Here is a 72,089-nt window from a genome sequence, read left to right as displayed (position 1 = left end):
GATCACAAATGAGAGAATAAAACTTATATTGTTATTAACCATTTCTTACATCACTTTACATGTAACATCAGAGTATAACATTTATTATTTAATAGTGAAATGTAATCATATTATCAGAGTTATGAACAATTTAATTGAGCAGTGGAATATAAACATGCGAACAGAGTTATAGCAGAATTAAACATCTATTTATGACATGATGAAATATTGATATATAAACTACGACAACAAATTATAAAACTTTCATTTATAAAAATATTTAGTAACAATTATAACTGAAAACTATTATTGCAACGTAAAGGAAATTCTCTCTGAGCCCACCAAGTGGAATCCACACACAAAGGTCAGCTCTAGCCTCCACCTATCACCTGCAATAGGGGGGAATAAAACCCTGAGTACTCAATTGTACTCAGCAAGACTTACCTGATAGGAGGAAAGAAAAAACTCCAAGGATATGCAAGGCTATCTAGCTTGTGGGTTTATTACATCTGCAGGAAGCATTACTAAGCATGCGTCCTTATATTCGATTTTTATTAGCAGACGCATTAGTTCATTAACTAACCATTCTATGTAAGCACATGTGCTACTTTCAAGCAGGTGGTAAGCAATTAGATTTTCATTTCTTCACCTTTTCTCTTTTAGTTCTTACTATAGTGTTAGGCCATAGACAAGCCATACCAGAACGTCGATGATTCGTGAATCAATGACCCTAGCTGGGTATCCCGAAAACACACGTCCCGCTTGTACCCTAGGCACAAGCAGGACCAACCCACTACCCTCCTGTCATGGGGTCCAGGTTCCTATCCAAACTAAGACTCCAAGCCCCGCCTTTGAGTCCCGGACTCAGTGCAGTGCAAGGACCTCATACCCAAAAACCACTCTGATAGTCAGTCCAGAAAGAGCCCATACCCAAGTATGTGCTCGGGATAATAAGTCTGTGACTTGCCTAGAGTCTTATGCAACGACCGGTCCTTAACCGATACAGATAGGGAACACAGTGCAACCAAGCTATGTCCATGTTGGCTATAGGACACAACCTCTTACACTCACCAATACCCAAACCATATCCCTGTCCGGTCACCATTTTTCCTTTCCACCATTTATATTTTCCAAGTGATAATATTACAGTAATATATTTCCTATCTCTTACGAGTGATAGGCAATCACCCGACTTCTACCATAGTCCTGTAGCATAGCAATCTACACGATTCTATCATACTAGTAAGACTCATAGGATAAGGATATATATGCAAGTGGGTTATGTAAGTGGGTTTCATTTAACTCCTTAAAACTTAATGCACAAATATAATTCAAAGTGCAGAAAAGTAGGGGTTATGTACCGGGGCTTGCCTGGGTAAGATTTAATCAGAAGTTAGCTTTCCATCATGGCAACATGATCTCCAAAAGTACCATTTCTCCAGCAACTCCCAATGACTACGCGATCCATCGACGTCCCTATTATGATATGCAATGTAAAGATGTAATTAATGGACTGCAATCGTGACTCGTAAAAATATGATTTACGCCTTTCAAGTTAACGAGCTAGTTCTAACGACGACCGTACTTAGGCTACATATCACATCATTGAGAAAGGTGTTAGTTCCCAACAAGTGTCATAGTTATAAAGTTTCAAGGTGTTTCTTTATTCTATTCTATTGATTTAATCTTTATTCGAAATCGGGCATCATTACCTATCTAGCAAACTAATTATTCTTGAGCTACAAAATTTATAGTGAGCAGATAATAAAATTAGGAATTTACTAAAAAATTTAGAGTCAACACTATCACCGATTTATCACATAAATTCCCACAAGTTTATGTCTTAACGATATTAAGTATCTCAAATTAATTATAGAGCTTCCAAGAATATTATCAAACTATATGAATAAAATATACTAGTAGATATATCATGATTTTAGGAGACTATCAAAATTGGTTTCACCATTTTTGGATACCTACATAATTTTATTTCAAATTTACAAATTTACCTTGCAAGCTAAATTAGAAAGTGCTCTGCAATTCAAAAAGGCTAGCGACAACGAAACTGGCCCAGCAGCCCAGCACGACAGGGGCAGTGCGTGCGAGCATGAGCAGCCTAGCTAGAGCAGCCGACGGCCCACGCGTGGCACAGGTGCAACGGCGGCAGGCTGGCCCAGCGTGGACAAGCCCATATGCGTGACGCGCATTTTGCAGAAAGAACCCCACGCTTTTCTCTATTCAGCCTGAGATCCACAAGCGTTGATCAATTGAGTCACGTACTTTGCATTCAGAACCCTAAAACATTATCTATTAATGTTCTCACCTGCTCTCTCTCCCCAAAAGCAGAGCACGGAGTAGGGGAATCGGCCACCGGCGATGGCAATCGGTGCTGTGGCTGTCGGGCTGGCTGTGATAAGACACGAGCCGGCCCTCGCCACCCTACCCGCATGAGCCAATGTGGTGACAATGGCGCTGCGACGCCGGGGAAGGAGCGTGAAAGGGCACGGACCACAGCGGGGCTTGACGTTAAGGCATGAAGGTGAAGCGGCGCGGGTCCATGTAGCCTGGGCCCACAGCGCGCATGGTGGGAGATGCTGTGACATGGGTGCGCCCGCGAGAGGGGGAGAAAACTAGCGACGGTGCTCCTGGGCGTGGTAGCTATCGCGCTGGTTGGGGCAGCGTCGAGGGGCGTGGTCCAGCGTGGACCAGGGCGGGTGTGATAAGGAAGACGAGGAGGGGCGCCGGTGCGAGGAGGAGTGAGGCGAGGCAGAGCCACACGTGGATCGAGGCAGCACGGCACGGTGGGTGCTCTGATGGCTGGCGAGGCGGCTTGGGCACGCTGTGGAGCTACAGAGGAGCAGGGAGAGTAGCATTGTGGGCTTGCGCATGGCGTGCGTCGCGAAGAGGAAAAGGAGGGGCGTGGGGAGTAGGCCAAGGTGACACGGGCGCTACCACGATGGTACTTAGCTCGGTAGAGTCAGTCAAGACAAGCAAGGCATTGATGGTACTACAGCGAGGAAAAAGGAGGGGTGCTGGTGTAGAGCTAGAGCAGCAGCAGCAAGCTTGGAGGTGACCCGACCTGCTCAACACGGACAAGCAAAGCCAGACAGCAGCTCGGACCTCGACATGCATAAGAAGGAGTGCGAGAAGAGGGAGCAGTGGGGTGTGGGCACGGCAGAACCTTGTGCTCCCATTAAAAATTTGGACACGACGCAAGCGAGGGAGTGAAGGACAGTGACGTAGGCAAAATGACACGCTAGGGGTGCAGAGCCACGACAGGAAGATGAGATGGTGCATAATTGCAAAGGCAAGGCGAGTACGCTGAATATCACACCAAGAAAAGTAAATGAAGCCTGCTAATCTGCTACGCTATCTCACGTCTATTACATGTTTCAAACCAATCACGTGAAATTATGAAGCGGCCCGACATGCAGTTATGTCATGGCATGACGCGAATAACTCTGATGATTGATCCTGAGCAGGGGAAATGCACCACTGTATTCAAGCCACCAGGACGGCAGTGAGGCAAGGAAAGTAGCTGCAGCAGCAAGGATGCGAGAGATCAGGCATCAGCTGAACACATGGGCGCCGCGTGGCTCTGCTGGCTGCCTGCCTACGCATGAGACGATGCGGCGTGGATGTGAACAGCGATACATCATCGGTAACTCCAAAGATCTAAATCCTAGCGACTTCCATCACTAAACATTTCACGTGATAGCTCGTACTCCATGCCAAGTCATGGAACAAAATATTAGGGCGTTATGTAATTATTTTTGCGCAAAACAAATCACCACAGACAACGCTTTAAAATATAATTTCTGATTTTTGAGCTATCAAACCTACCATGGAACAACATCCACATGCCACATCAACAATTGCATTTTTAACTACTAACTTGCACTTCCAACTCTTATTTAAGTTCTAATTACAAGTTAAATTTTATTTTGTTTATAAAAAATTATTTTCATGCTCAATCCAACAGAACATGGCATTTGCCATTTACTTGCTAGAATTGTTATCGGATATTCCTAAATATCTCTACTGCATTGAGCAATTTAAACTTGGCAGTTGATTCGAGCCCACAAAATTGTGTCACACAGGATTCACTTATCACATCAAGTACATTTTAAATAAAAAATCCAAGAAACTCATTTTGAAAAATTTTCTTAGGCCTAAATCTCGGTGCTAAATGAGCTCGTAACATCAGAGGTGTTACAGCCAACCCCTCTTAAAAACAATCTCAGTCCTGAGATTCAAAGCAAGAACCAGAAGATGAAAAATGTGATTACATTTCGTAGGTCAGGGATTACACGAAAGATTACATGACTTCAGATGCTAAACCACTGAAAAGCATCTAGGCCCCTAGTTGGGTTTTGGTGATTAATGACAATACGTGATTACCTTGACTAACATGTATTTTTGTAGAGGCAATTAAGTTAGGTCACGGTGATGGAGATCGATTGGGCTATTATGGTGGTTATGCCCCTATGATGGAAATAATTTTGGTTTTCAAAGGATGGACGACAAGGTTAAGGATGTGCTAGTTCTAAGTGTTGTTTGGTGTTGAGGAGACACTTAGAGTAGTTTAGAACCTTATTTTTCTTTTGGCCGTACTATTAAGGGGGGTATAGATGGATAGCATGACCTAGGTGAGTCTAGTGAGTTAGGTGTGGTGCACACTTGCTAAATCTAGCAATAGGTAGCTCCTAAAAAGCCCTTAGATCCATTGGAGCAAACTTCACTCACATATGATCGAGAGTTGAAAGTGAATGGAGGGTCAAATGCTGATCGGACGCTGGTTCTGGAGTGATCGGGTGCTGGCACAGAGTCTGGTCAGTTCATTTAATCAAGGTGAAATTGTTTGGTGCGACCAGATGCTAAGAGGTGAAGTGACCTGGACGCTGGGTCCTAGCATCCGGTCGACTCTAGTAAGGTTCTAGAGAGGGAAAATCATGACTAGATGTGTCCGGTCAGTGCTGACCGGACGCTGTCTAGTGTTCGGTCACAACTTAAACACTAGAGATCGAGGAGAACTGACTAGGAGCAGTCCAGTCAACATGATCGGAGCGTCCGGTCACCCCGCAGAGGCACATAATGGTTCGTTTTTCAGCCATGATTATAAATACTTCCTCCATTCATGTGTGGGGGTACTTTTGCTCATTCCAATAGCTGAGAAACACCTTTGAGAGTGCTAAGAAGAGCAAGGTCCTAGTGAGGTGATTGAGATTTGAGAATCCCAAAGAGAGCCCTCATTAGTGAAAGCAAGAGTAGCAAAGTGTGCATCCACCCTTCACATTAGGCTTATCAAGGTCAAGTGAGAGTTCAGTGCTTGTTACTCTTGGTGATCGCCATCACCTAGATGGCTTGGTGGTGATTGGGAGCTTGACTGATCATCTGATAGAGCTTGTGGATGACCCAACTCAAGTTGTGAGCGGTTGTGGGTGATTCACCACGATGGAGTGTCAAAGAATCAACCCATAGAGAGCACTTGATCCTTGCGCAGGATCAAGGGGGAGCTACACCCTTGCGTGGGTGCTCCAACGAGGACTAGTGGGGAGTGGCGACTCTCCGATACCTCAGCAAAACATCGCCGCATTCCTCCTCCTCTCTTTACTTTGAGCATTTACTTTGAACAATTCAATTCTTGTCATTTACATTCATAGAATTGCCATGCTAGAGTAGGATTGGAACATAGGTTGCTAAACTTTTGTGCGGTAGATCAATAGAAACACTTTCTAGGCACAAGGGTTAATTAGGCTATCCGTAGTACTTAATTATTGCAAAGAAATTTAGAATTAGCCCAATTCACCCCCCCCTCTTAGGGCATCTTGATCCTTTCAATTGGTATTGGAGCCTCAGTGCTCACAGTATTTAGGCTTAACCACCTAGAGAAAGATGTCTCACTGGGGATGGACCTCCACCTATCTTTGAGGGGGATAATTTTCCTTGTTGGAAAATCCACATGGAGGCGTATTTAGAAGCTCTAGACATTGGAATACTTAGAGCCGCCTCACAAGGCTTCCCAAAACCTTGAAGATGCTATACACCTACAAGGCGATGAGGTGAATTACGAGAAATGGAATGCAAAGGCTCGAAACACCATCTTTAGAGGCCTTTGCAAAGATGTGTTTAACTGGGTGAGGAACCACAAGGATGCCCATACACTATGGTTGGATGTTTGTGCGCTCCATGAGGGAATAAAGAGTGAGCATGAGGAGTGCTATCATCTTGTCATGAAAAAGCTTAACTCTTTTGAGATGCTTCCTAAAGAATGTACTAATGAGATGTACTCACGTTTGAATGTTCTTGTAGAGGAAGTCAATGGGCTTGGACTCACTCAAATACAACCATCCGATGTTGTACGAAAAATCTTGAGTGTCCTCCCTATTGATAAATATGGGCATATTGTGACTGTGCTTCATCAAGGTGATCTTTCCACCGCTACACCAACACAAATCTTGGGAAAGATCAATGCTCATGAGATGTACATGCACATCACACCACAAGATGGCTCATCCTCTACTAAGAAGAAAGAAAAAGACTTAGCATTCAAAGCTAGCCAAGAGAAGGGCAAAGCAAGGCTTGAGTATGAGAGCTCAAGTGATGATGAAATTGATGATGCAAGTCTTGCTCTCATGGTGAGAAGAACCACCAAGATGCTAAAGAAGCTCAACAAGAGTGGCATCAAGTTTGATGGCAAGAAGAAGAAGTTCTTCACTAGCTCTAGAAGGAAGCCAATCTCTAAGATGGATTGCTATAATTGTGGAGAACTTGGTCATCTAGCACACCAATGCACCAAGCCCAAGAAAGACAAGTTCAAGAACAAGTACAAGGGCAAGAAAGATAACTCAAGCAATGAAGAAGAAGATGAGAAGAAGAAAAATAAGCCATACAAGAAGAGAGATGGCAAGAAGGACTTCCACAAGAAGAAGAAAAGTGGAAAGGCATACATCGTCGGTGATTGGCTCACGAACATTGATTCATCTAGTGATTCATCCGATGATGATAGTGACAACGAGATGGTGGCCGCCATTGTTATTGACTCTTCATCATCTTCACCGCCACCACCACCATCATCCTCTACACACCTATGCCTTATGGCCAAGGGTGATTGCAAGGTATCAAATGATGATAGTAGTGGTGATGAACATGCTAGCAATGATGATAGCGATAGTGAGGATGATGAATATGAATCACCTTCTTATGATGATCTTGTTAAATTGCTAAATCAATACACTAAGATCATTAGAAAGAGTAGAGCTAAGAATGAAAAACTAGAAGCTAAGAATGATTCTCTTTTAGCTAAATGTGATGTAGCTGAAAAGACTAGTGTTGAGCTTAGAGAAGCAAATGATGCTATATCATCCAAACTCAAGGAGCTTAAATCTTCTAAGAAAGAGCTTAAAGATAAACATGATAAGCTTGAGAGGATACACAATGAGCTCATCACTAACCACAACATGCTAAAAGAAGAATATACTTCTCTTAAGATTAATCATGATAATCTTGTCATTGCTCAAGAATATTTATCCAATGAGCCACATGATGCTACTAACAATGTTGTTAAGATTGATATAGCTACATCATGTGATGATTTGATCATTGAGAGCATTGAGCAAAGTTCTAGTAGCAAGGGCAAGCAAGTGTTTGAGACCAAAGATTATGATGAGTTTGTCAAGCTCAAGAATGACAATGAAAAGCTCAAGAAAGATCTTGAAGAGATCAAAAGCCACAACACTATTGTGCTAGAAACTCTTGATCATGATAGTGATTTGATTCTTGAGAATGAGAAGCTCAAAGAAGAGAACAACAAGCTCAAGGAAGAGACAAATAATGATGCTCTCAAGAGAACAAGAAGCTCAAGTTGGAGAAAGAGCATCTTAAGATTAGATTGAGCAAGTTCACAAGAGGCAAGCATCTTCAAAGTGAGCTACTAATAAACACCAGTCATGAAGATGGATAGAAGTGGCATTGGGTACTTGGCAAACCAAGAGAAGAAGGCTCAAGCTCAACAACAACATAAGTCAAAGCCAAAACCAAAGAGATGTTTTCAGTGTGGACAAGAAGGCCACTTTGCTCATGAGTGCCAAACTCCACCACCACAACCCTTGCCCAAGCATGCTAGACCTTTTGCCTTCAATGCTCATTACATGCTTAGAAAGGATTCTAGTGGGAAGATGAAAGTCATGTTCTTAGGATCTCCCAACAAGAATAGGCCTAAGAAAATTTGGGTAGCAAAGTCACTTGTTGAGAAGGTGAAGGGCCCTCAACAAGTTTGGGTTCCTAAAGCTTGATCTCTTGTGTGTAGGTGAACTACAAGACCGATGGAAGTCATTGGGTTATTGATAGTGGTTGCACACAACATATGACCAGTGATCCTCAGTATGTTCACCTCACTAGATGAAGAAGTAGATGGACAAGAAAGAATCACATTTGGAGATAATTCGAAGGGTAAGGTTAAAGGATTGGGCAAAGTGGCAATATCAAATGATCATTCTATCTCAAATGTGCTATATGTTGCTTCATTGAGCTTCAACTTGCTAACCATTGGACAATTGTATGATCTTGGCTTCCAATGCTTGTTTACTAAGAAGGAAGTTGTTGTATCTAAGAAGGATGATGATCAAGTGATATTCAAAGGATTTAGATACAACAACCTATATCTAGTGGACTTCACCTCCGAAGAAGCAAATTTGAAGACTTGCCTATTCACCAAAACAACACTTAGGTGGCTATGGCATAGAAGACTTGCTCATATTGGGATGAGCTCACTCAAGAAGCCAATGAAGAATGATTTGGTGAGAGGGTTGAAGGATGTGAAGTTTGAGAAGGACAAGCTTTGTAGTGCATGTCAAGCCAGAAAGCAAGTTGCAAATACTCACCCAACCAAAGCTTTCATGTCAACCACAAGAGTACTAGAACTCCTTCATATGGACTTATTTGGACCAACAACGTACAAGAGTTTGGGAGGAAATCTTTATTATCTTGTGATTGTTTATGACTATTCAAGATACACATGGGTATTCTTCCTTCATGACAAATCCAAAGTTGCATCATGCTTCAAGAAGTTTGCCAAGAGAGCACAAAATGAATTTGAAGTGAAGCTTAAAAAGATTAGAAGTGACAACGGCAAAGAATTTGACAACACAAACATAGAAGCCTATTGTGATGAAATTGGGATCAAGCATGAGGTCTCCGCAACATATACTCCTCAACAAAATGGTGTAGTTGAGAGGAAGAACCAGACATTGATCACTCTTGCAAGAATAATGCTTGATGAGTACAACACTCCCGAAGCTCTATGGGCGGAAGCTATCAACACCGCATGCTATGCATCCAACCGCCTATTCCTTCAAAAGTTTCTTGGCAAGACACCTTATGAGTTGCTCAATGGGAAGAAGTTGGACGTCTCCTTCTTTAGGGTGTTTGGTTGCAAATGCTACATCTACAAGAAGCGGCAACACCTAGGGAAGTTCCAAAGATGTTGTGATATTGGTTTTCTTGTTGGTTACTCATCAAAGTCCAAAGCATATAGAGTATTTAATCATGCCACTGGCTTGGTTGAAGAAACATATGATGTGAAATTTGATGAATCTAATGGCTCCTAAGGAGCACATGAGAATCTTGATGATGTAGGTGATGAACCATTGAGAGAGGCTATGAAGAACATTCCAGTTGGAGACATCAAGCCGAATGATGATGAAGATGATGTACAAGTGATCAATCCTCCATCTTCATCAAGTGTACCACAAGATGGTGAAAAAGATGGGAGAGTCGAAAATGAAGACACTCATGTCTCCCATGAGCAAATGGTGGTACAAGCACAAGATGTTGATGCTCCACAACCTCCCCCTCAAGTGGTTGATAGAAGAAATTCACCTCTACTTCAAGCTCATCCACAAGATCTCATCATAGGGAGTCTATCAAAGGGAGTAATAACCCGCTCACAAAAACTTGCTTCATTTATTGAACATCACTCTTTTGTCTCTTGCTTTGAGCCTACTAAGGTAGAAGAAGCTCTTCAAGATCCGGATTGGATAAATGTCATGCATGAAGAGTTGAATATTTTCACCCACAATGAAGTTTGGATTCTTGAAGAGCGACCAAAAGGTGCAAGAGTCATTGGAATAAAGTGGGTGTTCCGCAACAAGCAAGATGATCAAGGCGTTGTTGTGAGGAACAAGGCAAGACTAGTTGCAAAGGGATTCTCTCAAGTTGATGGTTTGGATTTTGGAGAGACCTTTGCACCAGTTGCAAGACTAGAAGTCATTCGTATCCTCCTTGCATATGCATCACATCATGAAATGAAATTATATCAAATGGATGTGAAAAGTGCATTTTTAAATGGCCTTATTAATGAACTAGTCTATGTTGATCAACCTCCTAGGTTTGAAGACCCTAGATATCCTAATCATGTTTATAGGTTGTCCAAGGCGTTATATGAGCTTAAGCAAGCCCCAAAAGCTTGGTATGAGTGCCTTTGGGACTTCCTCATTGAGAAGGGCTTCACCATTGGGAAGGTCAACACCACACTATTCACCAAGAAGCTTGATGGATATATCTTCATTTCTTAAGTGTATGTTGATGATATTATCTTTGGATCATCAAATGAAGATTCTTGCAAAGAGTTTGGTGAATTGATGTCGAAAGAGTTCAAGATGTCAACTATTGGAGAGCTTACATTCTTTCTTGGTTTTCAAGTCAAGCAAATGAGAGAAGGGATTTTCATCTCTTAAGAAAAGTATACTAAGGATCTTCTCAAAAGATTCAAAATGGATGAATGTAAGTCAATCAAGACACCAATACCAACTAATGGACATCTCGACCTAGATGAGGGAGGTAACATGGTTCATCAAACTCTCTACCGCTCTATGATTGGTAGCTTGTTATATTTAACCGCATCTAGGCCCGACATCATGTTTAGTGTGTGTATGTGTGCTAGATTTCAAGCTAATCCTAAGGAAACTCATTTGATTGCCGTTAAAAGAATCCTTAGGTATCTTAAGCACACACCAAGCATTAGCCTTTGGTATCCCAAAGGAGCAATATTTGAATTAATCGGCTATTCTGATTCGGATTATGCCGGTTGCAAAGTTGATAGAAAAAGCATATTCAGAGAATGTCATTTGCTTGGTAGATCACTTGTGTCTTGGTCCTCCAAGAAACAAAATAGTGTGGCTTTGTCCACTGCCAAAGTGGAATACAATGCCACGGGTGCTTGTTGTGCACAAATTCTTTATATGAAACAAACTTTGCTAGGCTATGGAGTTGTTCTAGAAAAAGTACCTCTTTTGTGCGACAATGAAAGTGCGGTAAAACTTGCAAATAATCCAGTTCAACACTCTCGCACCAAGCACACAGATATCCGCCATCACTTTCTTAGAGATCATGTTGCAAAGAATGATATTTCATTAGAAGGTGTAAGGACTGAGGATCAATTGGCGGATATCTTCACTAAACCGCTAGATGAGGCGACTTTTTGTTGATTGCGGAATGAGCTCAATGTGCTTGATTTTAGTAACTTCACTAAAAAATGAGCTTGTGTTGTCTTTTGCATTGCATTGTAATATACAACATGTTTTCTTTATGGTAATGCACCTAGGGCTTGTCTAACATGGTTAAGATAACCGTCATAAAGCGTGTGAAGAAGTTTAACCTTGGATCAAACTTGATAAGCAACTAGATTTACTTTCAAGTATTGCATTGCATATGCATGAATGGTGCTTTGTCATTTATCTTAAATTGCCCTCTTATTGCCTATTTTCTTAAAAAGAATTATAGCCTAAGGCAAAATATTTTGAAATTTTTGAGGGTTTGAGAGAGGTCACTCACATCAGTCCCAAGTGGTGTTTATTTGGATCTTATTGAAGTTGGGACTTAATTGGGAACAGGCAGCACAAAGGACTTTGAAGATTTGCTAGAAAAAGAGTGACCGGACACTGCACAGGACTCTAAAGTCCAGCGTCCGGTCAGTTCACAGGAGGTGAACCTATTACGATGGAGTGACCGGACTCTGCTGTTCAGCGTCTGGTCAGATGGTGGTTCAGCATCTAGTCGATCAAAGCCAAAGGAGGCAGGTTGCACCGGACTCTGGATGCGTCCGATCGGGGTTCACCGGAGCGTCCGGTCATGATTTCAGGGGTTTTGGACCTCTCTAGAATCGACCGGACTCTGGGTGGCAGCGTCTGGTCATTGCCACCAGAGCATCTGGTCAGTAGAAATCGTGCGGCATCTGGATTCTTCTCTGTTTCCTTATCTGTTCCGCTGGGGGACCCTTTATAACCACCCTACGCACCATGACCTAACCCCACATCGCTCCTACCCACACCACCCTACTCCAGCACCCATACGCCGCCACCGCTCGCCGCGCCTTCCTGCGGCAGCAACCACCGTGCCGTCCATGCCTGCGCTGTCCACGCCATGCCCGTGCCGTGCACCACACCGCCACCCACCTCACCAGCGTGCTTGCACCGCCGCGCCCGCACCATCCACGCCCATGCCGTGCCCTAGCACTACTGTGCCCCACCTCACCAGCGTGCGCTCACGCCCTAGTGCCACACTGCCTCGCCGAGCCACCACTGCGCCGCATTGCCTTGTTGAAACCCTTGCCTTGCATTGTCGATCCGGTGGTTCTTTGATTCGTTCCTCTTCTCATTGATTCGACGGTTCATAAGGTAGCAAGCCCTTGTTTCCAATTTCATATCTATTGCTTGCTTTCTTAGGGTTTCATATCTCTAGATATATTGTATTTATTTGTACATCCTATATATTCTATCGTGCAGCGAGTCGGTGCCGTTGTGGTCCCATTGGCAATTGTCAGTTAACTCAGGGCCAAGCTCGTGAGTACGGATCGAGGCCAAGCCTCAAAAGTGACAGTTGGCAGTTGATTCTTGTCGGGGCAGTTGTTTTTTAGCTTAATCAGATGGCTCGTGTTAAGAATGTTGGAGGAGGTCCTAGTGATGAGGATCCAAGACCCCCGCCTCGCCAGCCTACAGATGCAAAAGGCAAGGCGATGAAGAAGTTAGCGATGAAGAAGCGCAAGTACCCTAATGTAGATACAGCGAGAGCAGCCGTAGTTGTAGAGGTCACAGAGCACATAGAGAGAGAAGGTGCTAGGAGTGGTGTTGTTATTGCAGATCAGCTTTCTCCATCTACGAGGGCTGCACTTGAGCAGGTTGAGCACCGTCATTGTGGTCTAGCTAGGATTATCATGGTTGGAGGATGGCGTGTGGCTATTGATGAGAGTCAGCCTCAGGGAAGTCATAGCAGCAGCCACAGTCAGTAGAGTAGACTTAGGAGGGAGAGCAGGACAAGGAGACAGAGCAAGCACCTCAGCCACAGCTTCACCGCTCTGGTCATACCCGTGCTTCAATCACACCGAGGTCAGAGACACAGTGGAGGGGTTCTCGTCCACCACCTAGACCATAGGGTTTACCTCCAGTGACTCATCTAGATTTGAGGGCCGCCATGGCCAAGCAGGTGCAGCAGCTCAGATTTGTGGACTTTGAATAGTGGTTCCCGCCGAGGAGGGATGATAGAGCTTCAGAGGGCTTCTACACACCACTACAAGAAGATTTTTATAATGCATACCTTAACAGTGGGGCAGTATTCAGATCTCAGCGATTGTGCAACATTGAGTCCATTGTAGCAGTAGCTAGAGAGCATATTTGCCCTTATCTATCTTACCTACCAGGGCTGATAGATTTACTTGGATGGATAGGCTTATATGTTCCATCTTGGGTCCATGAGTTCTATGCTACACTTTGGATTGACCTGCATCATAGATTTATTCACTTTGCTTTTAGAGGCAGAGATTACAGGCTGATGAGCTCTAGGGTCAGAGAGATACTCGGGCTTCAGGAGCAGCCCATCTGTCTTCATGAGGTTTGCAATGGACAGACAGTGCCTCCTAGACGCCCTCATGGCGGTCTTGGGCCTCCTATAGATCTAGTCTGCCATTGCTTCATAGAGCCTTTTGGTGAGGGGTCGAGCAGGACACCTATTTATCTCACTCCTACTGCTAGAGTGCTTGATGCTATTATAAGGAGGACACTGCTTCTGAGGATGGCGTATCGCGAGGGCTTGACTCACATATAGCTATGGCTACTAAACTCTCTGATGCAGCAGACTATGTTTGACATTTGGGATCTCCTTCTATTAGAGATGGAGGATACTATTGCAAAGGGGTTTAGGGGTCACAGGCAGCTGTCATATGCTCACTGGATTACATTCTTGATCCACAAGATAGTTACTGTGAGGCCACCTAAGATGCTGGTAGAGTGTAGTGTGCTACAGAGTTCCTAGCATACAACATGACTTAGATGATTTGCCATAGTGCAGTGAGGACACCCAGCCAGCCACACCACCGTCTAGAGGTGCTAGAGACTATAGCCTAGCAGGATGAGACTATCAGGGGCATTGCAGCCACAGAGGAGGAGCAGTTAGATGCTCAGCAGGAGAGGATGGTCGAGAGCGACCCCAGCGATAGCTCAGATGAGGACTACCGGGATATCCCTCAGATGCCTCCATGATGACATGACCATGAGGCCGGTAGCTCCAGTTTAGCTCCACCTGCACCATAGACAGACCCCGCTCTACTTGCCAGACTTGAGCAGATGAGGCAGGATCAGGCTCGCCAGGCTCAGGAGACCACTGCTACATTTGCATAGTTTCAGACTTGATAGGATGAGTTATAGTGATAGCAGCAGGCGATCCAGTAGCAGCAGCAGTAGGCCATGCATCAGCAATAGCTTCTCATGTAGCAGTAGCTACTTGGGTTTATGCAGCATGTTGTGATAGCTATTAGGGCCCCACCGCCATAGCCTTCGCCCCAGCTTGGTCAGCCTGCCACCACTTCTATGACTCTAGCTTTACAACCCAGTGGGCTTCAGAGTCTAGGATAGCCACCAGCATAGTTTCCTTCTCCTATAGAGCAGGTGTCCTAGTGGTTTGCTTCGCCAGTGCCAGCCCCATAGTTCACACCTCTTCAGATGGGCTTCACACTGGCTTAGACTTCCTCGTTGTTAGCGCTAGATACCATAGTTTCTAGGAGCCTTGGTGCTACCTTCAGCGAGTTGACAGGACAGCCTACTCCACCATATCTTCATGTCCTAGGTCCTTCCATAGTTGCACCTATTACTAGGACTATAGAAACGCTCCCTTCTTCAGTTGCATCATCAGAGCCGCCTACAACAGTCATACTTGTAGAGTCTCAGGCCACACCAGTCCCTGATCTGACCTAGTCCGCTTTAGCGTCGCTTCCAGCTATAGAGGGTCAGACAACTCAGAGCTTAGGATCAGATGATGATGGCACACAGTTCTAGCTCGCACCTCAGCGCCCGACTCGTCCGCTGTATCCCCACCGACCAACCCTTAGGTTTTGGTGTTTGACGCCAAAGGGGGAGAGGGATCGAGTATGTTAGATTTAGGGGGAATGACTTAGGGGGAGCTAAGTTTATCTATTATATTTGGTTTTTATGTGTGATACACTATTATGCATTTGTGTGTTTACTTTTATGCATCAAACTATTTTTATGTGATAGTGATATCTACGTGATCGTGATATTTGACATGTGTGCTCTCTACTTTAAATATTTTATATGTCATATCACTTGTGTCATGCTCATTTGTTTTGCTTCCGTGTTTTACTCCGATGCAAATGAGCTTTATTACTTGTACTCTTGTTTATTTCATATCTTCTGAGTACAACATGGTGGCTTGGGTCATATAAGCTTGCCTAACACTTTGCTCTTATTGTCAAAAGCTTATATGAACCAAGCATGTTAAAAACCTCATCTCTTTCACATACTCGAGGTGGTATTATCATCAATCACCAAAAAGGGGGAGATTGAAAGCATCTAGGCCCCTAGTTGGGTTTTGGTGATTAATGACAATATGTGATTACCTTGACTAACGTGTGTTTTGTAGAGGCAATTAAGTTAGGTCACGGTAATGGAGATCGATTGGGCTATCATGGTGGTCATGCCCCTACGATGGAAATCATTTCGGTTTTCAAAGGATGGACAACAAGGTTAAGGATGGACTAGTTCTAAGTGTTGTTTAGTGTTGAGGAGACACTTAGAGTAGTTTAGGACCTTGTTTTTCCTTTGGTCATACTATTAAGGGGGGTATGGATGGGTAGCTTGACCAAGGTGAGTCTAGTGAGTTAGGTGTGGTGCACACTTGCTAAATCTAGCACTAGGTAGCTCCTAAAAAGCCCTTAGATCTATTGGAGCAAACTTCATTCATGTATGATCGAGAGTTGAAAGTGAATGGAGGGTCAAATGCTGACCGAACGATGGTTCTAGAGTGATCAGACGCTGGCGCAGAGTCCGGTCAGTTCATTTGATCAAGGTGAAATCGCCTGGTGCGACCGGACGCTGAGAGGTGAGTGACCGAACGCTGGGTCCCAGTGTCCGGTTGACTCCAGTAAGGTTCTAGAGAGGTAAAATTATGACTGGACGCATCCGGTCACAACTTAAACACTGGAGATTGGGGAGAACTGATCAGAGCGTCCGATCAACATGACCAGAGCATCTAGTCAACATGACTAGAGCGTCCGGTCACCCCGCAGAGGCACATAACGGTTCATTTTTCAGCCATGGTTATAAATACTTCCTCTATTTGTGTGTGGGGTACTTTTGCTCATTTCAACAGCTGAGAAACACCTTTGAGAGTGCCAAGAAGAGCATGGTCCTTGTGAGGTGATTGAGATTTGAGAATCCCAAAGAGAGCCCTCATTAGTGAAAGCAAGAGTAGCAAAGTGTGCATCCACCCTTCTCATTAGGCTTGTTATGGTCAAGTGAGAGTTCGTGCTTGTTACTCTTGGTGATCGCCATCACCTAGACGGCTTGGTGGTGATTGGGAGCTTGGTGATCATCTGGCGGAGCTTGTGGATGACCCAACTCAAGTTGTGAGCGATTGTGGGTGATTCACCGCGATGGAGGGTTAAAGAATCAACCCCTAGAGAGCACTTGATCCTTGTGCAGATCAAGGGGGACTAACACCCTTGCACGGGTTCTCCAACGAGTACTAGTGGGGAGTGGTGACTCTCTGATACCTCGGAAAAACATCACCGCTTTCCTCCTCCTCTCTTTACTTTGAGCATTTACTTTGAGCAATTCAATTCTTGTCATTTACATTCATAGAATTGCCATGCTAGAGTAGGATTGGAACATATGTTGCTAAACTTTTGTGCGGTAGATCAATAGAAACACTTTCTAGGCACAAGGGGTTAATTGGGCTAACCATAGTACTTAATTATTGCAAAGAAATTTAGAATTAGCCTAATTCAGCCCCCTCTTGGGCATCTTGATCCTTTCAACACACTAGGATTTAGGGGTACATGGTTCAGAGCAACCTAATCCAACTGAGACTTAATCTAGAAGGCGAGATAGACGAGAGCAATGGAGAAACAACAAGATAATGATTATCCAAAACATGGCATACGACCAATAGATCCAGAAACAGGAGACTAAGAAGTCAAACATCGTGAACCCTAAAGCTAAACTATCCAAAGGAAACTTGAACTTCTTCAATAACTAGATCCTTCTTCTTCTCAAATTACACCATCACCTCTGACTGACGAACCTAGTTCCATAATGGCGACTAGATCTCGTAGCTCTGCTTTAGATTCAAGAGGATGGGGATGAAGAAGAAGAGCAAGGACCAAGGGCATCTTATAGTGGCGAACAGAGGTGGGGCGCAACACACCAGAAGTGGAGACGGTGCGGATGCGATACATAGACAAGTCATGCTATGGGGGATAAACATGGCCATGGTGCGCTTCCTACACGAGTGGCAGAGAGGATAAAGGGGAGGAAAGGAGAGGGTTCGCTTGACGAGGCAAGCGTGCGGCGGCCGGGTCCCCAAGAGAAGAAAAAGGAGAGGGAAGGGGGTCCGATACAGGGGACGAGGTGTGGGGGTCAAGAGCCAACCGGATGCTGGGGAAAAGGAGAAATGCGCAGTGCATAAAGACAGCGAGTGCGACACGATGCCGTAGCCACGCGAAGACGGTGCGCTCATGGGCCCGACATAGATGGCGTTCGTAGGGCACGTGGCGAAATAACCTGGCATGTGTAGCGTGGTCAAACTAAACACAAGTCTTGGGACATTATGTCCACTCAGGCTCTACAATTTCTCCCAACCACCCACGGCTACTTTCCTTACTACTCTTCTTTTTCTTTCCCTTCCTTGACCACAGTATGCACCAACCTTTGTATGAACTGAGATCACAACATACATGCATCCTCCAAAACCACCTCCTCTTGCTTACTTTGAGATAACACTATTTCATCAACCCGTTGTGGATTTCCCGTTCGAACACCCAAATATTTTCAAGAAAATATTTTGATTCAAGAGCGGTATGGCGGTGTAACTTGGTAAAGGTACTTGGTCCACAACCTTGGTACCAGCGTGTGCCGAGCAACGTCACCATGTGGCATTTGTTCCACAGAGAGCCCTCGGTTTCGTCGCGGCACTATAAGCTATTAACCATGCAACTATTACCAACTTACACGCCATGAAGGCAGTGGGGTCATAGACCACAGAGTAAGGGGAGTATTGCAAGGGAAGATTCAAACAACAAGGGATCCTTTCATAACAAGGAACAAGGAATTTCAAATCCAACAACAGATTGGATTTTGAAGAGATTCAAGTGTTCTACTAGGACATCTACAATTAGTCGATACAGTGTCCTATGTTATCCAATCATGGCTAGTCTGCTGGTATCTAAACGACAACTTCTCTTGTAACTCACTTAACATCGTCCTTGAAAACTTTAAGTACGTCTAATGAAACTTAAGAGCGGATGGACGCAATAAACACAGCGAATAAATAAAATGCACATCCAACGGCCTTATATGGGTACATCATACAGGCATCTAGTCTCCCATTTTTGACACAACATTCACCTTCCCTATAGGTGGATGATCTCAACAACTATGAATGAAACCAACGGCAAAAGTATAATACCAGAGAACAACGACGAAAAGTACTACTACTATGGTACAACAATCCCAAGCAACTAATCTACTTTGGACCACGCATCTTCATTCCTAGGCTCGATGCATTCTTCTGCCGCCCTGCCTATGGATCTGCCTCCTCTCTTGGTAGTGGCTGAGTGAGAGGAACCAAGGGCTCTACTTCTGACACTTCTGAGGGTGGAGGTGCTGGTAGCGTTGCAACACCGGTTCTCCTCTCTTTCTGGTGGGTGGACAAGGATTCCCTCCACAATCAAGGGATCCCACCATTCAGTAGCCAGCGTCCTCCGCTTGGCCCTAGTGATAAGATAGGCCTCACCCAACTGATCGACATGCCGATCTTCAGCCTCCTTCAGGGCTTCCGATATGGCAGTCTCCCAACTCTCAGCGACTACTGCACTGGCATGCGCTTCAGCAAGCTACACCTAGAGCATCCTAGAGAAGATCTCGGCTTCCTCAACTCAATGGAGGCACATCCTCAGCTCCAAGACTTGTCGGTCATACTGCTCATCCAGAGCAAGCAGGTACGTGGTCAAGTGCACCATGATTGGACTATCCTCTTGCGCATCCCGCCCTTGCAAAGCCTCCATGCGAGCCCTCCATGCCCGCTGATTCTTGTCCAAAGGTGGAAAGAACCTCATGGGGGTACGGGCAATGGGCTCCTCATAGATTCGACACAGGTACCGCAAGGCTTTGTGGGCCACAACCTGGTAGATGTCGATGAAGCGAAACCCAGTTGTGGTCACATTCCAGGCTTCAGTGAGGTCGGGGAACTCTTCACTCTTCCCAATGTAGACGATAACCTCACACCGCTCGGTGCCATGCTTCTCATACTCATGGCCCTCATACTTGGGATGATCTTTGACTCCAATCTTTTGTAGGGTGGCATGTAGGATTCTAGAAAAACCCTCAATGTTCAGGTAGTAACTACTAACCCAGGCTCCTGCCATCCCTAGCGGTGGTTGTGAGGAAGGACTAAGTGAAAAGCTTGCTCAAAAGAAAAGCTAAGTGAGCTAAAGTACATCAAGTGGTGGTACCAATGGCTAAGCCAAGCCCTACTTATAAAGGCAGAGCGTTCAGTGGTCCTAGCACGGTCCACTAGGGTTCCTATGCTTGATCACTATGAATGACTCAACCAAAATTCTGTGTGTTCAAGGTGAGCAATGTCCAAGGCCATTACTGACTAGTATGACTATAGGGCAAGGGTCCGATAAGAGTGTAGAAAAGAGTACAGGGAGACATGGGTCACGACCGGTGTGAACCACGGGCGAACGCGGAGCATGAAGCCATAGTTTAGCGGTAACTCTAGAACAAGAACGAGTCAGTTGTGCACAATACGACACGCGTGACACCTATGTAAGGCGGATCTGCAAGCAATACGACACTACAATGCACAACCAGGATATGCATGAATGCACGTCCTATACATCCTTCCACTATTGCCAACATATAGGGCAACCATTCTTAGATTTTTGGCACAACGTTCTCTCCCTATAGCTAGCCAATACTATAGAACTATGCTCGGGTCAGTGTACCTGCAAAAAATTGATTAAGCCTACCTAAGTCAGCAGAGTGCCATCTACCCTGGATACATAACCATAGTAATAGGGCTACTTATATAACTTCGCATACAAACGTCCTATTCTTTTGAAAAGAATTTGTTGTCAATTTTTACTTTAGGAAAGGTTTTTGAAGCTTTATTTCCTCATTTATGCTCTGATACCACCTATGGTAGAACCGCCTAATCTAATGCCTCTCAGGAGTGCTCGTCTTTCATTAGACACTAAGCACTCAAGGGAGGACACCAAATCACGTGGTCCCGTCGGGCACACCCCAAGGGAGAACCCAAAATCCACATTTTTCCATTAGGATCACAAATGAGAGAATAAAGCTTACATCATTATTAACCATTTCTTACATCACTTTACATGTAACATCAGAGTATAACATTTATTATTTAACAACGAAATGTAATTATATTATCAGAGTTATGAACAATTAATTGAACATCGGAATATAAATATGTGAACAGAGTTACAGCGGAATTAAACATCCATTTATGACATGATAAAATATTGATATATAAACTATGACAATAGATTTTAAAACTTTCATTTATAAAAATATTTAGTAAGAGTTATAAATGAAAACTATTATCACAACGTAAAGAAAATCCTCTCTGAGCCCACCAGGATGAATCCACACACAAAAGTCAGCTCTAGCCTCCACCTGTCACCTACAACATGGGGAAATAAAACCCTGAGTACTCAATTGTACTCAGTAAGAATTACCCGATAGGAGGAAAGCAAAGATTTCAAGGATATGCAAGGCTATCTGGCTTATGGGTTTATTACATCTGTAGGAAGCATTACTAAGCGTGCGTCCTTATATTCGATTTTTATTAGCAGTCGCATTAGTTCATTAACTAACCATTCTATGTAAGAACCTATGCTACTTTCAAGTAGGTGGTAAGCAATCAGATTTCCATTTCTTCACATTTCCTCTTTCAGTTCTTACTACGGTGCTAGACCGTAGACAAGCCGTACCGAAACACCGGCGATTTGTGAATCAATGCCCCCAGCTGGGTACCCCAAAAACACACGCCCCGCTTGTACCCTAGGCACAAGCAGGGCCAACCCACTACCCTCCTATCATAGGGTCTAGGTCCCTGTCCAAACTAGGACTCCAAGCCCCCGCCGCTAAGTCCCGGACTCAGTGCGGTGCAAGGACCTCCTAGCCAAAAACCACTCTGACAGTCGGTCCGAAAAGAGCCGGAACCCATGATAAGAGAGTAACAAGTCTTCCAAGCGCATATACCCAAGTATGTGCGTGAGATAATAAGTCTGTGACTAGCCTAGAGTCTTATGCAACGGTCGATCCTTAACCGACATAAACAGAGAACACAGTGTAACCATGCTATGTTCCGTCGGCTGCAGGACACAACCTCTTACCCCCACCAATACCCAAACCATATCCCTGCCTAGTCACCATTTTTCCTTTCCACCATTTATATTTTCCAAGTGATAATATTACAGTAATATATTTCCTATCTCTCGGAGTGATAGGCAATCGACTTCTACCGGAGTCCTATAGCATAGCAATCTACACGATCCTGTCATACTAGTAAGACTCATAGGATAAGGATATATATATATATATGCAAGTGGGTTTCATTCAACTCCTTAAAATTTAATGCACAAATATAATTTAAAGTGCAGAAAAGTAGGGGTTATGCACTGGGGCTTACCTGGGTAAGATTTAATCAGAAGTTAGCTTTCCATCATGGCGACATGATCTCCAAAAGTACCATTTCTCCAGCAAATCCCAATGACTCCACGATCCATCGACGTCCCTATTATGATATGCAAAGCGATGCAATGCAAAGACATAATTAATGGACTGCAATCGTGACTCATAAAAATACGATTTATGCCTTTCAAGTTAACGAGCTAGTTCTAACGACGATCGTACTTAGGCTACGTATCACATCATCGAGAAAGGTGTCAGTTCCCAACAAGTCTCTTAGTTATAAAGTTCCAAGGTGTTTCTTTATTCTATTCTCGATTTAATCTTTATTCAAAATAGGGCATCATTACCTATCTAGCAAACTAATTATTCCAGAGCGACAAAATTTACAGTGGGAAGCTAATTATATTAGGAATTTATTGAAAAATTTTTAGAGTCAACACTATCACCGATTTATCACAGAAATTCCCACAAATTTATGTCTTAACGATATTAAGTATCTCAAATTAATTATATAGCTTCTAAGAATATTATCAAACTATGTGAACAAAATATACTAGTAGATAGATCATGATTTTAGGAGACCAACAAAATTGGTTTCACCATTTTTGGATACCTACGCAATTTTATTTTAAATTTACAAATTTACCTTGCAAGCTAAATTAGAAAGTGCTCAGCAATTCAAAAAGGCTGGCGGCAACGAAACTGACACAGCAGCCCAGCACGGCGGGGCCCACGCACGGGCGTGAGCGGCCCAGCCAGAGCAGCCGACGGCCTATGCGCGGCGTAGGCGCGACGGCGGCAGGCCGGCCCAGCGCAGACCAGCCCACAGGCGCGACGCGTATTTTGCAGAAAGAACCCCACGCTTTTCTCTATTCAACCTGAGATCCTCAAGCGCTGTTCATTTGAGTCACGTACTTTGCATTCGGAACTCTGAAGCATTATCTATTTTGATATTCTCACCTGCTCTCTCTCCCCAAAAGCAAAGCATGGAGTGGAGGCACCGGCCGGCGGCGGCGACAACGGCGCTGTGGGGCCGGGGAAGGCACGGAGGTGGCGGACAACCCACCAGCGAGATACACAGGACCCGTGCGGCCTTGGTTTGGCCACGGCAAGACCCGAGCCAGCCCCCGACAGCCTACCCGTGCAAGCCGATGTGGCGACAATGGCGCTGCGACGCCGAGGAAGGAGCGCAGAAGGGCGCGGACCATGGCAGGGCTTCACGATCGAGGCACAGAGGTGGAGCGGCGTGGGTCTACGTAGCTCGAGCCCATAGCACACACGGCGGGAGACGCTGCGACATGGGGGCACCCACGAGAGGGGGGAGAAAACCGGCAATGGTGCTCCCAGGCGCAGTAGCTGTCGCGCTAGGAGGGGCAACATCGAGGGGCGTGGTCTAACGTGGACTAGGAAGGGGCACCCGTGCGAGGAGGAGCGAGGCAAGGCAGAGCCACGTGCGGATCGAGGCAGCACGGCACGGTGAGTGCTGCGGTGGCTGGCGAGGCGGCTCAGGCATGCTATGGAGCTACGGAGGAGCAGGGAGGGCAGCGCTGTGGGCTTACGCATGGCGTGTGCCATGGAGAGGAAAAAGGAGGGGTGCAGGGAGTAGGCCAAGGTGACATGGGCGCTGCCACGACTGTAGTCGGCTCGGTAGAGTCAGTCAAGACAAGCAAGGCATTGATGGTGCTGCAGCGAGGAAAAAGGAGGTGCGTTGGTACAGAGCTGGAGTAGTAGCAGCAACTTGAAGGTGACCCGGCCAACTCGGCATAGACAAGCAGAGCTAGACAGCAGCTCGGCCTCCACGTGCACAAGAAGGAGCACGAGGAGAGGGAGCAGTGGGGCGTGGGCACGACAGAGCCATGTGCTCCCATTAAAAATTCAGACGCGACGCAAGCGATGGAGTGAAGGACAGTGACGTAGGCAAAACGACGCGCCGGGGTGCAGAGCCACGACGGAAGACGAGACAGTGCATAATTGCAAAGCAAGGCAAGTACGCTGAACCCCGCGCTAGGAAAAGTAAATGAAGCCTGCTAAGCTGCTGCGCTATCTCACGTCTGTTACGTGTTTCACACCAATCACATGAAATTATGAAGCGGCCAGGCGTGCAGCTGTGTCGCGGCATGACACAAATAACTCTGATGATTGATCCTGAGCAGGGGAAATGCATCACCGTATTCAAGCGACCAGGACGGCAGTGATGCAAGGACAGCAGCTGCAGCAGCAAGGACACGAGAGATCAGGCATCAGCTGAACACATGGGCGTCACGTGGCTCTGCTGCCTGCCTGCCTACGCGTGAGACGACGCAACGCGGATGTGAAGAGTGATACATCATCGGCAACTCCAAAAGATCTAAATCCTAGCGACTTCCATCACTAAACATTTCACGCGATAGCTCATACTCCATGCCAAGCCATGGAACAAAATATTAAGGCGTTATGTAATTATTTTTGTGCAAAACAAATCGCCACAAACAATGCTTTAAAATATAATTTCTGATTTTGAGCTATCAAACCTACCATGGAACAACATCCACACGCCACATCAACAGTTGCATTTTTAACTACTAACTTGCACTTCCAACTCTTATTTACGTTCTAAATACAAGTTATGTTTTATTTTGTTTATAAAAATTGTTTTCATGCTCCATCCAACAGAACAAGCCATTCGCCATTTACTTGCTAGAATCATTATCGGACATTCCTAAATATCTTTACGCACTGAGCAATTTAACTTGGCGTTGATTCAAGTCCACAAAACTGAGTCACACAGGATTCAGTTATCACATCAAGTATGTTTTAAATCAAAAATCTGAGAAACTCGTTTCAAAAACTTTTCTTAGGCCTAAATCTCGGTGTTAAACGAGCTCGTAACACCAGAGGTGTTACAGCCTCACCCAACGTCTGAGGGCTGGCTTCGCCTCGCCAGACGTCTGGAGGCTGGCTCCGCCTCGCCCGATGTCTGAGGGCCGGCTCCGCCTCACCTGACATCCAAGGGCCAGCTCCACCTCGCCCAACGTCCGAGGGCTGGCTCCGCCTCGCCTGATGTTTGGGGGCTGGCTCCGTCTTGCCCGATGTCTGGGGGCCGGCTCTGCCTCGCCCGACGTCTGCGCATGACTTCTTCATAACGACCCACGCAGATAAGGCAGGGCATTCAAGTCAACCGTAATACCGAGGACCGTACCCTGCACGCCTGCAGGAAAGTACCGTTAGGACATGACAGAAAAGGCGCTTTAGTGTTGTAGGCGCCGATATTTATCTTGCAGTGTTGTGGGCGCCGCCATTTGCCCTCGGGCATGGATCCTGATGGAAGCTCACGACAACCACTACGGTCTAGGAGGAAACTCGCATCACCTACAGTAACGGACGTGCGGTCACTGCGCCGTCTGCTCCCTGTATGGCCACGGATGAGCACCCTGGTCCGTTGCGCCGCCCGTCGGGCGAGATGGGACTTGACAACTCGCTGACAATGCCAGGACATGGCATCGTCAGCGAACAGATGCTCAGCGCGGCCCTGTCAGGGTCAGCGGACATGCACCCGGTGTGGGGCTATCCCTGCCACCGCCTGCCATGTCAGCAGGGCCCGCACAGAGAAAAAGGAAGACCCGACATCCTTGAATGACCTCCTTTGCCTCTGGTTTTCTTTCTTTTTTCTCTCATCTGTAATCCCTGCTCTCCCTTGGCCTATAAAAGGGAAAGCAGAGCACCCTACTAATGGGATCGATTTCACCACATCAGAATCACTAGCATCGAACCTCGAACATATAACTGAGCAGCAATCAAGCTCTCAGCACCCTTTTGACCTTTCCATCAGAGACTTGGGACATGTTCCTCTCTCGTCCGTTTATAACCCCTACTACGAACTTTTCAGTGCTAATAACACGAGCAGCAGCCACGAACTGGACGTAGGGACATTTTACCCGAACCAGTATAAACCTTGTGTCTTTTTAGCACATCATCCGGGCCAGACGCGCAATAACATAAATTTACTCGTTGGTGTTTACTCGAAACACCGACACTATTGCAGAGTATAAAGATATAAAAATGATTTTTACGTAAATAACTCTCTAAATAATAATTTAGATAGTAGATTTCAAAAAAAACTTTTGGAGATGTTTTTATTACTCAGCTGACTAGCAAAATCGTGGGTCACCAAGTCTTCGAAATATTGAGGAAGCCCCTCTCCAAAGTGTTATAACAACCACTTGGCACATTACAACCCAAAGCAGCTAGAGCATGAGCGAATCTATTACTATCTTGCTTGCAAATAAAGATGGTAGAAGGGCTAAGTGTCCTGTTCGCTACGCTGATAAGTCATGACTGAAAGTACTGTAAACTGATTTGTTGTGAGAGAAAAATACTATTTATTGGCTGAAAAAGTACGGCTTATAAGTCAAGCGAATAGGGTGCTAGGTCAGCACTGGTAATAATATGTTTGATCTCGGTGATAAGACTGTCTCCAACAATGAACTCATATGGGCACCCAAACCCAAAATGGGTGGGAAGAGACCTAAAATCAGCCTCCAACAGAGTACCTATACGGGAGACCTATTTTGGGTTGCTTGAGAGGCACAACTCAAATATAGACATCCTCTCTCCTGGAAACCCATTTACAGAAAGAATTCTCTTTTGGGTCTTGTTGTTGGAGAAGATGTCGAATAGGTATTGAATATTTTGCCTTTAGCGCTACCCAAATAACAAATATGTTTTGTATTTTGGACGTTGTTGTCGGAGATAGCCTGACTCCTACGAAAGCCAGCCTGTAATAATCGGTTTCCCAGCTTCACGGCCTGCTGTAGAACTGAAAGGCAGCCCAACAAGTCGGCTTGGAACTGAAAGGCATCACATCGAGGAGGAAATTCTCTCGCCCTGCCCCTGGGCTCACCACACGCCCTTGATCATCTCGGAGGACGAAACCCCACCCCATCTTTCCTGGAACTGTCAAATGCACCGTCAGTGTTCAGCTTGAGCTCCCCCGGCCTCGGTATGTTCCAGCGCACTCTCGAAAATCAGAAGACACGAACATGTCTAACAATCCTATCCAAACTATGGTGTGTCACCCTTGTCATTTATCGTGGCAGTATCAGCAGTTAAAAAGAAAACATGCCGCATTTAACTGATTCCTTCCGTTATTATTGTTATTTTTGCTGTGAAAAGCTTGTAACATTCTGCTCATTATCGTAGCAAATTGATGACCAAACACATTCACGATCCAACTACCACAGTATTACTGTACTTGCTAATTGATGATCAAACACCCCCATTCACCATCCAACTAGCCACAGTATTACTTGCTACTCGGCGATGCACCAAACAGAATCGGCAACTTACCTGCTGCCTTCAAGCATTTTTTTTTTTTTTGAGTGGGATCAACCCATGTCTTATTAATGAACATTTCTCTGTGGGCGCATAAAATAAAATGAACAAAGTAATGTGACCTGGTATACAAAGGGGTTTACGTTGGAAGTACGATTACACTTTGTTTGCACACAACACCTAGTTTCTCGAGGAATACAGGGCAACACACTGCACCAGAAGAGCACAGCGACAGAAGTGCTGACATTTATCAGCAGCAGAGCTTCTTGAGGTCTTCCACACACCAAACAAGGAGCTAAAACAGATGATCCAAATATTATTGACCTCAAAGTCAGCAGTCTAGTAGCACACTATAAGGTCCAACCTGAGGAACTGTGATCTGTACTTCATTCTCAAGATCAACGGTTAAAATGAATATTGGACCTAGCAATGGATCAACAGATCAACAAACTTCAATAGAACTGCCAGCACTTGGATGCAGTAATGCCTATTCGCCCAACGTTACATCAAGCTTGCATATAGGGCAGAAGGTGCCCCATTTTGTGAGCCAGGAATCAATACAGGTCTTGTGGAATTCTGTAAATAAAATTATTGATGATAAGATAGTGGAGGAGCTATAAGAAATGAAAAGTTTCGAGCACACTTGCTGCTAATGGATATCATTATGTTGGTTCCCAAAATCATTGTCTGCCTTGAAACAAATGAATTATGCAAAAAGAGAAAATATGCATCTACCCATCAGGGTCACTCAATATATAAGATTATATTGGTACATTTGTATTTATCACTGAGAAACAAACAGTAACAGTTATATGACTGAGCACCTCAATATCTTTGGTAACTACTGAGTCAGCAATAATAATTTAAGATAGCAAGTACTAAAATATCTCAAGCTCTTACCATGTTTGCATGGGAGATGTCTAAGCATATCACCATTATTGTAGTCTTCTAAGCAAATTGCACAAGCTTCCTGAAAATTATCTTCACTAGAACAGGGAGCACTGTATGCTGAGCAAGGAAGCTTTTCCACCACATGTTTCTTGACGTAAGTTGGGTGATTATCAACTCCATGGCGTAGAAGTCGGCAGTTTCGAGCAAACAAAAAAGAAGCAAGAACTGATATGATGACAACAAGTGATACGAATGACATTACCAACACTGTCCCTGCAGTCTCATCCATCGATGAGTTAATACAGCACTCATCATCTTCACCCCTAGCAAACTTCTTTAGTGTTTCGCCAGCCATCTTGGAAACGAATATCGCAGGTATGTGTATGCCCTCAGATTCACCAACCACTAAATTAACATAAAGGAGGAAACTATTAACTAAACAGGGAATCTCCCACAATGCTACAAGAACTGAATAGATGAACACAGAAAAAATGTCTACGCTAAACAGCACAAAAATCATTTTCTCATGTCTAACATTGATAGGATTTATTCTGGTATTGAGATTCTCATGCGATGACAAGCTCTTTACCTAGGTACCTATAGAAACCTCAGTACATTGATGTGCATAGTGGGACATCCTACACCAGCAATGTAATCAGGTCGTCTGACTAATCGTGATTAGTTGGCTTATCAGTCCGCTCAGCTCAATTAGGAACACTGAGTCAACTAGGCCGATAAAAACTCTAGTTGTCCGATTAGTGATTTTCGACCGATTAAGACATGAACAACTAGCCTGGGGAGATGAGAATGCAAACTAGGCTGGCACCTGGTCACTTGGACACTTGGGCTTTAGTGTTTTCCAGCCCAATAGGGTTTCACTTGTATACCTCCTCCACTGCTCTCTCATTGGATCCCCTTCACTGCAGACTGCAGTCACCGCCTTGCAGGAGCTCGAATGGGCAGGAGAAGCTCTCACCACCCTGCACCTTTCCCAGCTGCTGCTGCCACCTCATCCATCCCAAGCCATTGCTCCTCTTCCCAATATCCCCAGGCTAGGAGCACACACAGGGAAGCTGCTGGCTCCATCCCTGCCTCAGCCGGGCATCGAGCGATGCCAGGGTCCATCCTGATCAGCCCTAAGGAGCCTATGCTCACACCACCAACTCAAAGGGATTATGAAGATGAGCTCCTCCTCTGACGGTCCATGTTCGAATCTTGATGCGTGCTTTTCTTTCTTTACCAATGCTGTGAGTATATACATCTTGGGTATTAGGACATGTCTGACTAGGCTCGATTATACAATTTGAAAACATGTACACCAGTGTTAGCTCAACTGTGTTTTCCCTATGATAGACAACTAAAAGAAATATCATTTACTTACAATTAAATCAGGGAGGTATTGAGTATTGCTAATAGATTGAGCAGCATTAGAGTAACTTGTTAAGCTGGTAGCAATGTTCAGCCAGAGATCATGGAAATCATTTTTCTAAGGGCAGCCAAACATTTTAGTCGTGTGCTGGTGTTAGTTATGTGTTTCTCAGTTTAGAAGAAGTGAAACTGACAAATGAAAATTGTATGGCTAAGAAATTAAACACAAGACAAAAATTACTATAACTATATGAGATTAGAGTCTTGAACAACTTTAATGAAATCAAGCATTCAGCATTTTTCACTTCACAATCAATGAATTTGGAATTATTAGCCGAGTTCAGTCTCCTTAGAATTAGAACTAGAACATAAAGTCTCTTTCTCCCTTTTAGCTCTTTATTTATATTCCATAGGTCAATTTTAGAAAGCTCGAAGAGACATAGTAACAACAACAACAACAACAACAAAGCCTCTAAGTCCCAAACAAGTTGGGGTAGGCTAGAGTTGAAACCCAGCAGAAGCAAACAAGGTTCGGACACGTGAATAGTTGTTTTCCAAGCACTCCTATCTAAGGCTAAGTCTTTGGGTATATTCCATCCTTTCAAGTCTCCTTTTATTACCTCTACCCAAGTCAACTTCGATCTTCCTCTGCCTCTCTTCACGTTACTATTCTGACTTAGGATCCCACTACGCACCGGTGCCTCTGAAGGTCTCCGTTGAACATGTCCAAACCATCTCAACCGGTGTTGGAAAAACTTTTCTTCAATTGATGCTGCCCCTAATCTATTACGTATATCATCGTTCCGAACTCGATCCCTTCTTGTATGACCGCAAATCCAACGCAGCATACGCATTTCCGCGACACTTCTCTGTTGAACATGTCGTCTTTTCGTAGGCCAACATTCTGCACCATACAACATAGCAAGTCGAATCGTCGTCCTATAAAACTTGCCTTTTAGCTTTTGTGGTACCATTTTGTCACATAGGACACCAGATGCTTGGCGCCACTTCATCCACCCTGCTTTGATTCTATAGCTAACATCTTCATCAATATCCCCATCTCTCTGTAGCATTGATCCTAAATATCGAAAGGTATCCTTCCTAGGCACTACCTGACCTTCCAAACTAATATCTTCCTCCTCCCGAGTAGTAGTGCCGAAGTCACATCGCATATACTCAGTTTTAGTTCTACTGAGTCTAAAACCTTTGGACTCCAAAGTCTCCCGCCATAACTCCAGTTTCTGATTCACTCCTGTCCGACTTTCATCAACTAGCACTACATCGTCCGCGAAAAGCATACACCAAAGGGATGTCTTCTTGTATGTCCCTTGTGACCTCATCCATCACTAAGACAAACAGATAAAGGCTCAAAGCTGAACCTTGATGTAGTCCTATCCTAATCGGAAAGTTATCCGTGTCCCCATCACTTGTTCGAACACTAGTAACAACATTGTTGTACATGTCCTTAATAGGCCCGACGTACTTCGTTGGGACTTTATTTTTGTCCAAAGCCCACCATATAACATTCCTTGGTATTTTATCATAAACCTTCTCCAAGTCAATAAAAACCATGTGTAGGTCCTTCTTCTTCTCCCTATACCGCTCCATAACTTATCTTATTAAGAAAATGGCTTCCATGGTTGACCTTCCGGGCATGAAACCAAATTGGTTCATAAAGACCCACGTTATTGCTCTCAAGCGATGCTCGATAACTCTCTCCCATAGCTTCATAGTATGGCTCATCAACTTAATTCCCCGGTAATTAGTACAACTTTAAATATCCCATTTATTCTTGTAGATCGGTACCAATATACTTCTCCTCCACTCGTCAGGCATCTTGTTCGATCGAAAAATATGGTTAAACAGCTTGGTTAGTCATACTATAGCTATGTCCCCAAGGCATCTCCACACCTCGATTGGGATACCATCCGGTCCCATCGCCTTACCACCTTTCATCCTTTTCAATGCCTCTCTGACCTCAGATTCTTGGATTCTCCGCACAAAGCAACTATTGATGTCATCAAAAGAATCATCCAACTGAAAGGTCGTGTCCGTATTCTCACCATTGAACAATTTGTCAAAATACTCTTGCCATCGATGTCGGATCTCATCCTCCTTCACCAAGAGATACTCACTTTCATCCTTAATGCACTTAACTTGGTTGAAGTCCCTTGTCTTTCTCTCACGAACCCTAGCCATCCTATAAATGCCCTTCTCTCCTTCCTTCGTACTCAGATGTTGACAAAGATCCTCATACGCTCTACCCTTTGCCACACTTACAGCTCGCTTTGCAGTCTTCTTTGTCAACTTGTACTTCTCTATGTTGTCAACACTCTTGTCATGGTACAAGCGTCTATAGCATTCTTTCTTCTCCTTAATAGCCCTTTGGACTTCCTCGTTCCACCACCAAGTATCTTTAGCCTTGCCTCCACTTTTTTTGGTTAATCCACACACCTCTGAGGCCACCTTCCGAATGTTGGTTGTCATCTTCTCCCACATGTTATTTATGTCATCTTCTTCCTTCCAAAAGCCCTCTTTGATAACCCTTTCCCTGAATACCTCTGACGTCTTTCCTTTCAGTTTCGACCACTTTATTCTTTCAATCTTAGCTTGTTTATCCCTACGGGCACACACCTGAAAACGAAAGTCTGCCACCAAAAGCTTATGTTGAGAAACGACACACTCCCCTGGTATCACCTCGCAAACCAAGCATGCTCGTTTGTCCTTTTTTCTTGCGAGGACAAAGTCAATCTGGCTAGAGTGTTGTCCGCTACTGAAGGTCACTAGATGAGATTCTCTCTTTCTAAAGAAAGTGTTGGCTATCATCAGGTCAAAATCTACCGCGAAGTCCAGAACTTCCTCCCCCTCCTGATTCCTACTAACATACCCAAAACCTCCATGAACTGCTTCGAAACCTACGCTTGTAGTACCTACATGCCCATTAAGATCTCCTCCTATAAAAAGCTTCTCACTACTAGGTACAGCTCTAATTAGGCCATCTAAGTCTTCCCAGAACTGTCTCTTAGCACTCTCATCGAGGCCTACTTGGGGGGCATACGCACTAATTACGTTCAAGACCATATCACCAATGACAAGCTTGACTAAGATAATCCTATCTCCTTGCCTTCTCACTCCCACCACACTATTTTTGAGGCTCTTATCAATCAAAACTCCTACTCCATTTCTATTCGCGACTGTCCCTGTGTACCAAAGCTTGAAACATGTATTGTCCACCTCCTTCGCCTTCTGACCCTTCCATTTAGTCTCTTAAACGCATAATATATTTACACGCCACCTAGTCGTGGTATCAACTAATTTTCTTAACTTACCTGTAAGTGACCCTACATTTCAACTACCTAAACGGATCCTAGTTGGTTCGACTAGCTTCCTTACCATTCGCACCCGTCGACTCAAATGTGAAGACCCTTGCTCATTTTTCACTACACCCGGACGCCGATGTAGCGCGCCACTAAGGATGCGACGACCCGATCCTTGCTCACTTGACACCGTGCCCAGATCGTGACACGACACGTCACGGGGGTGACGACCCTGTGCTTGCTCATTTAACACCATACCCGGGTTCCGATATGGTGCGTCGCTAAGAGGGTTACGTCCCAACGGTTTTCTTTTGAGTTTCATCTCCATTAGAATGGCTAGGTTTAACGTTGGCTCGCCACGCCTAACACAACCCTCCTCCTTTACCAGGGCTTGAGACCTGCTATGTTGAGACAACATAGGCGAAGAGACATAGTAACCAAAGGAAATTTTTGTAATTATGCATGGGTATAATTTTCTGTTCTAACATGTTATTTAGCACCTCTATCATATTGTTATTGTCATCGTCTACCTAAAAGCAATGACTAAACTTGCATTGGCACAGCATCAAAATTTGCATGATCATTATAGTAACCAATTGAAAATTAAACTGTAAACCTTTTTGTTACCGTAAGTATACAATAAGAATTAAACCAATGCACAGAGTATGACTAAGGACGTAGCATGTGGCATAAGAGCCAAGCAAAACTTCCCGACAACGACTCCAACTCACTTCATCAGTAATAACCCTACATGAGTTCTTCATCAATAATACCCATGCATGATGGACCAATACAATGGTAAAAAGGTTGCATAGATTCATATGTCTCCTGATGCTGCCTTAAAAATATGAGAAAAAAAAGAGCTAAAGTCTGTAAATAAGGAGCAAAAGTGAAACAAGTGCTGCTATCATACTAGCTAATAAACCTGAATGAATTGATTTGGAAGTGAAGTCCTATTTGCTAATAAAAAGGGCGTACCCAGGGCAGAAAGCTCCCGCTCTGTGCGGGGTCTGGGGAAGAGTGTCAGTGGCAAGCCTTACCCTCACCTGTGCAATGCGAGGAGACCGCGACTCGAACTGGGACCTTCCGGTCACAGACGGTAAGACTCTACCACTTGCACCAGGCCCGCCCTTCTCCTACTTGCTAATAATTAGAAAAAAAATGAATTAACTATTTTAGAAGTCAAAAACAATGAATGGTGGCCTTAGTTTAAAATGATGCACTAAATAATGTGCATACGACTTCTATTCTGCTTGGCTGTAACCATCCAATTCGAATACAATGCTACCATGTTTTTCCTTGGCCCGACTACTTGCATGCATTTGAGACATTGCCTCAATTCTTATATTGCTCCAGAGAACAAGCAAAAGAAGCTCAAGAAAAAGAGTAGGGAAACTGCTATTTCTTCCTACATAAAAAAAAACAAGGCCTTCTTATTAAGTCATGTCACCATAAGTTAGTGGATCTAAATCGTTGTCTCAGATAGAAGATCTCCATTTTAGATTTAGGCCCCATTTGGATCATTGGAATTGAATTTATTTAATAATCATAACTTGGACACATATTAATTAAGCTAATATGGTTGTATACAGATTATATTTGTATATTATTGTTGGTTACACGAGATACTTGTTGACAAAGATCACCAGATCACAGGTAATTAGGAGAATAACTTGGCCTGTGGCCTTCTATTGAATTGCAAAATACAAGAAAGTTGAATTGTACAAGTGGTTCCCCCCATGTGCTCTTATAGGCCAGGGGTTTATCCCAGGGAATATTCTAACTACCTAATGGTAGATGCTTTAGGAAACTTGGCTGCCAAGGTGTTTATCAACTTCACCACCAAGGCAAGCCCTACCAACCACATTATGACTGAAATGTAAATGCTGGAAAACATGAACACTAGGCTAACTACTGACAATTCTTCCCTTTAGCCTTGTGGTCCTTGGAAGTGATCTGCTTGAGCCCAATTCTTCCCCTCGTCTCTTCAAATTTTGATCTTCCAAGAGACTTGGTTAGAATGTCAGCCAGCTGATCAGTGGTGGATATGTGATCAGCCCTGATACTTCCATCTTCCAAGCAGTTTCTGATGAAGTGATACTTGATTCTGATGTGCTTACTGCGCTCATGAAAGACTGGATTCTTGGCTAGAGCAAGTGCAGACTTGCTATCAACTTTCAGTTCAACCACTTCCACATTCCTTCCAAGGAGGTCTGCCAGCAGCCTGGATAGCCAAATAGCTTGTGTTGCAGCTGTGGTAGTGGCAATGTACTCAGCTTCACAACTAGATAGAGCCACCACCTTCTGCTTCACTGACTGCCAGCACACAAGATTGCTTCCCAGAAAGAACAGGGTGCCACTAGTGCTCTTGCTGGTGTCAATGTCCCCAGCCAAGTCACTCTCGCAGTACCCAACAAACCTTGCTCTCCCTGGAGCCTTAGTGTAGTGCAGGCCAAACTCCAGAGTACCAACCACATATCTCAGGATGCGCTTGATGGCAGCTTGGTGCTCTGCAGTCGGCCTCTCCATGAATCGACGGACAAAGCCTACTGAGAAGGCTAAGTCAGGTCTTGTGTGGACCAAGTAGCGCAAGCTGCCCACCAATCTTCTGTATTGGGTAGGATCCACTTCTGCAGCCGTGCTCTGCCTGCTCAACCTCAGCCGCTCCTCCATTGGTGTATGGGCGGGGTTGCAGGCATCCATACCTCCTAGCTCAAGGATCCTCTTGGCATAATGGGTTTGCCTCAGAGTGATCCCAGCTGGATCTTGGTGTACTTCGACCCCAGGTAGAAGGACAGGAGGCCGAGGTCGCTCATGTCGAAAACCTTCTTCATCTAAGCCTTGAAACCTTCTATGGCTTGAGCGCTGGCACCGGTGATGATCAAGTCGTCAACATAGACGCCGATCAGCAGCAGCTCCTCCCCTGTTCCTCGCCTGTACATCGCGGCTTCATGGTCGCGAGGGTGGCGTCCAGCTTGGCGTTCCAAGCTCGCGGAGCCTGTCGTAGGCCATACAAAGCCTTGCGCAGACGGTACACCAACTTCTCCTTCCCGGCGACGGTGAAGCCAGGCGGCTGCTTCACGTACACCTCCTCCTTGAGGTCGCCGTTGAGGAAGGCCGATTTAACGTCCATGTGGTGGACACGCCATCCTTCTTGGGCCGCCAGCGCGAGGACTCGGACGGATTCCATGCGCGCCACGGGAGCAAACGCGTCGTCGAAGTCAATCCCTTCCTGCTGGACGAAACCCCGCGCCACCAAGCGCTCCTTGTACTTGGTCACCGCGCCCCGCTCGTCCTTCTTGAGCTTGTAGACCCACTTCAGGGTGATGGGCCGGTGACCGGGAGGAAGCTCCACAAGCTCCCACGTGCGGTTCTGCTCAACCGCCTTGATCTCCTGCTCCATGGCGGCCTGCCAGGCAGGATCGCCTTCAGCCTCCGCGAAATTGGCCGGCTCGCCGGCGTGCGTGAGGTGAAGCTCGGCGAAGAGACGTGAAGCCGGCAGCGGTGTGGGCGCGTCCCCGATGATGTTGGGCATGGTACGGTACCGCAGCTGCTCGCCGTCGTGGAAAGCGTCAAGGGGATCGTCGTCGTCCTCGAGCGGTGACGCGAACTCAACTGGGTCCGCCTGCTCGGTCTCTGCTGCTGGTGAAGCAGAGGAGGCCGGTGGATCGTGCTCCACAGGAGCTGGTGACGGCGTGCGCGACGGAGCTCCGTCTGCGTCGACTCCCCAGAACTCGATGTCGAAGTCGCTGGAGGCGGAAGCAGACGTCCCGACGGCCGAATTGGACCAATCCCAACCACGCCCTTCATCAAACACCACGTCGCGGCTCACCTTGACGTGTCCTGTCGCCGGATCGAGGACCCGGTAGGCCTTGGCGCCTTCGGCGTAGCCGATGAAGACCCCAGCCTTGCCGCGGTCGTCGAGCTTGCGCAGCTGCCCGAGCTCCCTTGTGTAGGTGACACAGCCGAATGTACGCAGATAGCTCACCGCCGGCGCTCGTCCGTGCCAGGCCTCATAGGGGGTCTTGCCTTGCAAGCTTCTTGTCGGCGCGCGGTTGAGCATATGCACCGCCGTCATCACCGCCTCCCCCCAGAATTTGGCCGGCATGGACCTCTGCTTCAGGAGCGCGCGTGTGGTCGCCACGACCGCCTGATTGCGCCGCTCCACCACACCGTTCTGCTGCGGTGAGTGTGGTGCAAAGTAGTGCCGCTTGACTCCTTCGGCAGCGAAGTACTGCGCCAGCTCGCCGACGGTGAACTCTCCTCCATTGTCGGTCCGCAGCACCTTGAGCTCACGGCCCGTCTCCTTCTCTGCTTCGGCCTTCACCCGCTTCACGGCATCCGCAGCAGCATCCTTGGTCGGCAGAAGCACCGCCCACATGAAGCGGGTGGCGTCGTCCACCATCAGCAAGAAGTAGCGGCACCCTCCGGGCGTCACCGGCCCGCACAAGTCGCCGTGGACGAGGTCCAGGGGCGCCTGCGCGCGGTACTGCTCCTGCTGCGGAAACGGCTTGCGGCGGAGCTTGGTGGTGACGCAAGTGTCGCAGACTTGCTCCGCATGCTTGATCACCGGCATCCCCCTCACCATCTCCTGCTTGCCGAGCTGGTGCAGCGCCTCGAAGCTGAGATGCCCGTAGCGCTCATGCCACCTCCACGACTCGTCCTCCTTCCTGGCGGCAAGACACACCGGCTGCGCGGCCTCCAAGTGCAGGATGTACAGCCGACTGGGCCTGCGATGTACCATGGCGAGAAGACGACCACGCCGGTCCCAGATACAGAGCACTCCATGATCAATCTCCAGCCTGGAGCCTCCTTCGTCGAGCTGCCCCAAACTCATAATCGAGTTCCGGAGCGCTGGGATGTAGAAGACGCCATGGAGGACGCGCTGCTCCCCGTTCTTGGCCTAGAAGACGATGGAGCCGATCCCTTTGATCTCCACTCGAGACGAGTCGCCGAAACGCACCGTGCCGCGCGCCGTGGTGTCGAGCTCGGCGAAGAGCTCCCGGCGGCCGGTCATGTGATGCGTGGCCCCGCTGTCGAGGTACCAACCGTCGAGCGCCTCCTCGTTGGCGCTGGTGTTGAGGAAGACACGCGCGCGTGGCTCGTTGATGTCGAGGGAAGCCGTGGCCTTGTACAGATGGCTTCGGCCTTCTCGTCGAGCTCGAGGAAGCCGTGGGTGAGGAACAGAGCACCATCATCGTCCTCCGCCTCTGCGACGTGCGCAGCACCGCCACGCCCACCACCGCGCCGTCCACCTCGATCACCGCCAACGCGGTTGCCTCCTCCGCGGTCACCACCACCACGATAACCTCCAACGCGGTTGCCTCCTCCGCCTTGGTTGCCGCCGCCGCCGCCGCGGTCACCACCACCACGGCGCGGCTGGCGGCAGTCGCGCGCCCAGTGGCCGCGATCACCACAGTTGAGGCAGGTGTCGTCGTCCGCCCCGCGATCGTCGCCACCGCCTCTGTCTCCTCCGCAGCGATTGCCCTTCCAGCGCTGCTTCTTGCCGCCGCGTGGACGACGTCGTGGTTCCTTGCCTGACGCGGAAGCGGCAGCCTCCTCCTTCTCCTTGGCACGCCACTGCTCCTTTGTCAGCAGCAGACCGCCGATGGCGGCCGGTTCCACGGCCAGCGCCTCCATGTCGTCCACCGTCTTCAAACGCCCAGACACCTCCTCGATGGTGAGGTCCTGGAAGTCGAGAAGCGTCTCGATGGCAATCCGGAGCTGGGCGTACTTCGGCGGCACGGCGCGCAGGAGCCTCTCCACCGCGCGCTCTTCATCGATGTCGTTGTCGCCGTGGAGAAGGAGCTGCTGCTTCATGGCCATCAAGCGAAGAGTAAAGTCCTCGATCTGCTCACCCGGACGGAAGGCGAGCTTCTCCCAGTCGCTGCGGAGTCACTGGAGCGTGGCACGGCGCACTCGGTCGACGCCGATCCGTGCGGCGGCGATGGAGTCCCAGGCCTCCTTGGCCGATCCCTTCTCGGACAGCGGCATCTGCATCTCCTGTGGCACGGTGGCGATGATCGCCTCCATCGTGCGCCTGTCCTCTTGGTATGGCAGGTCCTGGTACTCGATCGCATCCCAGAGTTGCCGCGCTTGGAGCTTCAGCTTCATTATCGAGGCCCACTCATGGTAATTTGACTTGGTGAGCATCAACCAGGTGGAGCTTGAGCTAGAATCCTTGTATACGGTCTGGATCACCGGCGAGCGGCCCCTGGCCCGTCCGCGGCGGCAATCCTGATCCCAATTGGGCGACCGCGTCTGCCTGCGCTCGCGCTCCGGGCACCTCCGCGGAAACGGGCGGCGATCGCGCGCTAGATCCTCCTCCACCAACTCTCGACGCAGAGCCGCGGCCGTGGCAGCCGCGTTCCGAGCTGCTGCGGCGGCGGCCTCCGCGGCCTGCTACGCCTACGTGGCTGCGGCCTCTGCCGCGGCCAGACGCTGCGCACGCTGCTCGGCGGCGGCGGCGGCGGCGACTGCTGCTGCTCTCTCTGCGGAGGTGGCCATGCCTCTCCCTTTCTCTCAACCCCGAGCTCTGATGCCAATTGTTGGCAAAGATCACCAGATCACAGGTAATTAGGAGGATAACTTGGCCTGTGGCCTTCTATTGAATTGCAAAATATAAGAGAGTTGAATTGTACAAGTGGTTCCCCCCCATGTGCTCTTATAGGCCAGGGGTTTATCCCAGGGAATATTCTAACTACCTAATGGTAGATGCTTTAGGAAACTTGGTTGCCAAGGTGTTTATCAACTTCACCACCAAGGCAAGCCCTACCAACCACATTAGGACTGAAATGTAAATGCTGGAAAACATGAACACTAGGCTAACTACTGACAATACTTATGCGTTGCATTTCTACTATAGAGGGTTGAGTTGAAGAGTGTGTCATAAGTTGGAAAGTAGAAACATAGAATGGCGATCTACAGAATCAATTTCCATCTCTCACCCTATGAATTTGAGATAGGCTTATATGTGAACTTTGGAAAGTGGTGGAATGTCAAATTCCAAGCCAAATAACATAATTTATTAAGTAGATTTTAATTCCTCCAAATGAAAGGATCCAAACAGCCCCTTACTGTTTTTATTAAATTAATTAAAAATTAAGTACATTTGCAAATTTCTAAGCAGAGTAGCCGACAAGACATTTGCAAAATTCTTATGTAGTTACATGAGGTGGATTATTCTTTTCCCTTTGTAGGGAGACGCACTGGATGAATATAATAGTCACACAGATGTGTAAGCATACACATATCCATCTTCAATAGAATCTCAAAAAAAAAGGCACTACCATCTTCAGCTAAAAAAATATTTGTCTAAGTTGATATATATATAAGAAATCACTAACAATTCTGCAGCAACAGGTAAATAGTTTGCCTACTATGCAACGAATACAATGAGCACCAACGAAATTGCTCAGTTAACCATAACTTCAGCTGGAGCAAACGAATTGCAAAGAAACCAAGAGTAGGGTTAAGCAGAATGGCATGGTGGTACTCACTGGAGTAGAGGCTGGCTTTCTCCTCATCGTCGTAAACGACGGCGGCGTCGAACCCCGCTTGCTGCGCCGCCCGCACCTTCTCCTCAAAGCTGCAGTTGCCCCTCGCGATCAGCACGAAAGCCTTCCGGCCCGTGCCGCGGCGGCCGCCGCGGTCTTTGATGGGCTCACAAGCCTCGGCCGGCTCAGCGGCGCGCAGCGAGCCGCAGATCCCATCGCCGCCCACTCGGGGCCCTACGCACCAATATAAAGTAAGAGAGAGGATAGGTAAGCTCCATTGAGGGATGCGGAGGGCGATGCTCACCAAATCGCGCTGGGGCGTCGAGGAAAGTGAAGGAAAAAGTGGCGGAGTGAAGGCGGACGAGGGCGGCGCAGGGGCGGAGGGCGGCGGCGAGGAAGAGGAGGACCACGCGGGGGCTCATCGCCGGGACATGAGAAGCACAGATTCTCGGCTCCTCTCTTTGCTTCTCGAACAGCGGAATGAATTTGGTTGGATGGATATCTTCGGTATTTGACATCATTGCTAGACCTAAGAGCAGGCGCCTGCTAAGAGCATCTTCGAGAGTTTTAATAAAAAACAATTGATAAATTAATAATTTTTCACATGGCCAAAAAATATTTCAAATTCTCACTAATTATATCACAAACCTAAATTATTTTTAAATTACTCCAACTATTTTTTATATTTTTCTATCTTGTACATTTGCATTGGAATCATATCCTTACTTTGTATTCTTCCCTCGCACCCATCCACTTCTAAATTGGTTGATTGATACGCTCATACGCGCGTCTATATTTCTGCACAAGTGGATCAGTTTTCTCAAGTGCCAAAGATTGATGGTTGAGATATTTTGACAGTGTTTTCTCTCTTGGAGATGCTCTAAGTTTCTAGCGAAAAAAAACTTCCTTCTATTCTGAAGTATCTTGAGTTGTCCATTTCTCCTTCCTCTTCGTGTCTTCTTTTCGCTTCAAATTTGAAACTTACAAAAAAATCATTATCATTTGTAATAGAGTCATGCATGATTCAATGTAGCAAGTGTAACTATGAATTGTGACTGTAACAGTCACTGAGCAAAATCGATGTTATATCTTAGAAACAGTTAAGGAATAAGTGTATATCCTAGTTCAGGTTAAGTGCCCTAATTGTAAGAAACTAAATTACTGAAACATGAATGTTGTTATTTCAAACTATATATTGTAGATGATTGTTATGTTTTCAGGATGTTTAAGAACACGTTGCTATTTCTAATGTAACATCTCAGAACTTAAATCGAAGCAACAATAAACCTTTCGCTCACCCCCTTGATCCCTTCAGATTATGCAACATGGTTACTATGATCCCATATATATGGGAAGCATGGTTAGTAGCATTGTGATCTTTAACATTGTTTTGCATGAATCCAGTAATAATACTGTTTGCATTGCAATGTAGTATTTAATTAAACTACGTGTAACCCTGCTAGTTGTATATTTCTTGGTGATGTGGTAAGTGGGACCATAGACTTGTGTTCTTTTCTTCTTGAGCCTTTTTATTGGTTGTGCTTTGAGTATGTCAAAGATGAACACTTCTAGTGCTGAAGCTTAATGCATCCAACATGTAAGACTGGTGTCTACATCAAATCTAAAACTAAACTTTCTCATGAATACCTATTGAGGCATATGGGATACTCTTGCATTTGTTTTGGCTCAATGTTTGAGGTTCTTCAGTTGCTCTAACATTTTGTCAATAGGAAATGCGGAAGCTTGTGAAGAGAGCTCACATGGTCCAAGAAAGCACACAAAATAAAGATGGGGAAGAATGTGAAGCTTTCTAAAGCAAAGAAACCACTTATGAGGTTCCTTCGTTCCCTAGCAAAGGAAGCTTATGCTGCATAGGTAAAGCTACGAGTTATCCTTGATATTCTTGTATCCTTAGGTATGAAATTGAAAAAATTACCTCTATATTGACAAATAGCTGCCAATAGCAAAACAACCTAGCACAGGTCTTATTTGGATCCATACCATTACAATTTTCGAAGTTGTGAGATCTGGCATTACAATTCACTTATTCTGAAACTTGCCATTATAATTCTTCGTCTACCTGATCCTTGCCATTTTCTACATCTCCTGGGTGCCTAGGCCCGGTGTCAAGCACTGTACGTGTACCCATCTTCGGATCGACCAAAACACCCTTGCTGCTTCTCCCCCTCCATTCGCTGACGTGTGGACCTCACAAGTTAGCTTCTCCTTCAACCTCCCACCGTCTGGCTCAACTGGGTCAATCCAGCCAGTGTATTAACTAAGTTACAGTTTATTCTTCTTGAGGTGAAGGACTTGCTAATACTTTGAAGGATGGGCTGCGGTACAGGTTTGCATTTCATTTACCCACACACCAATGCACCATATGTGTGGGTATTGCGAATGCTCACCAAGTTTGTGTAGGGCCAGTTTGGTTGCCAAAAAATTTGGCAAAACGCTATTGTAGTGTTTTCGTTGTTATTTAGCAATTAGTGTTCAATCATAGTCTAATTAGGCTTAAAAGATTCGTCTCGTGGATTTCGTCTAAACTGTGTAATTAGTTTTATTTTTTATTTATATTTAATACTTCATGCATGCGTCCAAAGATTCGATGTGACGAGGAATCTTGAAAAATTTGGCATTTTGGGAGGGAAGTAAACAGGGCCGTAGTCAGGAGCCACCGCGAAAACGAATCGGATTCTTGGCTCGCTTTGACTGGCTGGCAGGTTCTGGTGAGTGAGCTAAAGTACCATGGATTGGAGCCCTCGGTAAATTCAGTTCAACTAGGATGCCAGCTTACTTTGGGGGAAGCGTATCATGCAAGACCTGATCACTGATAGTATGTTCTTTAATATTGTCTCGCATATCAGCCACATGTATAAGAAAATAAATTATCCACAGGCCCAAAATGTAGTATTTGAGGACAGAGTGGCTCGTTATTGATTCTGGAATCGAGTTGCTTCATCTGTGTTGGCGATTTTGTTCTGTTTGTTAGCATTCTAAATTTCGGAGCCCAAAAGGTCTCGATTGGCCTGGGCTTGGTTTCAGAAACCTCCAGCTGTTGGGTTGTTTAATACAGAATGAGAACCAGCCCACAGGAAAAGTGGACCCTCGGCGGCTTGGCGCGCTGAAACGGAACCGCGGAGCTGACGGGATTGGACTCCGCCCACCCACAGAAGCAAACATGACCGTGTGCTTGTTCATAATTCTACCGGCAATACAGTCGCACTTGCTATTTTAGATGATGGATGGTCATGCTCATGCTCATGCCAGTACAACACCCGACCTCTGCTCTGCACCTTGGACAAACTCTCGTCGTCGCATCTTACCGTTACCGCTCCTGTTTCTCTCCTCCCCTTTAGGCCTCTCTTCGTCCTTTGGCTACCGCTACAGACAAAAAATTCAATATCTATTTGGCATCTTCTCCAACAACAAAATCCAAAATAGATTCCTTTCTGCAAATGGGTTTTCAAGAGAGAGGATACCCATATTTAAATTGTGCCTCTCAGGCAACCCAACCAAAATAACTCTGTTGAAAATTGATTTTGGGTCTCTTGCTACCCATTTTAGGTTTGATGTCCATATAAGCGCGTGTTTAGTTGGCTCAAAGTTGAAAATTTGTCTACTGTAGCACTTTCGCTTTTATTTGGCAAATAATGTTCAATCATAGACTAATTAGGCTCAAAACGTTCCGTCTCGCAATTTCTAATCAAACTGTGCAATTAGTTTTTTTTTCGTCTACATTTAATGCTCCATGCATGTATCGCAAGATTCGATGTGATGGCTACTGTAACACTTTTTTGAAATTTAGGATGAAAACTAAACACGCGCTATTTTTTTTTTTTTTGTTGGAGACAGTCTTAGCCCCCTTCTTCTCGAACAGGATGACCATGAGGTCGGCCATCCTGCTTACGATCTGCACCTTGTCCGCGCTGCTGCTGGTGGCGCGCGGCTCGGAGGAGCCATCGGCCGCGCTGGTGGTGGCCGTGGGCGTGGCGGCGGCCAGTCATCTCATCCGCTCCGGTGGTCACCGCTACCTGGACGTCAGGTGACCTTTTTTTTTATACTCGTGTCGTGTCCCGTGAGGTGACTGTTGTTCTCTCCTTGCTCAAGGTCCAGTTTAGTTCCCTTCCAAAATACTAAATTTTTCAAGATTTTCTGTCACATTGAATCTTTAGACGCATGCATGAAGCATTAAATATAAATAAAAAATAAAACTAATTACACAGTTTAGACGAAATTCACGATACGAATCTTTTAAGCCTAATTAGACTATGATTGGACACTAATTGCCAAATAACAACGAAAAGCGCTACAGTGTCATTTTGCAAAAATTTTCGCCATCTAAACAGGCCCCAAGCTTAGTTTGTGTGCTTTCTCTGTGCATTCACTCATTAGTATAGTAACTAGCTGCCCTCTTGTCGTGCTACTCCCGAATCAGGTGCCTCACATAAACTTACTATTAGCCATGAGGCACCAAATGAAACAGAATTTATGTTTGCTTTGGATGTCACCTGTCCTCTCTAACCTTCGTCTAATTACCATGTTAGTCCTGTCACTCTCTAGCGACTAGCTTTTCCTACAGTCGACTAATATTTGGCTTCCATTAATACCAATCTCCCAAATTGATTTAGTTTTCTCAAACAATGTTCTGAAAAGCCATTTTCTGTCAGAGAGCTACCATACTCTTTTCTGCAGACTGGTTACCAGTCCTTGCAGTGAACCTTTTGTCACAAACAAGTGTTCACTTCTTTCCAAAAGAAAAATGAACTTTTTTTTTATTAAGAATAAAAAACAAAAACTTGCCCAGAACCGATTTCATAATTATGCTCTTGCATGTCACATGGATCTCTTGCATAATTATGCTTTTGATTTTGATTAATCTACACAAATTATATTAACAGAACGGAAGAGGAATTCAAGAATGGCCATGTGGAGGATTCCTTTAACGTGCCCTATCTTTTCTTCACTTCACAAGGCAAGTCTCGAAAACAAACAAATTAAAATACAGATCTTACATCACAAGACTTTCTTGTCCCTAAGAACATACTAACTGTTTGAACCTTTAAGCTGTGAGATCTTTAGCTTGAACTGTACTCTACTGGATGTGACCTGTATGGTTTCAGCAGGAAGGGAGAAGAACCCCCAGTTCATTGCACAGGTCGCAGCAGATTTCGACAAAGAGGACAACATCGTTGTGGTATTACTGATGATCTCTACCCACAGCTCATCAGATTAATTGTATTTATACACCATGGCATGTGTGCGTTTATTTTTATTCTCACAATGATCTTTTTATCTTGCTTGTTCTTCTGCTGATCCATCTGTTTTTCTTTCAAGGGCTGCAAAAGCGGAGTAAGGTCTGAACTAGCATGCGCTGATCTCATGGCAGCTGTAAGACCTTTTCCCTTGCTTCCCCTTGAGGCTTCAGTTGTCATTGGATAATTGTACGTTGTACAGTATAGGACTACACGATTGCATATTGTTCATTCAATCTGATTTATCTTATGGAATCTTAGGCCTTAATAGAAAACAAAATTACCATGACCCTATGTTTCTTGCATGACTAATTTTGGTTATCCAATACTGGTAAAATAATCTTCTTTGGGGTACAATCTTAGCTGCATTGATATTCAATAATGAGGATGGCTTTCTTGTTCCAAATTATTAGAGAAACCATGTTCACACAATTCAAAATTGTAAGTTTATAACACACATAGGCAGATCGACCTCAAGCATAAAACATCAGGGCAGGTAGAGCAAAATTTTGCTGAACACTATATGGCGGTGCTGTTTAGTTTGTTGCAAATTGCAAGTCCTGAAACTCTACGGCTGAGAAATTTAGGGGCTGAACAAAAGAACTTCTGTCTAAACACCTTCTCAAAACCACTTTGAACTATTTTGTGGAGGGGGTGGGGTAATTTGTCGAGGGAGGGTATGTTGTCCGGTATTCGAGTATGAAGGTGTTTTCTAAATTGGGCTTTACTCTTTCCTTAGTGTTGCCTTAAAAATCCAGAAAACATCTCAATTATTTTTTATGTCTCCTTTTTTTATCTGAAACATGTGAATGATTATGAAAACAGGGATTGGTAGTTACACCGCATGGGTCGAAAATGGTCTTGCTGTGAAGAAATCTCAAGCACAAGATGAACTATGATGTGCCCTATTCTCTGGTTGTTCTTTTCTTTCACGTGAATCTTCGTATAGATAATTGTAGGTTTAATGAACAAAACATATATAGTTTGCTTTAAACATTTAGATCATGTGGAAACTTCTTAACAGATGACATAAGGATGTAACTCGCGGTGTATTGCGTCATGTATATTAAATGAATAGTAAATTTTCTGCTGGTTCTTGAACTTGTTTCGATTTCTTATCTCGGATTGTAAATTGCATGAGTGCTCATTCCGGTTCTAGTACACCCTGAACTTGTTCCGAGTACTCATCATATCTTGGTAATAGCAAATTGTATATGAGCTCTGTAAACTTGTATTAGTGTACCTGTTCGCACCTCTCCCACACATCATGTCGTACTGCACCCCACTTGTCCGACTGCCCTGTGCCTACCTCTCCCTCACCCCTCGCACGTCACTTGTCTGCCTCACCTACGTGGCCATGCTGCATTGCACCCCACTTGTCCTACCACCCCATGCCTACCTGTGCTGCGCCACTGGTGCGGTGCCACACCCACACTGCATTGTCGGGGCCTGCCATCACGCTATGTAACCTAGCTTTCTCATAGATGAGTGGACAGGCGGGCTCCAACCGCCATGGCCCTCCGCACTCTTGCTTGACTCGACATTGGTATCACCGTACTCCTTGTCTCCTTTCTCTCCTTCGCCGCTCAGGATCTTATGCTTGCCATATCCTCACACCCGCTCCCCACCCTCTCGGCCTTCCTCACCTCTCACCGCAAAGAGCTCGTCCTTCTAGATGTGCATGCTACACCACCAAGGGGGTGGAGGCAAGGCACCTCAGCAAGGGAACAACATGGTGGTGTGCCGCTGTGGCGTGGCGTGGGTATGACACTTCATTGGCGATGTAGCACAAGCAGGCAGGACGAGCGAGGTGTAGTGTGGAGCAGCCGCATGAGTGAGATGTGCTCATGCGGCGGCATGTGGCGAGGACAATGATGTGTGGCCATGTGGTGAGGGGGTGTTTGGTCATGGATGGTGCAATAATATAGATTTAGAGAGCCGGGTCTGCAATTTAGTACTGGGATTGTGACGAGAACTTAGAACAAGTTTAGGGAGCCGAGTGTACATTTACAGTCATAGATGGTGCAATAATATAGGTTTAGGGAGCCGGGTGTGCAATTTGTAAGTACTGGGACCGTAATGAGAACTTAGAATAAGTTTAGGGAGCCGAGTGTGCAGTTTGCAAGTACGGAGGTCTTGGATGAGAACTTGAGACAAGTTTAAGGAGCTAGAGTATGCAATTTGTAAGTATTAAGACCGGCATGAGAACTAAGAACAAGTTAATTCAAGGACCATTAGTGACATTTACTCTTAAATGAGTGTTAGGTAATGAGTTCTATTGGGGGGTGTTGGAGTGTGTGTTTTAGGGATTTATCCTTTTTATTTTAATGTAAATGTAATGATATGTAGCTCACTTACGCATTTGTTACTGTTCATATGGCACAAAGTCGAAAGATGTAGTGCTACTATATCTTAATAAAAATAAATGTTGGACTGAATAAGACTATGGAACCAATTATGTTGAGTAGCCTGGGAGAGTTCTAACCATACACTGTAAGAGTTGTTTCTATGCATTTAATTATTTAATGCTCCTAGTGAAATGGTAGTCTTAAATATAACACAATGATACAAAACATCAGCATAGCCATATAAACAAGGTTCAATGAAGGAAAACAATTATAGCATGTTAGATAGAGTCAACGTCTTGCCAGTCCATACTTAACAATTCAAAATATTCTTTGACAATAATTAAGGCCCTCTTTGGAAGGCAGAGTAGGGGAAACATAGGAATAGGAATTTTAGAATTGAGTTGGCAAGTTTATGCAACCCTGTAGGAATAGAAAACACAGGAAACAAGATGAAATGGCCTTTTGTAGCACTACAGGAAAAATAGAGGATTGATGCTCTCAGCTTTTGAATTTGAGCAACTTGCTAGCATAAAGGCCACCTTCCTGCCAAACACACAAGTGCCTAGAGAGCCAATGACACACACCAGAGGAGGCAGCTTTTCCGCAAGGATTTTTTTCCAAAAGATCAGACATCTTGCTTGCTTTCCTGTGAAATCATGCGAAAGGAACACAATCCTAAGGAATATTTCCTATGTTTTCCTATGAACCAAAGGGGTGTGTAAGAAAAAATCCTTAGAAATCTGAATCCTCCAAAAATCCTTTGCCAATCCTCCATTCTAAAGGGGGCCTAAACGTGACATGTAAGTGGTCAGTAGTCCCTTCGTACGAAAGTATATCAAGATATATGCAAAACTATTTATTAGTCACCCAAAATTGGCATAGTTATGTTTGCTATTAGAAATACTTCCAAAATACATTCGGACATTCACTAACAAATTCATAAAAAAAACGGTATTAGAGTGCACAGCGGATCCGACCAACTCGTTATACCCACCGGTCACCATCGTATCGGGCCAGGTCTTCTAGAGCTTATAATATACCGGAACCTTCGATCTAATTCATTACGAAAGACTAGCCTAATAGCGAGGGTTATTTTGCCTTATATGTTATGGAACTAAAGAAAGCAATAACTCTTATTGAGTTCCATGCTTTTTTTCTCGGTCGTGCCATGAGGCACGTTTTTAATTAAGCAGGGGTGAAGAACAAAGTACAAGCAGACAATTGAGTTCCATGTTATTAGTGTTCGTGTTCCTGCTACTTGATTTAGTGAATCGATCGACTCCCCACCCCCCGCCGGTACTCGTGTACGACCAAGACACCGGCTCCCGAGAAGAACTCCACGCTGCTCACAGCACAACGAACAGATCCCCATGCCAGACCGTGCCGCACCCATCCTCTTTCTCGTGATGTACCAAACTAGCAATGCACGATCAGTAAAGTTGAGCATTCGGGCCGCCCGACACGGCATGGCCCAGGCCCGTGCCAGGCATGGCCCGGTAGGGCACGACACGGTATGGCCCGTCGTGCCACTGGACCGTGCCATCCCAGTCCACCGTGCCTGAGTGACAGCCCAGGTACGGCATGTCAGGCCATTTTTCAGGCCATGCCAGCCCAAAACGGCACCGGGCTAGCCCGTAGCCCGCTACATCAAAAACACCGGATTCAATTCAGTTTTGAAAGTTCACAAGTTACCGCTATACCAGATTATACAAGTCACAAGTTACAATTACTTCATAGATCACAAGTCGCAAGTTAACAAACTAACTTACAAGTCACTAGTATTACCAGATTCAATCATTCAATACTTCATCGAAGTATACAAGTCACTTCACAAGTCACAATTACTTCACAGATCACATACTTCACAAATCACATAAAGATGAAAACCAAGATGATTAAATTTTGAGCTGTACGTGCAATGCCGCCTCATTAAAAACCTTTCTAGGTAAAACTCACACCTCGTGAGAACCCATAGAAAGGAAAAAAGAGTACTGCCAGCTCATTTTGAAATTCAAGTGTTCAAAGTTATTACAAACATAGTTTCAAATGTCTCAATGACTCACGCTATCACTCACTGACTCACACACTCTCACTCAGACTCAGCAGAGCACTCAACCAACACTAGAACCAGCACCAGCAGCAGCTTCCTCATCAAGCCATAGGTTCTTGAAGTAGTCTTCTAACTCCTTGTCCTCCACAGTATGATGTCCTCTTTCTTGGCCTAACGGGAGTCCTTGATGCAGACCAACATCTCCACTGTCTCTGAGCCCAATCAACGTCACCGCTCCTCAATGATCCTGCCAGTAAGACTCCAAAGAAGTAGTTGAGACAGGAACTGACATAATATCTTTAGCCAAGGTAGAGAGAACTGGATATGTTAGTTTATGCTCATGCCACCAATTGAGGATATCAAAGTCATCATCATAGGCCACAACATTATCATTGTCAAGGTAAACAGTGAGCTCAAAAAGACTAGGAGCCTGTAACACCTCGGTGTTAAGCATGCATTAACATTTTGCAAATTATGAGCATAATCATTATTATGCATTCATAAGCATGACATGAAATATAGAATTGAAACATACTAATGAAACATGTATGTTGCATAGTTTTGTTTTAATAGATTGGATGCTATGTTTGTTTTGCCATGTGTGTACCTTGGTTGATCACTTAGACCACTTAGAAGTAATTAGGATGCAATTTGGAGCAAGGTGTATATTCAAAGTTTTCTCAAATTTTGCTTTTAAAAATAATATTCTAAAATAGGGTTTTTTATTTAAATTAATTTTAAATCTATAGTTCAAAATCTAATTGAATTTTGGCCTTACTCTTTTTGGCAAAGTTATAGTGTACATTTTTCTGAGCAACTTCTATTTTGGGTCCAACTTTTGAAACTGCATTGAAAAGGTTTAAAATTTCATTTGAATGAATTTGGGAAAGAAAAGAAAATGAAAAAAAAAACAGTTCTTACCTTAGTTGGGCCGCCGCTCCGCTTCTAGCCTAGCTAGCGAAGCCGGCTTGGCCTGCCCGCGCACTCACCCACGCTCCCACCGGCGCGCGCGCGCCCACGCCAGCGCCAGCGCCGCACCTCCGCGTGCCCGCGGCAGAGTCCCGCCGCCGTGTGGCCGCCATGCACCGCCGACGTCGCCATGCCCTGACCGTTTTGTCGGCCCGGGTGTGTCCCCGCTCCCTCACTCCGCCATTCCCTCCCTTCCTTCACCTCGTCCTCGCTCGGACAGCAGCAGCAACAGCTCCCGCACGCGCAGGCAACTCTGCCACCACACGCGCCACGCCGGAGTTGGCTCACCCGGCCACCCCAGCTCGCCAGTCGACCGCTCTGTCTTGCCCAAAGCTCCGCCTCCACCTCTCGCACCCCTGTGCTCGCCTCGGTAAGCCATGTGAAGCTTCCCTTCCTCAGGATTCCCTCGCCGGAGTTGTGGTCGAGCTCACTAGAGAGCTCCGCTCCGTGGACTCCCCCTCTCCGCTCCACCTCTCTCCCTATTTTCACGCGCTCAAGCACCGCCCTGACGTGGTGGAGCTCCCAAGCCCCTCCCCGCGCCTCATCTCGGCCAGAGATGGCTGGCCGACGTTGAGCCGGGCCACCGCGCCGCCATGGATGCCGGTGAGCTTGCTCCCGAGCTCCACTGGCCACGATAGCTGCACCAGTAGGTTCACCTTGCGAATGAGAGTGCGATAGAGTAGACCTCGCCGAAGACCTCGCCGACGGCGAGGTTAGCCATGGTCAGCGCCGCCCTTCTTCCTCTCCCGCTGACAGGTGGGGTCCCGCTGACCCCCGGGCCTGTTTGTCAGCCCCTGTGTGTGTACGCGCGTGTACAGATCTGGGTGGATCTAGTGTTTTTGAACTAGGATTTTTAGAAGGAATAAAAGAAACGATTTACAGATTTTGTTTAAATGCTTTGGAAATTCATAAATTGAAAAATATTGCTCCAAATTTGATGAAACAAATTTCTATATGCTTCTTATTCTTAGATCTACAGTAGAAAAATATTGCATGTGGTTTTTGTGATACTTTTGTATAGGGTTTTATTTAATTCTTGTATTTGCTGTTATCTTAGAAAATGTCTAGTAAATAGAATAATTATCAGAAAAATATGGTTCTAGTTTTGTTAATCTCCTTTAGTGATGTACTTTGTAGGAAAAATATATGTCATGCATGTTCTATAGAGAAATATTGATGTGTAGTTCAAGTGCCTTTAATTGATGATTTTTGTTACTTTGATAGAGAGCAAAAATTGTATAAAACATGTGTATGATAATTTTTGTGCAGTGATTGTTTACTGTGTAGAACATAGGAAAAATATTAAATCTGTTGTTGGATACTTTTCATAATACAAAGTATTTTCATGCTCATATTTATGCCATAACTTGTCATTTTTGTGTAGGCTATTTTACTTATCCAAATGCCATGAAAATTTTATGGTAGTCTACTTAGAGTAGTACTATGCTACTGTAATTTTCTCAGATTTTTTCTGTGCAACCAAAATAGGTGTTGCTGTTCAAACCTAGTTTCAATTAGGGTTTAATTAACCTTTTTAATGCATGTTTAGTTAATAATATTTGCTTTGGTGTATCTTTGAAGCATCTTAGCTTGCTGTGGTGACTTCATGTTAATACAGTGGTTGTAGTAGTAGTATAGTAGTACATGTTCTTGGATGATGTTGGCTATCTTGTAGAAGAGCTTTACTTCTACTATGTCCAATAAAGTTAAACATGTTCATCTACATTCCATGCATCATGATCATTACATGTCATCTCTCCGATGCACCTATGCATGAGCACTTATATATTTGCATCATATAGGATCGCAGAAGGAGTTGCTAGTAGCAGTTCAAGAAGAGCAGACCGGGACAGATCCACAAGAAATCTAGGCACAGGAGGTGCCAGAGGAAGAGGAGCAAGGAGAGGACTTGCCCGAGTGTGTAGATCATCAACCTAGTTCATTTGAACGAGGCAAGCCCCGGAGCATTCTAAGTCTCCTACTTTATAAAAGCAATTCTTTCTATATATGAGTTTATATATTGTTGCATTAAGTTGTAGGAGTTGATTGAAACCGTTGATGCATTTATTACTATCCTTGCCTACCTTATTACCTTTTTACCCTGTTAGGTCAGAATTGAATAACTGCTTAGCCTTGCTTAGACCGGTAGCGATCGGTGATTTCTGGTCACCTACATTTATAGGTGGTTACTGGAAGAATGTAGCTATAGAAAGAATCATATCCTGGAATTAACCATGTGTGATGGATAATTGGAGACCGGATGGAAAAGTTGGAGGCAACCAGACAGGGTCCTAGGGTGTTGTTAGTTTTCCGTCTGTGTCAATTAAGGACCGATCGTTGCTCGTCCCTCTTGTCATATTGAACGTATGCCTCACATTGAGCTGGCCGAATAAAGTACCTTTCGACCGCGAAGCTAGTGACACTATTTGAGCTAGGATAAACTCGGATTGACAGACTGGTGCTGAAGGGGGTATGATGGGGATGCGAAGAGTGAGCCCAAGGTGCATCCTGGCTGTCGGGCGGTCCCTGGGTAGTGCAGTCCATGACTGTTATCCCGTGGCTACTTGGAAAGTGTCATTAGTGATATGTAGCTCACTTGATCGGTGAGTGTGGTTCGTGTGAGGAATAAATCACCAGCTGGTTAGGAATCGATTCGAATCGCCATCGCTCCTGGATAGTGAGCACTTGACTCGAGCTACAGCATCATAGTAATTATGATGGAACACTGATGGTTATCTAGATGGTATAGGATATGCTAAATCTAAGTTGGTAACTGGATGTTATTGGTTAATCAAGTGATTACTATAGTATAGGTGCTTACCTAGATGGATAGGTCATAATAAAGATGATGCAAAGTACTTAAAATGGTTTCTTCATGATAGCTTATGCTTTTCGTAAATGAGTCAGCTAGCCCACTAAAGAAAGCCTTGCATAATCCTTGGTGTCGCTTTATTTTGGTTTAAGATGGGTAAGTCTAGCTGAGTACCTTCTCGTACTTAGGGCATTGTTCCCATTGTTGTTGCAGATGGTCAAATATACTATGGCTATTGCATTAACTGCCTATACCCGGCGATGGGCGACAACTAGGACCAAGGGCAATGGTCACTCCGTATCTCTCATCTGATGCTTTTGTTGGAGATGACTACCTAGTGGCACTGTATCTAAACCAAAAGTGTGTGTGTGGCTTTAAAACTATTTGCTTCCGCTATTTCAGTTTGAACTTGGGTTGTAATAACTTTATGTTCTAAACTCCGATGTATCCAACTGTCATTATGAACTTTATGTAACATATGACAGTGATTGCTAAACTTGTACGATCTTGGTTGGTATGTTGATTGGTTTGAAATCCTTCGTGGTTTCATGGACTACCGGGTTATATGGGCTTAAGTTTGCTAAATTATCTACTTCGGCAAAAGATTTCCTTACTTAATCTCGTATAATTGGTCGACTCTGTTACAGCTGGTATCAGAGCAAGGTTTAGCAGGTTACTGTTCCCATGAGTATTTAAAACCAAAATTGTGTTTAAAACTAAGTTTTAAAACTTAATAGTGTGCTAGTGGTCATATCCTGTATGCCTAATTAAGGACTCTAGGTGGCTTATTTAAGTACTGACTTGGGGGTCTTTGCATCATATTTCTATTTCGTTGCTCATATGGCGTGCTATTGTATGAGTGCCATTCACTTGAGTGGTAATGTATGGATCCATTGCCTTTATGCCTCGGTAAGTGAGAGTTGTGAGAGCATGATCGGATACACTGCCGATCTAGGGAAGTGCTTATATGATGCCAGATTATTTACATGCCATACTCGTGTTTGTATGAAGGTATCCAATGTGTGGGGAATTTCGTCCTGTGGTGACGATGTCGTCGATAGGACGATGGTTCGGGTAGTTGCTACCGTTGTACGTGTATCTGGGGATGCGTGTAGAGCGAGTAGATTACTTTACTGCTTTCGTGCATATTTTTCATACTGTCAGGGTTTGGGCTGAAGTGGATCTTTTGCAGGTACATAACAGCGCTATCGTGTAGTACGTATTAGCTACGTTTATGAGAGACCGTTGTATGCCACCGTCTATGCCGCTAGCAATTGTTATTTTTCCTAAGTTTTTGACAACGTACGGAACGTGCATGCATCATGTTGTACATATCATTCATGGCATTGTTCCTCCCCTTATAAGTTGATTATCTCATTTTGATAAAAATGACAACTTAACCTTGTTCTCACTGGGTAATAAAAAAATTTGCTATAGATGGCACGCACAAAGCAGACCGCTCGCAAGTCCACTAGAGGCAGAGCTCCCTGCCATTAGTTTGCTCCACGTACCCATCAGCACCACACGTTTCTTAGAGAGTTTAGGATGCCTACACTCTTGTGGAGAGTGCTCAGCTATGTAGGCTATCCTAATGAAATGGAGCCCCGCTATTTCTAGACAAATGAGCAGTTGGGGGAAGGTCTCTTGGTTATTGTGGAGGCTGTTGTTCATCCTCGAGGTGATAGTTCTGAGTGAACTGGTTGGCGTTATGAGTCAACTAGCAGGACCGCTGAAGAAGCAGCTGACAGGGCAGCCTTTGGGATACTGAGGGATATCATGGATCGTTTTCCTTAGGAGTTGGCAGCCGCTATAGTTGGAGTCTTTCCGAGGGGCAACCCCTCCACTGACTCATGGCAGTAAGCAAGAGGAAGATCTCTAGAGATTGGTGTAGCAGAAGGACAGAACAGAGATAACCCTGCTATGAGCGCCATGTTCGTAGTGATGAAGGCTTTCGATGGAGTAGAAGGTAGCCTAAGATGTGTGTCTGGTGCTCTTGGTCAGGCCCATAATGACCGACATCAGCTTCAGAGGGATCATGACGCCGAGATTGAGAGGCTCAATGCAGAGATGGCTCAGTTGACTCGTTAGAGGGATCAGGCGACCTAGAGGACTAGAGTCTATGAGGGAGACATACGTGCACTGAGAGAGCAGGTTGAGCGTCTGACCACCGCCAACAGGAATGCTGAGCGCATGTTGATCCATGTGCTCTACCAGAGGAATGAAGCCTGGTCTGTAGAAGATGTTCTAAGAGCTCGATAGGTTGAGCTGGAGCAGCAGCTGGCCAATGCAGAAGAGTACAACGACAACCTACATGAGGAGGTTCATCAGCTGAATAACTAGCTCCACCCTTATGTTCCTCCTGGAGCAGTAGAGATGGATCTAGATGAGGATGAGGATCCTGAAGAGCCTGAGGCACCAGCTAATGATGGCAACGATGATGTGGATGGTGACAATGTCGACATCTCCGACTTAGACAGTGACCACGATGAGTAGGCTAGTGGTTGTTGCGCTAGCTACTAGGGTTTTGTTTGCGATGACCTTTTGCATGGTTGGCATGTCTAGCATGTAATAATGAGTAGAAAGACTAAGACCTTGATGTAATGTTGGAAAACTTGGATGTGTTTGTGGCGATATCTGAACATCAAAAGTCCAGTGTATGTATGCTGGCAATTTGGTTGTAATGGACGCGATGTGTGTGCTTAAGTAATCTAATTAGTGATGTTGCGTTAATTGGAATGACTTATTATGCCCCTGTTTTATTGTATGAATTTATTCTCTCCAGTGAATTCAGTACGGCATAATTTTTCATTCACCTACAATTTCTACAACATCGCCTAATAATTACTGTTGCTGAAATATGCAGATGCCGAACACTCACCGTACCGTGTATGACGCTGCTGAGGCAGGTGGCAGTGCTGCTAGGAATGAGAACCATGATCCACCACCACCTCCTCCTCCACCGTACACCGCGGAATAGTTCTTCGCACAGTTCCTTGGAAGTCAACGCAACATGGAGGGCATGCAGCAGAACATGGAAGCTGCATTGCGCCACATTGCTGACAACACCCACCGTAGGTTTAACCCAAGTGGACATGAAGCGAATCAGTATAGAAGTTTCAAGGACTTTATGGACACCAAACCACCAATTTTCAAAGAAGCGGTAGAGCCATTAGATGCAGAAGAGTGGATAAACACCATGGAAGATAAGTTTTGTGTTCTAAGGATGACAGAAGTGTTGAAGACTAAGTATGCAGCTCATCAGCTACAAGGCCCTATAGGAATGTGGTGGAAGCACCACCGCACCACTTTTCCCCCCAATGCCCACATTACTTGGAGGGAATTCACTGAGGCTTTTTGTGGAGTTTACATTCCACCTGGTTTGACAGAAATGAAGTTTGGAGAATTTCTAGCACTGAATCAAGGCACCAAGACAGTGACACAGTATCTACATGCATTCAACAATCTAAGTCGCTATGCCTCTGACATGGTGAATATCGATGCCAAAAAGATCGCTAGTTTCAAGAGAGGTCTGAATCCCAAGATGATGAAGCATGTGGGTACCAACACGAGAACTGGTTTCAATGACTTTGTTAGTGACTGCTTAAAGCAAGAAAATAACAACAATGTATATGCTGCATCCAAGACTCACAAGAGGGCTTTTGAGTCAAGTCTGTCCCAGCCAAGGGCCCCGATGGCAAATCGTTCTGCGTATCGTCCGCCTACCCCTGGTGCAAGGTTCAGGCCACCCCAGCAGAGGAATCAGAATACCCAGCAACCTCAGAGGAATCAGAAGCCATTCAAGATGGTGGTGCCACAAGCCAAGATCAGACAAGGTAGTTCATCTAGAGCTGCTACTCAAGTAAGAGGACCGTGTTTCAACTGCAATCAACCTAGACACTTTGCAAAGTTTTGCCCATATCCCAAGAAGCAGCAGAATCAGTACCAAGCTCGTGTGCACCACACCACCATTGATGACATCCCAGAAGGAGAGCCCATGATAGCCGGTATGTTTTCTATCAACAATCATCCTGCTATCGTTTTGTTTGATTCTAGATCATCTCATTCATTCATAAGTCAAGCATTTGCAAGAAAGTATGAGCAAAAGATAGTTGAATTGGAATGTGCTTATCAGATAAGTTCAGCTGGGGCTGATCTGTTAACTAATCAGATAATCCAGGGGGTAACCCTGAGTATAGCAGATAGACAGTATAAGCTTAACTTGATAGTTATGCTAGGGCTAGTTCTGGATGTGATTATGGGAATGAACTGGATGAATAAGATGGGAGTAGTAATTGATGTTGGAGGAAGAAGCATTTCTCTCAAGGAACCTATTGGAGAAGGTACATTTCAAGTAACCTTACCTCGGAGAATAGATCTGGCCAGTACAACTTGTGCAGTCCAAACTACTCTTCTAGCTAAGATTCTAGTAGTGTGCGAGTTTCTGGACGTGTTTCCAGATGAGTTACCCGGTCTTCCACTAGACAGAGATGTTGAGTTTGCCATTGAGTTAATCCCTAGAACACCACCGATCTCAAGGAGGCCTTATCGGATGCCTCCAAATGAATTAGCCGAGTTGAAGAAACAACTCCAAGATCTATTGACTAAGGGTTTAATTTGTCCAAGTTCATCAGAATGGGGATGTCCTGCACTGTTCGTGAAGAAGAAGGATAACTCCTTACAAATGTGCGTGGACTATCAGCCACTAAATGCGGTGACAATTAAAAACAAGTATCCTCTACCTCGGATTGATATCTTGTTTGATCAATTGTCAAAAGCCAAGGTGTTCTCCAAGATAGATTTGAGATTAGGGTACCATTAGATCAAGATTAGACCACAAGATATACCTAAGACCGCGTTCTCCACCAGATATGGTTTGTACGAGTATCTTGTCATGTCCTTTGGTTTGACAAATGCTCCTGCATACTTTATGTATCTGATGAATTTGGTCTTTATGACGGAGTTGGATAAGTTCATGATTGTGTTCATTAATGACATTCTATTATACTTAGAGAACAAACAAGATCATGCAGAGCATCTAGGAATTGTCTTGACTAGACTCAGAGATCACCAGTTGTATGCTAAGTTTAGTAAATGTGAGTTCTGGCTGAAGACAGTTCCTTTTCTCGGTCATGTGTTATCTAAGAATGGAATCTCAGTGGATCCTAGTAAGGTACAAGAGGTTATGGATTGGAAGGCACCAAGCACAGTTCATGAGGTTCGGAGTTTTCTTGGATTAGCCAGTTACTATCGTCGTTTTATACTGAACTTCTTGAAGATTGCCAAGCCAATGACAAGTTTGCTATAGAAGGATCATAAGTTCATTTGGACAAAAGGAGTGTGAGGGAGCTTTCTGCACCTTGTGGAATTTGCTAACCACTGCTCCTATTCTGGCACAACCGGATATAGAGAAGCCGTTTGATGTGTTTTGCGATGCATCAAAGAATGGTTTAGGATGTGTTCTGATGCAAGATGGAAGGGTCATTGCTTATGCCTCAAGTCAGTTGAGGAAGCATGAGGTTAACTATCCTACACATGATTTAGAGCTTGCGGCCATTGTGCATGCTCTAAAGATTTGGATACACTACTTGCTTGGGAATGTGTGCAATATCTTTATAGATCATAAGAGTCTCAAGTACATATTTACTCAATCTGAGTTGAATATGCAATAGAGAAGATGGTTAGAGCTGATAAAGGATTATAATCTGAATGTGCACTATCATTCGAGAAAGGCAAATGTAGTAGCAGATGCCTTAAGTAGGAAGTCACATTCTCTTACTATGCAACCATTGTTTGAAGATGGGTTCAATTTGTTGCATCCTGCTGTGTTGCACAATATCTAGGTTAGTTGTACCTTGGAGAGCAAGATCATTAAGGGTCAGAAAACAGATAAGGGAATATTCCATATCAAGGAGAAAATGAAGAAAGAATCGACCAAGCACTTTAGAGTGGATGAACAAGGAGTGTTATGGTTTAAGGACCGTCTGGTTGTACCTAAAGATCGAGAGCTCAAGAACAAATTGATGGATGAAGCTCATCACTCTAAGTTGTCTATCCATCCTGGAAGTAGCAAAATGTACCAAGAATTGAGACGTTGTTATTGGTGGACGAAGATGAAGAAGGAGATTGCAGCGTATGTTGCTCGTTGCGACATGTGTTGTAGAGTGAAAGCTCTTCACATGAGACCCGTAGGAATGTTGCAACCTTTGTCAGTACCAGATTGGAAATGGGATGATATAAGTATGGATTTTATCACCGGTCTTCCCACCACACCAAAGGGGAATGATTCAATTTGGTTGATTGTAGATCGCCTTACCAAATCAGCTCACTTTTTACCAGTCAAGAACGCTTTTCGACCCCCTCAGTATGCTGAGAAGTACATTGTAGAGATTGTCTGATTACATGGTATACCAAAGACTATCGTGTCTGACCATGGGTCACAGTTTACCGCTCATTTTTGGGAGCATCTTCAGAAAGGTTTGGGTACTAGCTTGGTTCGTAGTACAGCTTACCACCCATAGACAGATGGGCAGACAGAGTGAGTTAATGCTATTCTTGAAGATATGCTTAGAGCTTGTGTGTTATCATCTAGGGGTTCATGGGAATCATGGTTACCTTTGATAGAGTTCGCTTACAACAATAGTTACCAAGAGAGTATCAAGATGGCTCCATTTGAAGTATTGTATGGCAGGAAATGTAGGACACCGTTGAATTGGGTTGAGCTTGGAGAGAGAAGGTTTTACGAAATCGATTTTGTTGACGAGGCTGAGAAAAAGGTCTGTATTATCCAACAAAACATGAAAGCGGCACAGTCACGCTAGAAGAGTTATGCAGATAAGAGAAGGAGACCGCTAGAATTTCAAGTTGGTGACTATGTATATTTGAAAGTTACCCCCAATGAAGAAGAAATGGTTTGGAATCAAGAAGAAACTTGCTGCTAGGTTTGTAGGACCGTACAAGATCATAGAGAAGAAGGGTCCCATGGCTTATAAGTTACAGTTACCAGAAGCGATGGGTTCAATCTTTCTAGTCTTCCATGTATCACAGTTGAAGAAGTGCTTGTGTGTTCCGGAAGAGAGAATAGAACCTTAGGGAATTCGGATCAAATCAGACTTGGAATACCGTGAGCAACCGGTTTGAGTTTTGGACACTAAGGACCAAGTCACTTGGAATAAAGTGATGAGAACATATAAGATACAGTGGAGTCATCACGATGATGGTGATGCGATGTGGGAAACAGGAGAATATCTGCAAAACGCTTATAAAGATTTTTATAACAAATGGTTCGTAACTCAAAATCTCAGGACGAGATTCTTATAAGGGGGAGGGCTGTAACACCTCGGTGTTAAGCATGCATTAACATTTTGCAAATCATGAGCATAATCATTATTATGCATTCATAAGCATGACATGAAATATAGAATTAAAACATACTAATGAAACATGTATGTTGCATAGTTTTGTTTTAATAGATTGGATGCTATGTTTGTTTTGCCATGTGTGTACCTTGGTTGATCACTTAGACCACTTGGAAGTAATTAGGATGCAATTTGGAGCAAGGTGTATATTCAAAGTTTTCTCAAATTTTGGTTTTAAAAATAATATTCTAAAATAGGGTTTTTTATTTAAATTAACTTTAAATCTATAGTTCAAAATCTAATTGAATTTTGGCCTTACTCTTTTTGGCAAAGTTGTAGTGTACATTTTTCTAAGCAACTTCTATTTTGGGTCCAACTTTTGAAACTGCATTGAAAAGGTTTAAAATTTCATTTGAATGAATTTGGGAAAGAAAAGAAAATGAAAAAAAAACAGTTCTTACCTTAGTTGGGCCACCGCTCCGCTTCTAGCCTAGCTAGCGAAGCCGGCCTGGCCTGCCCACGCACTCGCCCATGCTCCCACCGGTGCGCGCGCGCCCACGCCAGCGCTAGCGCCGCACCTCCGCGTGCCCGTGGCAGAGTCCCGCCACCGCGTGGCCGCCATGCGCCGCCGACGTCGCCATGCCCTGACCGTTTTGTTAGCCCGGGCGTGCCCCCGCTCCCTCACTCCGCCATTCCCTCCCTTCCTTCACCTTATCCTCGCTTGGATAGCAGCAGCAACAGCTCCTACACGTGTAGGCAGCTCCGCCACCACATGTGCCTCGTCGGAGTTGGCTCACCCGGCCACCCTAGCTCGCCGTCGACCGCTCCGTCTTGCCCAAAGCTCCGCCTTCACCTCTCGCACCCCGTGCTCGCCTCGATAAGCCATGGGAAACTTCCCTTTCTCAGGATTCCCTCACCGGAGTAGCGGTCGAGCTCACTGGAGAGCTCCGCTCCGTGGACTCCCCCTCTCCGCTCCACCTCTCTCCCTATTTTCACGCGCTCAAGCACCGCCCTGACGCGGTGGAGCTCCCAAGCTCCTCCCCGTGCCTCATCTTGGCCGGAGATGGCCGGCCGACGTTGAGCCAGGCCACCACGCCACCATGGATGCTGATGAGCTTGCTCCCGAGCTCGACTGGCCACGATAGCAGCACCAGTAGGTTCGCCTTGTGAAGGAGAGTGCGATAGAGTAGACCTCCTCACCGGAGACCTCGCTGGCGGCGAGGTTAGCCGTGGTCAGGGCCACCCTTCTTCCTCTCTCGCTGACAGGTGGGGTCCCACTGACCCCCGGGCCCATTTGTCAGCCCCTATGTGTGTACGCGCATGTACAGATCCGGGTGGATCTAGCGTTTTTGAACCGGGATTTTCAGAAGGAATAAAAGAAACGATTTACAGATTTTGTTTAAATGGTTTGGAAATTCATAAATTGAAAAATATTGCTCCAAATTTGATGAAACAAATTTCTATATGCTTCTTATTCTTAGATCTATAGTAGAAAAATATTGCATGTGGTTTTTGTGATACTTTTGTATAGAGTTTTATTTAATTCTTGTATTTACTGTTATCTTAGAAAATGTCTAGTAAATAGAATAATTATCAGAAAAATATGGTTCTAGTTTTGTTAATCTCCTTTAGTGATGTACTTTGTAGGAAAAATATATGTCATGCATGTTCTACAGAGAAATATTGATGTGTAGTTCAAGCGCCTTTAATTGATGATTTTTGTTATTTTGATAGAGAGCAAAAATTGTATAAAACATGTGTATGATAATTTTGTGCATTGATTGTTTACTGTGTAGAACATAGGAAAAATATTAAATCTATTGTTGGATACTTTTCATAATACAAATTATTTTCATGCTCATATTTATGTCATAGCTTGTCATTTTTGTGTAGGCTATTTTACTTATCTAAATGCCATGAAAATTTTATGGTAGTCTACTTAGAGTAGTACTATACTACTGTAATTTGCTCAGATTTTTTTGTGCAACCAAAATAGGTGTTGCTGTTCAAACCTAGTTTTAATTAGGGTTTAATTAACCTTTTTAATGCATGTTTAGTTAATAATGTTTGCTTTGGTGTATCTTTGAAGCATCTTAGCTTGCTGTGGTGACTTGGCATGTTAGTATAGTGGTTGTAGTAGTAGTATAGTAGTACATGTTCTTGGATGATGTTGGCTACCTTATAGAAGAGCTTTACTTCTACTATGTCCAATAAAGTTAAACATGTTCATCTACATTCCATGCATCATGATCATTACATGTTATCTCTCCGATGCACCTATGCATGAGCACTTATACATCTGCATCATATAGGATCGTAGGAGGAGTTGCTAGTAGCAGTTCAGGAAGAGCAGACCAGGACAGATCCACAAGAAATCCAGGCATAGGAGGTGCCAGAGGAAGAGGAGCAAGGAGAGGACTTGCCCGAGTGCATGGATCATCAACCTAGTTCATTCGAACGAGGCAAGCCCCGGAGCATTCTAAGTCTCCTACTTTATAAAAGCAATTCTTTCTATATATGAGTTTATATATTGTTGCATTAAGTTGTAGGAGTTGATTCAAACCGTTGATGCATTTATTACTATTCTTGCCTACCTTATTACCTTTTTACCCTATTAGGTTGGGATCGAATAACTGCTTAGCCTTGCTTAGACCGGTAGCAATCGGTGATTTCTGGTCACCTACATTTATAGGAGGTTACTGGAAGAATGTAGCTATGGAAAGAATGATATCCTGGAATTAACCATGTGTGATGGATAATTGGAGACCGGATGGAAAAGTTGGAGGCAACCAGACAGGATTCTGGGGTGCTGTTAGTTTTCCATCTATGTCAATTAAGGACCGATCGTTGCTCGTCCCTCTTGTCATATTGAACGTATGCCTCACATTTAGCTGGCCGAATAAAGTACCTTTCGACCGCGAAGCTAGTGACACTATTTGAGCCAGGATAAACTCAGATTGGCAGACTGGTGCTGAAGGGGGTATGACGGGGACGCGAAGAGTGAGCCCAAGGTGTGTCCTAGTTGTCGGGCGGTCCCTGGGTAGTGCGGTCCATGACTGTTATCCTGTGGCTACTTGGAAAGTGTCATTAGTGATTTGTAGCTCACTTGATCGGTGAGTGTGGTTTGTGTGAGGAATAAATCACCAGCTGGTTAGGAATCGATTCGAATAGCCATCGCTCCTGGATAGTGAGCACTTGACTCGAGCTATAGCATCATAGTAATTATGATGGAACACTGATGGTTATCTAGATGGTATGGGATATGCTAAATCTAAGTTGGTAACTGGATGTAATTGGTTAATCAAGTGATTGCTATAGTATAGGTGCTTACCTAGATGGATAGGTCATAATAAAGATGATGCAAAGTACTTAAAATAGTTTCTTGTAACACCTTTGGTGTTTTGACCTAGCACTAAAATTTGACATGTCATCATATGCATTGCAAAGCATTCATAAATTAGAAAATTTTGAATGCATTCACTAAATAAGCTTTATTTCATAATGTTGTTTTTTTATGTGATGTGATTCAAAACCCTAAATAAAGATCATGACCACAAGGGTCAAATTTCATATGATCATGTGAGGCCATGTGTCATTTGACTCAAATAATCGTAATGGGCCATGTTACTGGTCAAAAATCAAAATTAAAGCAAAAGGTAAACAAATCAAATTTGAATTCAAATTCATATCATAAAAGTCCTTTTTGCCCCTTTTTTCTAATTCAAAATCCATTTGGAATTTGTGGTTGAGGCAAAAAGCAAAGTTGAAGATTATTTTATAAGGATCAACTTTGGTATTCAAAGTCTTTCAAGTTTACATATAAAATTTGGAGTAATTTTGAAATGATTCAAATGCTCAAATGCACCGCAAATTCAAATTTCAAAATGGAGGCAGAATTTGAAAATGTTCCTTGAAGCAAAGTTGTAGAGTTTGAAAAGTTCAGCAACTTTCATTTTTGGATATTTTCAACTTCTTTAGAAAATTTGTGAGTAATTTGCAAAATTAACGCAGTGGCAATTCTGTAAATACTTCAAAATTGAAAATCGGCTGAGCGCCACCTCTTTGCTTGCCGCCGGCGCCATACAGTTGTCGTCGTTGATCAATTTGCGTCACTTCCTCGCGCGTTGACCTGTAGCCAGCACCATGGCGAGCACATTCGTGCGCTGTCGACACCGGACGTCCCCTTCCCGGCTATAAATAGCAGCAACCGCCACCGCTGTCCCTGTTTTTCCCCTCTGCTCTGCTCCGCCGCCAGTCAGCTCCGCTGATCGCCGTAGCCACCATCAAGCTGCGTCCATCATACCCAGCTACGCCAATGCAATTGCCTTGGTCTTGCGCTCCTCTTTGGCTTGCTCGCGTTGCTTGGGTTGGCCGGAATCGCCCGGCGCAATGTCTTCTTCCCCGAGACCGACTGGAGCTCCGCCACCATCGACTCGACGTGGCCAAGCTGTTCTAGACCGTCTTCGTCTTCACCAAACGCACCGGCATGATCGTGGTGAGCTACTGAATGCGATACTAGCTTCATTTTAGACTCTACTGCACCATTGCTGGGGTTACGCCGTGAGCCATCGTGCCTGAGCCGCCATGGCCGACGTGGAGCTCTCTCCGGTGCGCTTGCTGTCGTTCTGAGGGCTGGGATGGATTCGTAGGATAGTGTAGATCATTTAGGTGTGGTCTGCCTCACCGGAGCGTCGCCATCGGTGTGTTTTGGGCCAGCTAGTGATGGCAGCACCGCCGTGTCCTGTTATGTGACACTGACGAGTGGGGTCGGGTTGTCAGTGAGAGAGAAAGAGAAGAACAGTAAGGTTTTGGTATTTTCTGATTTTGAAAAGTGCTAAATCTTTGGAAATTTGTAGGAAAATAATTATAGCTCCAAAAATTCTAAAAATTTGTGTGTAGCTTCTGTACATGCTCTAGTATGGTTCAAAAATTTGAAACTGGAAATTTGAATATATTTTTAATGTTCAAATATTCAGTCCATTAATTGATAAATGCAATTTCCATGATTTTTGTAGGCCACTGTGTAATTCCAAAAATTATGAAATTTGTTTTGGTACACTAATTTGACATAAGGAAGCTTACATAAAATTTTGAGGTCATTTGGAACAAGTTCAGTTTTGGGCTTATTTCCAAATTAATTCAAAAATAAATAAAAGCAAACCCTAAGTGTTTGATTAGTGTTGAATCTTGTTTTGGTCATGTTTTGTGACTAGTAGGGTTTCAAGATTCATTTGGTCAAGTCACATGTGTGGTTCTTGATGGTAGGATTGCAAGTTGGTTTTGTTGGCTTGCAACTGTACCGTGAAGGAAAAATCGTATTCGGGCTGTTTTTACATTTCATGTACCGTGAAAGCATCATGTTTACATTATCATCATGTTAAAACATATGTTATCATTTCATGTAGAACCCGAGAGTGAAACGATTCTAGTTGAGCAAGTTCTAGAAGAATCCCCAATTGTCACGGGATTCGATAATTGTGGTACTGATTCGGAACCTGATATCGTCAACGAAGGCAAGCCCCGGTTTATACATTAAACCAGTACCTTGTTTACTTTCAAAAGTTTATCACCTATGTTACCTATTGCATTAAGTTGATTAATTCAAATGTTACCTACTTGATGCATTGCCTACCTTGTTAATTGTTTACCATCCTTGAAGATGATTTCATTTACAAAGGCGTAGAATGCTTAGTATGCTTTATGGTAGGCTTTCAAAGTAAAAGTTTCGATACAATCAAAGATGGCATACTGGCCAAAGAAAGAAAGAAGGTAGAATGAACTAGAGACTAGTTGGGTGACTTATCTTAAATGTTGGGTAATGTTGCCGACTATGTCGCTTAAAGGCCACTCATTGTGGATCTTCTGAACGAGATACTTTGTAGTACTGGTCACATACTCCGGTAAGCCTACTTCAGCTAATCTGATACTAAGATGAATACCCATGCACTGGGAGTGAAGAGATGGTAGGAGTAGCGTGTACCCTCATGGCTGGAATGTGGCTGGATTTGAGGTGTGCTGTGCTCTCGGGTGGCGTGGAGACGGCTTAGTATAGGAGGATCCGGTAGCGAGGTTGATATATGCAAGATTAAGTTCTACATATGTCGTGTGATAAGGAATCCCTAGCTGGGACTTGAATCAATTCGAATTGCTGGTGCTCCACGGATATGGAGACTCGATTCATTACAGAAGCAATGCAGGACTGGTGAATTACTAAAATTTGAGAAAAAGAATGGAATGAAAAGGATTGGAACATGGGACATGAACACTTAGTTTGAGATAATGAACTAAGAAGACTTAAGGGTAAAACTTGAAAATAGAATGAGAATAGTAAGCTTTGGCAAAGAACTTTTGAATCTTGCTACATCCTTATCTTGTCCCAACACCTACATCTTTAAAGTCTTTCAACCCCTGTTACGTCGGGTTAGTCTTGTTAAGTACCTTTGTACTCAGGGTTTGTTAACCCTTGTTGCAGGAGAGTCGCATGCGCAGGCTTGTTTTGGTCCCTACTACATGTCTGTGTTTGAAGTCAATGATGATGAGGAATGATGAATGGCCTTTGGACTAGGCACTAGTTTGTATGATAAATAAAGTTAATGTAATATTATCCCGCTACTATGGTTGTATGACACTTATGGTTATGTAAGTTTGAAACAACTGGTTTGTAAACTATGTTATCTTAAGACTTCCGCTATATTTCACTCTGATGTATATATTTGAATAAACTATTGTAATCTGCAATGTCTGTGATTGGGATCCTATTTAAAAAGAGAGTTGTGGATGATTCGGGTTTCCTGAGGACACTCGACAGACCTGTTAAGTTGTTGGGAACTCGTGAACGCTATCCGAGGTCTGTTAAGACAATTATAGGTGCACGTGGGCCTGATTTCTTAGGAGGTTCTGCCACAGCTGGTATCAGAGCAGTTCCTATCTAAGATCATTGTAGGTTACTTTGAAAAATCTTCAAATTGATTTGGATCAAAGAAAGTAAACTTGATATTTTAAAGTTCAAATTTCTTTCTTCTTACCTTTGATCTAGACTCAATCCTATCTTATTTGAAAGTTCATGGCGGATAATATGATTAGGTTTGTCCTATGTATTAAAAATCTAGTACTTATGATTATATAAATCTTTTGTATCTAGATTCGTAAGATCGATTTATGCATCATGCTTGAGCACCTTGCATAATAATTCCCCTTAATAGTGGTTGGGTAAGTAATGTCAAATCCCTTTCTTGCTAACCTCCATTATCCTCAAGCTATTCTTATAGTCCTACCCTAAATTCTATAGGCTATCGCAAAGACCAAGGTAACCGCACGCAAGTCCACCGGACCTCATGGGGTTCCTCGTCACCAGTTGGCACCAAGAAACCATGAGCTTGGTGAAGGAAGTTCCAAGAAACTAGGAGATGAAGGATCTTCAAGCAATCCCGCCAACATCGAGAACCTTAACAAGGAGCTCAACACTCTTTGTCGAGCTCATGCCAAAGATCAAGAAGAGCTGGTAGAAATGCAAAGGGGCATCACCATGACCATGGAGCTACGGAATGAAGCCTGGACATGAGAGGATGCAGCCAATGAACGTGTCCATGAGTTGGAATTCTATGTAGAAGACCTAGAAATGGACAATGCCATTCTTCATGAGAATGTCCACATGCTATACGCTCAACTTCATCCTCCTCATGGGGATGGTGAAGTTACAGATGAAGAAATGATTATAGATCCAGGAGAAGTCGAGAATGAAGAAGGGGAGGATCCTGAGGAGTTAGTGTACTTCACAGATGAAGATGAGGTTTCGTCCGATATGGGCACGGATGCCGAAGACTGAGAGCTTGGAGTAGTAATAGTTCCTTTACTGCTTTCCTAGTAAACCAGGGTTGTCTTGTGGGGTACAAGACATGTAGTTTAAATAAGTAACCCTTTGTAGCATGAAACCTTTTAAATGCTTTCAATAAAGAATAATGTAAGTAAACGTGTTTTTCTAACAGATGCCTCGTCCTATCACCCAAACTGGTGCTAGTGGCTCACATGACGATGATGAGTGCCCAAATCTTCCACCAATGCCTTTGACTATGGCAGATGCCATAGCCGCACTCGTCAATGCAACGGCAGAGAATGCTAGGTTGTTAAGGGAATTGGCGCAGAACCAACAGGCACCATACCCTAATTATGGTCGTCGTAATAATGGAAATGATGAGTCAACCTATGTTGATTTCACTGACACACGCCCGCCTATGTTCTCTAAGGCAGAAGAGCCTTTAGAAGCTGATGATTGGCTTAGGACAATAGAGCAAAAGTTTGAGCTAATTCATTGTACTGAGGTTCAGAAACCAAGGTTTGTGGCACAGTAACTCCGAGGAGCTGCTGGTGCCTGGTGGGCAAATTTGGTAGCTGTACAGCCCGTTGGTCACCAAATCACCTAGAGGGAGTTTAAGGATGCCTTCAGGGCACACTATATTCCAGATGGTGTAATGACTATGAAGTTAGAAGAGTTCTTGGCTCTTAAGCAAGGGGAGCACCCGGTGATGCATTATATTGGGCGCTTCAATCACCTATCGCAGTATGCTATAGAGTATGTGGATACTTATAGGAAGAAGAAGAATCATTTTCTTAGAGGCCTGAACACTAAACTTTAGACCATGATGGCAACTTGTGGTAACGCAACTTATCATGAAACAATCAACATTGCTATTGCTTCGGAGGAGAATTACCGCCGACACAAGGAGGCGAAGAAGAAGAAAATATCTGCTTCCGGATCGTCGAGTGGAAAATGTCAAAAGATAGTCTACCATCCTCAGAATCATGGCCGTGCACCATTCCACCCACAACAAGGCCAAAGCAGGCAGCAAATTTTTATTCGCCCTGCAACTAATACGTCTTATCCTCATCAAGCACCGCAACAGCAAAATAATATAGATAATGCAAACCGCAATGCTACTCCTCAGAATCACAATTATCCATGCTATAATTGTGGTAAACTCAGACACTTTTCTCGAGAATGTCCGTACCCCAGGAAGAATAATCCTGATGCACCCAAAGCTCTGGTTACTCAAGCTCAGAATCAGTACAAGGGCAATGCTCAAAATAGTCAGAAGGGTTAGGCTGAGAAGAAAACTAGAAAGGTCTTCTATACTCAGGTGGAATCTATTCTAGAAGGAGAACCAGTAATGATGGGTATGTTTCCCATTGCTAAGCATCCTACAATTACCTTATTTGATTCTGGTGCATCCCATACATTCATCAATCATACATTTGTTGTGAAGCATGGGATAGCTATTGGGGAAACAAAAGAACCATATCATATACAGTCGCCCAGGGGATGAATCTGTACAAGGGAGGTAGTTCAGCATGTACCTATTGATTTGGGAGGTTATGAGTTCCCTACCAATATGCTGATATTAAAGGATCAAGATATAGATGTGATCCTTAGTATGAACTGGTTAACCCAACACGGGGCTATCATAGATGTCCTGCGTAGAACCATAAGGGTAAATGCACCTAACAGCAAAACCCAACTTCTCATCCAACTTCCATTTCCTAAGAGTACAGTGGAAACAGTCTGTGCAACTATTGTTGAAGAAGTTGAGAAAATTTTAGTGGTATGTGAGTTTACGGATGTCTTTCCCAATGATCTGCCTAGTCTGCTACCAGACCGAGATGTAGAGTTTAGAATTGATTTGAAATCAGGAACGACACCTGTGTCTAGAAGAGCATATAGAATGCCACCCAAAGAACTAGCAGAATTAAAGATTCAACTACAAGAGTTGTTAGACAAGGGTTTCATTCATCCCAGTTCATCACCTTGGGGATGCCCTGCTATCTTCGTGAAGAAGAAGGACCAAACCTTAAGGTTATGTGTTGACTATCGGCCGTTAAATGAAGTCACCATAAAGAACAAATACCCCTTACCCCAGATTGATTTGCTTTTTGATCAACTTGCGGGAGCTAAGGTGTTCTCGAAGATAGACTTGAGATCAGGCTATCACCAGATTAAGATCAGACGAGAAGATGTGTCGAAGACAACATTTACTACCCGATATGGTCTATATGAGTATCTAGTCACGTCTTTTGGGCTGACCAATGCCCCGGCTCATTTCATGTACCTAATGAACTCAGTTTTCATGCCCGAGTTGGATAAGTTTGTCATGGTGTTTATTGATGACATTCTTATCTATTCTAAGAGCAAAGAGGAACATGCGGAACATCTCCGCATTGTTCTACAAAGATTAAGAGATCACCAACTATATGCCAAATTCAGTAAATGTGCATTTTGGTTGGAGGAAGTACAATTTCTGGGTCATGTGCTATCTGCTGGTGGAATAGCTATTGATCCGAGCAAGGTAGAAGAAGTCCTTAACTGGAAAGCACCTACAACTGTTCATCAAGTTTGTAGTTTTCTGGGGTTGGCAGGGTATTATCGTCGGTTCATCCCTGACTTCTCTAGAATTGCGAAGCCAATTACTGGACTGTTGAAAAATCAAACTAAGTTTGTATGGTCAACACAATGTGAGAAAGCCTTTCAGACATTGAAGAAATTGCTAACAACTGCACTAGTATTATCACAACCTGATATCGAGAGGCCGTTTGATATCTATTGTGATGCATCTAGAATTGGTATTGGCTGTGTTCTTATGCAAGAAGGCAGAGTCATAGCGTATGCTTCCAGACAACTCAAGAAGCATAAAGAACATTATCCTACCCATGACCTTGAAT

At 44.6% G+C, this 72,089-nt stretch overlaps 2 protein-coding genes across 2 annotated transcripts; one reads left to right on the top strand and one right to left on the bottom strand.

Moving 5' to 3' along the window:
- Positions 1–27,622: 27,622 nt before the first annotated feature.
- Positions 27,623–41,100, bottom strand: LOC136496842 (receptor homology region, transmembrane domain- and RING domain-containing protein 1-like). The gene is made up of 4 exons (XM_066492599.1): positions 40,895–41,100; positions 40,594–40,824; positions 28,419–28,814; positions 27,623–28,094 (listed from the first exon to the last, which is right to left on the bottom strand). The coding sequence occupies exons 1-4, from the start codon at positions 41,010–41,012 to the stop codon at positions 28,006–28,008; spliced, it is 834 nt and encodes a 277-aa protein (XP_066348696.1). The 5' UTR covers positions 41,013–41,100; the 3' UTR covers positions 27,623–28,005.
- Positions 41,101–44,477: 3,377 nt separating this feature from the next.
- On the top strand, positions 44,478–46,744 carry LOC136495595 (thiosulfate sulfurtransferase 16, chloroplastic-like). Its single transcript, XM_066491485.1, has 6 exons — positions 44,478–44,635; positions 45,492–45,569; positions 45,721–45,787; positions 45,928–45,981; positions 46,259–46,286; positions 46,671–46,744. Exons 1-6 carry the CDS (start codon positions 44,478–44,480, stop codon positions 46,742–46,744), a joined length of 459 nt encoding a protein of 152 aa, XP_066347582.1.
- Positions 46,745–72,089: the final 25,345 nt, after the last annotated feature.

The sequence above is a fragment of the Miscanthus floridulus genome, chromosome 12 (assembly GCF_019320115.1).
Source record: "Miscanthus floridulus cultivar M001 chromosome 12, ASM1932011v1, whole genome shotgun sequence".
Taxonomy (NCBI): domain Eukaryota; kingdom Viridiplantae; phylum Streptophyta; class Magnoliopsida; order Poales; family Poaceae; genus Miscanthus; species Miscanthus floridulus.
The sequence above is the reverse complement of the archived record's forward strand: the minus strand, read 5'-3'. Positions and strand labels throughout refer to the sequence as shown.

Bases quoted from the DNA above. Each gene is read 5' to 3' on its own strand.
- LOC136496842 (XM_066492599.1), bottom strand. From the start codon at position 41,012: ATGAGCCCCCGCGTGGTCCTCCTCTTCCTCGCCGCCGCCCTCCGCCCC. The intron at 28,815-40,593 runs GTGAGTACCACC...ATGTTAATTTAG, and splicing joins GAAAGCCAGCCTCTACTCCA to TGGTTGGTGAATCTGAGGGC. The intron at 28,095-28,418 runs GTAAGAGCTTGA...TTTTATTTACAG, and splicing joins ACATCTCCCATGCAAACATG to AATTCCACAAGACCTGTATT.
- LOC136495595 (XM_066491485.1), top strand. From the start codon at position 44,478: ATGAGGTCGGCCATCCTGCTTACGATCTGCACCTTGTCCGCGCTGCTG. The intron at 45,788-45,927 runs GTATTACTGATG...TTTTCTTTCAAG, and splicing joins AAGAGGACAACATCGTTGTG to GGCTGCAAAAGCGGAGTAAG. The intron at 45,982-46,258 runs GTAAGACCTTTT...CCAAATTATTAG, and splicing joins GCGCTGATCTCATGGCAGCT to AGAAACCATGTTCACACAAT.